Genomic DNA, 72,089 nt, shown 5'->3' with positions numbered 1-72,089 from the left:
CAGGACTTCAATACTAATGAACAAACTTTATACATTTAATATTTCTCGATATACAAAAGAAATAACAGTTTGTTCTTCAATTAATCAAAAACTCTTCAAGAGTCTATCACAACGTATAATTTACGTATTTATACTGCATAGACAACCATACATATTTTTCAAACAATAATTTACTTACATGTCTTTATTTCATACAAAGATCTTTGTCATATAGTGCGCGCGACTTAGAATTTATATCACTTAAGACATGTATTAAATTCTTCTAGAATTTTTAGATAAGGCTTATTTCAAATTCTCACTATATTAGGAGCTCCAAATAAATAATCTTTTGTTGCAACTTTTATGTGACGCTTATAAATCCTCATAAAATATATTCCAGGCTATAATCAAATCATGATTATATTTTCTCAATATTTAAGCCTTACTTCAATCAATCTCATGTCTATGCAAACTTTGTACAACAATTCATTATGTACAAATACATATATGCAAATTTCTCATTAGAAATATTTATTTGCACACCCTACAGGTCTTACTTCACTTTATGTGAGTAAATTTGCCTGGATTGCGTCATAATATTTTGGCCAAAAATCAAAATGTATGTCGATAATTCTCGACAAATCTAATACAATGATCCTTGCTATCTCATGTTAGTTTATTGCATATGCACACATTCAATATTTATTGTCGACAAAAATTTCAATAAATGATAATTTCCTCCCATATTGACATAACTTATAGAGATCTCTTTAAATTATACATTTTCAAATATGTTTATCATTTATAGGTACCTATAACGAATCACTTCAGGGATTCAATTATGATTAAATGTGTTATGTCTAGCTTCTCTTGGGAGTCTCTTCGAGTACCGTTTTCATCACGGTTATCATTTTAATACTTTATAACATTAAGGTATCTTCATGAGTACCTCTAGATTTAACAACTTCAGGGCAAATCAAATGAACATTTACTAATAATTTCTATATTGTTCATTTACGCTTCAGGCGTTTTCAACTCATTCTATCTCAACTTTGAGTAATATTGATTTGCAGTTGGTATATATCATTTTGAACTATATCGTTCTTATACTTTGTGCAAGGATTATTTTTGCTTCTCTCCCCCTGATCGAGAGAATTTTAAGAAATTGTGATATCTAATAATATTAATACACCTGTAGGGATTTCAATATATCACAATGAATCAATATCTGTTTAAACTCATATATACTATATGACATTGAGCTTTAGGTTCAATAAACTTTAGTTTCAAGTTCAATACTTATGAACTTAATTCATTTCTAAGAATGAGTCATACGTGTATAATTAGAAATACATAAATTTACACATTTTGTAAATGCATGATCATATAATCTTATCACATCGATAAGAAACTGTGCAATAAAAATCTAACAATGGCTCAAGATTGTTAAAGAAATATAATTTAAATATTTTCTATGTGCAAATATATGCACATTCTTCTTTTGAGCCTTATAAATTAACAATGAGAAGAATATTCTGGTTCTTCAACAAAATTTAGTCAAATTCTTTGACAATTTATTGCATATGTCAAAATAATTCAATTCATGAAGTTCAGGTTCACTATAATTTGTATTTCAATGAAACTTTCACAAGGTAATGTAAAATCACTACAACATATAAGTAATCATAAAAAGTTTCATTTTTATATACACGAATAATATAATTATATTATTCTCCAAAACATATACACTCTTCAGGAGTCACTATTATGTTTATCAAGCTTTATATTTCTTCATGAATCACTATCATCAATTCAATGATGTGTATAATTTAAAAGATACATGACAACTTCATCATGTTATTGTAATGGTTAAATAGATATAACCATAATATATCATTTATTTTTCCTGGTATCTTTTTAACAAGTCGTCTAATTTATTAATAGACTATTCATTAGTCTAATTATCATGACTTGATATATTATATATTTAAATGTACAACCAGTACATACAATAAGCTATTTCTTATTACTTTCATAACTAGATAAAAGTTATACATCTAGGTACATACAAATATATTTTACTACTCCAAGTAGCAATTGTATGTAAGACTTCTTCAGGAAGCTTTTCAAATAATCATTTTGTGATTCTTTATCACTTTGATTATATTGGATCACTAACAAATGTTAGTAAGTTATATATTCACTTCTGGGAATATGCAAACTGAATTATATAGTAACTATATATATACATATCCTGTACTAACAATAGTTTGAAACTGTTGATTTCAAGAAATAATAAAATATGTATATATTAATTTGCTTTTGGCATTGCCAATATATGTGAAATCTATATTCTTTGAAATAGAATTTCATGTCTATTCATTCTCTTCAGGGAATGATATTTAAATATTCTAAATGTACAATCAATTTGTACAATTCACACTTATTCAATAATCAAATATACTTTTATCTTGATTATAAGTGTGTCCGTACTACAGGTACGCGACTACTATTATTCAATCCCACACATGATATATAGATTTCATGCACTTTGATTGTGTGTGGTATTTCATCTTTTGGTTGTTTCCAATTTCTTCTGGAAATATTTGAGTAGCAAACAATGCCATTGATTATTTAAAATCATTACATTCACTTCGGGGAATGACGTTGAACAAGTAGAACATTATTATAAATTTCTTAAAAATTTATTACTTGTTCATATATAAAAAGAAATTACTCAACAATTTCTTTAACAATATTTCAAAGAATATATGAATACAATTTTTGCATAATCTCCAAGATGTATGCAAAATTTGATCTTTAATATATGTCACATGCAATAATTTTCAACATTGCAAGTAATAACAATGTATAGTAACATGACTAATACAAACAATCTTTAAAAGTAGTTGAATTCAATTCGTATCATTCTCTGCAGGGAATGATGAACAATAAGTACATGTCTCATGTATTTAAATAATATTAGTCATGCTCACTGTTATTCTTATACTTTGATGTTTCAATGCAATTTTCTTAATATTCTTTTTAGGTATTCAAAACCCACTATAAAATTGCATCAATAATAATCATTTTTAATGATTCTTTAGTTGTATTCACATAAATACAATCATTTTTTTTTGACAAATATAAAACATTTACTTCAGGAAATGTTTGTCAAAATGTATATCGATATTAGATTACTTTTCATTGTCCTCAAAGAATACAAGAACATATATATAAATATGTATTCATCTCTTTCATTATATATCCATCAACTATATAATGAATATTACGTTTGCATAATTTTCAGGATATATGCAAGATTTTATTGAGGACGCATAATCATCAGGATATATGCAATATTATCGAGGATGCATAATCTTCAGGATATATACAATTTTTTATCGATGATGCATAATCTTCAGGATATATGTAATATTTTATCGATGATGCATAATCTTTAGGATATATGCAATATTTTATCGATAATACATAATCTTTTGGATATATGTATAATTTATATAGATTTTCTCTATCATATCATAGGCACACATATATTGTAAATATTATGAATGATAAGAATATTATATATATATATATATATGAAATCAATAATAAATATATAAAAACATATACATACAATAATATATAGATATATAGATAAAAATAAAATAAAAAAAATCATTGAAATTGTTTCAGTCAGATGAATATCTTTATCTTTATATATTAAAAGTGCCTATCTAACGGCATTTCTTGGTTTAACAGAATATACTTAAAAATAAAAAGAATATTCTGTTAAATTTAACGATTAGGTTTGATCTCCCGTTAACAAATAAACCCAATAATTAAACCCAAAAAATTAAACAATCTTTTAAATATTAATAATCTCTTTTTAAATTAAAAAAATTATCTTAACCACATATCTCTCTAACAAACCTAGAATTTACGTGAAGCAAGAAAACAAATTTAGAAAAATCTATAACTATTGAAGTTAACAGCGTTAACCTAGCTTTAACGTTTTTCTCAGTCAAACCTCAAACGAGGGGAAATCGGATCGAATTTACCTGAAGCAAGAAAACAAATTTAGAAAAATTATGAATCAATTATGCAGCCATTTTTCTTATTCTCTCTCTGGAGCAAAGGCCTGAGGGAGAACCCATAGCCATGGTTTTACAACAGAGCTCAATTTTCATTTTTCTAATTGAATGTGGATCTTAATCTAGAAAAGCACTCCCCAATTTGCCTTGCAACGATGACTACTCGTCGTGGTCCTTGATAAGATTCCGCAAGACTCTGGGATCCAATTGACGAGTCTGCGACCTCCAATTCATCAATCTTCAATGCAAACACGTCAAACAATGTAGGCGATGACGAGTTGGGGGAGCTTCCTTTTTATTAGGTGGATTTAACATTGCCCATGCTCCGCTAGATAAATTTCTTCTTGTTTGCACAGGATTATTTGTTGTCTAATTAAGTATTTGATTGACTTAAGTTTCTGCATTTGTTTTGCTTTTATTTATGTTTGGTAAATTTCTAGACTTCATTTTCTTAAGCTAGCTACCTCACTGTTTTATGAATTCTAATAAGATCTTTTATTGATTTCTTGATATTTGTCAAGAAAGGCCTTCACTTCATCTTCAAGGACGATTCTTCATCTTTGTTACAACCAAGGTAATGTTTTTTTTTGGATTTTATATTTGTGCTGATTTTCTCTCTTGTGCTAATAATCTAATTTTATATGTTGGAGAAGCTACAACATAATATGATTCGACTAATAAAGTTTCACTTGTCTAAGATTTGCTCTAAATTCTCAAATAGTGGTGGAAAACTGAAGTTGTGTACGTAAGTGAATTGTTTAACTAATATTCATTAATTATAAGTAGAAAATGTATGAGATGAAGATTAGCCTAGAAGTTCAAATAATTGATGTATTATAGTTGTGAATTGTACTGGTATTATTGATATTCTAAGTTTCTGATATTGTAGAATACCACACCAAAAGTCAGAGATTGAAGATTATAGCATGTACTCAAGGGGGCTTTCTTAATTACAAGGTGAAGATGAAGTAACTACCAGCCTCTTCTACCTTGGTGTGGTTCGTATTTTGTTATTATATTTTAAGAATTATGAATGAATGAATAATTTTCATTGTTATATTGGGTTATGATTATGGAATGTTGTTGTATCATATCTAATTATGAAAGATCATGCTTTCATTTTAGTTTTATTTTTTATTATGATTTTGATTTTGACGATTAAAATAAATAGGAGTATTATATTCATTCATATTCTCAATTTAGGATAATGAAAACAAATCCTACAAATACAAGTAAAACTCACAGAAACTATCTTTGTTTGAAAGTTGCAGAGTCATTATAGTGCAAAATGGTAGTTTCGAATTAAAAGATCCAATAGAAATCAAATAGTTTGCTACTATAATATAGGAAAACTTGAATCACCTTCTAAGAGCAATAGAGATGAATTTGCCACCACTACCACGAAAAAATAAAAAAGATGAAATATGGGATTCCTAAAACTATAATATTTTTTTAAAATAAAAACTAGGAACATTAAATAACTCTGAAAGAATTGTGAACTTATATTAGCGATTGTGTTGAGTATTGAACTTGCTGATGTGTATATACCTACAATAGTATTTGTAGCTATATAAATTTGCTAAGTAACTCTTGAAACTAAGACTAGCGTTGTTTATATTGTTGAAATTGAAAAAAAATGACTTGGATTCAGTAGCTTATACTAATTTTATTCTCATCTGATTGGTCTTAGCATTATCTTTCTTCTTCTCAAGTTTGATGTAAAGCAATCCACCTCAATCTTCAAGTAAAATGTTAAGCACATGAGAAATCAACTTGAAGAAGAGTCTGCCTCTTGCCACCAAGTAACTATCTTTCTCTACATGTGTATATGTATTTTAAATTTCATGTTTAATTTGCCACCAAGTAAAATGTTTTTTATTTATTGATAATTATTTCATTATAATAACAAAATATCACAACACTCAGTGGTTGTTGATTTATCCAACAAGGCTACTAAGACTAATATTTAAGTCACTAAATCGACAAAACATTAGAAACACATCTTATAATTATTTGAAATTATATACAAGAATTAAGAGTTTATTTCTAAAACTCTACACATTGTTTTTATTTTAATATATCATTATGTTCTTTTTATTTACTTTATATTAAATATTTATTTGCTTTTTAAAATAACATTATTTATTTAATTAAATTATCAATATTATTGTATATTATAATAATTAAAAATTATAATATATGATTTGAAAAGAATAACTAAAATATAACTAAGTATACGTACATAGTACGTAACTTCAACCTAGTATATATAAATATATATTTAGTGTATCGTGACTTTGAAACAATTCAAGAACTTTAACAAAATACTTACATTGGATCTTAGGCAGAGACTCATGCTTGAAGCTTGGGCAGAGACTCATGCTTGAAGCTTGGGCAGAGACTCATGCTTGAAGCTTGGGCAGAGACTCATGCTTGAAGCTTGGGCAGAGACTCGTGCTGATAACGTGTTATAAAATAATATAAAGTAGATGAGAAGAAAGAAGAAGAAGATGAAGAGAGAAAGAGAAAGTGAATGAGAATTGTAATATCCAGATTATAATAGTATTTAATTTTTTTTTTTTTTGGATATTAATTGAGCGAGGATAATTATCTTGTTTCTTTGTGTTGTTAGTGAGTTGATATTATTGCTTAGAGTAGTTGTACCAATTTTCTAGAGAGAGTTAAAGTTGTATTAACTACAAAAGTAAAATATTATGGTATTTTTACAGAGTAAGTAATCGTTTAATTAAAGCCCAATATGAAGGTCCATTAGGGTTTTATAATATATTTAGTGAGTTTAATTAATTAATGTTAAAAATTCGTAGGTTTGGATAAATTCGCAGGATTAAAAACTGTTTTACTAAAATGATCATATCTGGAGTTCTAGAGCTCGGATTGAGGTGATTTCAGTGGCGTTGGAAAGATAATTTAAAGATCTATAAATTTTGTAGAAATAACTATATCAGAATTCGTAATTTTTCTAGGTCAAAACTAAGCCCTAAAGTTACGAGATTGAGACTTACAATTTAAATTTAAAAGTTAGATATTTGTTTATTTAATAATTTATCATATTATTATTGTTATTATGTTAATATTATTATTATTAAAAAGAGTCAGAATAGTATAGGTTTCATTAACCCTAAAATTATATCATTCTATTCTTCCCACCTATCTGAGCAAGACTAACCCTAAAAATTTTCAAGTCATCTTTCCATTACATCCTTAGCCAAATCTATACCACTCTTCACTCTCATCTTTGATCACCATCATCTTATGTCTATCGATCCAAGTAGCTTGATGTATTTGAGGTAAGAAACTCTACAATTACTTATTTATTGATCACAATAGGAGAATTTTCGTAGGTCTCCTTTTCTTATTTTTCAGAATGAAACATGTCTCAGTAAAACTGTCATATCTCTTTAAATACTCATCTGATTCTCGCAATCTTGGTGTCTATAGAAAGCTTATTAAATTTCCTATAATTCTTATGAAGAAAGGTTTTACTGAATCGAAATTTATCTATGTCAAAAATTAGTATTTTTACGATGTTTGTTGTAAATCGTTTTTCATATTTTCTATATAAGTTGTTTCAGTAAAATCCGAATATCTCTCTGAATAATGATCCGATTCTAGCGATCTTGGTACTGTTGAAGAGATAATTCAATTTTCCAAATGTTTTATGAAGAAACCATTCACTAATTATTGATTATTCTAAGTCAAAATTATTGTTTTATTGCTGTAGTTCGAAATCCATTTGTTTCAGGATTTCTAGAAAACTGTTTCGGTATAATATCTATATCTCTTACGTTATAACTCCGATTTTAAAGATTTTAGTGTCATTAGAAAGGGAATTTGATTTTCTAAAACTTTTATGAGGAGAGTATTCTCTGATTTGGAATATTTCAGTATCAAAACTTTGTATTTCCGATGTCTCCTGTGATTCGTTACTCCATATTCCTTCTCAGAAATAGTTTCAGTAAAACTATCATAACTCCCTCAGTTTTAATCCATTTTTAATGATCTATATATCGTTGGAAAGATAATTGAATTTCCTATAATTTTTATGAAGGAAACTTTTACTGAATTCGTGTAGTTATTGGTCAAAAATAGTATTCTTTCTGCTGTACTGTAAGAGTGTGAATTTTAATGTTAGGGCCTTGACCCATGTGTTATTATAGGTAGTAGTGACGAGATAACAAGTTTAAGCAGCGGGAATTGAGGTAAGGAAATTAGATAGTTTTGTATGTGTTTATCTACATAAATTTAAATTCTTTATGTATTGAAATATGACTTATGATTTGTTTTTATGAATATGTATATGGTACTGAGAATGTGTGGTATGGACACAATATGAGTTTGTGAATTGATACATAGATTATGGTTGTATGACTTGTATATGTTGTATGTTGTATGTTGTGTATTGTATGTTGTATGGTGTATGGTTTATGTTGTATGTTATATGTTGTATGCTAACGTCTCAGGTAAAGTGAGGGACCATGGTGGGGTATGATACGGGATAAGGCCGTTGAATGTAGAGATACCCTACCCTACATTTTACTGAGTCGTGTATGAGATTGTTATGGTGGGTATGATACAGTGATGTTACTGTTGAATATAAAGATACCCTATCCTATAACAATGGTAGGGCTGCATAGGCCCATGTTATTATATGGGCGAGATTAGGCCCAGGGATATTGTAGGGTCAGGCTAGGCCCGGGTTATGTAAGTAATGGCTATGATATGCCAATGTTGTGATAATGTTATTATTATCTATAGTATTGATATGATTATGTTATGAGTATGATATTGGAGTTATGATCTCTGTATATGTGTACGGTGTGAACAAATAGTATAGACTTGTATGATAAAGGTTTCCATATGTACAGTTATTTGGTTATAGTTATAAAAGAGCATGTATGATATTGCTAAAACTTAATAAATACATTAATGGTATGTGTGATATTATATGGTATTGTTTGATAAGCATTTCCTTACTGAGCTTTTAGCTCACCCCCTTACTTTCCCCCTACAGGTATTAGACAGGGAAGTATGTATAGTGAGCAGGGTCAGTTCTGGTACGTATACTGTGAGCGGCTACGGGCGGACAAACGATCTAGAATGTCGGTGGTGCCTTAGTTTTATTTTAAGCAGTTGATAAATCTAACACAGTGGAAATGCATTATTTAAAATTATTTACTTACTGTATCTTGTTTTACAAATGAAGGATCCTTCTCTGTTGCATTTTGATTTTTTTTAAAATCCACTGTTGTATTTAAATTATTTTTTTATCTTTTCAAATTATGCATGAAAATAGTATTTTTGTAAAATAAGGCAAAATATTGGGGCGTTACAGTTGGTATCAGAGCCGATCGTCCGTTAGCCCGAAGGATACTCACGGTATACATACAGAAGACTGAAAAAGATCCCTCTCACTATTATGTAAGTGTTAGTTTTAATTTTCTTGGTATTGCCATTAATAGTCTTATATGTGATACATATAATTAGAGCCTCATCTTAGGTGGTGCTTAGAGACATCAATAGTACCCTCTATCTCTTATGATTGATTACACTTTTTAGGAAGAAGATGTATAGGTTTATATTTCTTTATTGTCTTGAATTGAACTAGGAAGGACCGTGTTCCTTTCTTGAAAATTTAGAATAAATTATATTAGGAGTTCATAAGACTTTATTTGATAAATAGAATATTACTAGTTAAGCTTGACAACATTAAGTTTAGATATGTACATAGAATCTTCTCTTCCAATAATTGAACTCTTTTGTTTCTTTTAAATCAACCTTTCTTGTAAACATGAAACTAGAAGATCAGTTAGAATCAATGTGAAAGGAACGACCAATAGAGGTGGGGGCTAAGGATGTGTGTTCCGCTGATCCACAGATGGTTGATGTTCCAGAGAACCCAATAATAGTTAAGGCTAACGATCTAATAGAGGTATTGGAAGGACTACGAGCATGACTAAGACAATTTGTTGAAGAGTTTTCACAGACTCGGCAAAATATCACCAACACTAGTAGTGGAACTTGAAGCACATAATGAAATGTACCAATAGCCAACTAAGTACCGACGCATATATTTTCACCTATCTATGAATGGTTGAAGAAGCGGTCTCTACACCTAGCCATGAATGGAAGCCCAACATATAGGAAGTAGGGATGACTTAGAATAGTAGACGCTATACCAGACTGGGACAGTATAATTTACGAAACCTACTTATTAAGAAGGATGAAATAATAGATCATTAAGGAGAAGGTACTATCTTGTTGGATATTCTATAAGTTACACACTCTTAAGTTAGATGGTAAGAAGTATGAGTACTGTATGCAAAGACATTGGAGATAAGTATGTTATAGAAATGAGTCAGGAGAGGACGATGCCATCATATAGAAAGGAGTGCGGTGTGCTGAATAGAATCCAAAATGAGAAGTTAGAAAGAGACATGATAAAATTACTAGAGGTAATAACTTATGAAGGTATCTTAAACACTAAGAGATAAGCAGAGCATCAACAAATATTAGATTACCGAAGGAAAGTTGTAAACTTTAAACTCAAGGTCATCTACTTGGTGGAGGAGATAACAGAGAAAAATGTGTATGGTTTCGACAGAGACATTTTCAAAGGAGAAAGACAAAAAAAGGTTCAGGCACGGCTAACAATTTGGGTACAACATGAATGAGAGACAACTAAGAGGGTGACTACTCGGAATTGATCACAACTACACAACTAAGAGATTGTGGATGCAGCTTTGTGGCGGGTGTACAACAAACAACTATAGAGAGTAGATCGCAAATTCAAAACTTGAGAAAGAGGAGGAATTAGCATTCAAGGGTGACATCCCTAGATTCCAAATACTCACTGATACAACAACAATGGTGTGGAGTATAGCTCAATGAGAAAATGTTAGGAAAGCCTCACTTAGAGACAGGAGAAAAGTGAGACACAATTAGGACCAAAGTAACATATATTGAAGAATGTCATGGCATGTCAAGGACTATACAAGTTTTTGATAAGTGTTGGGATTAGAAAATACACTCATGCAACATAAAGGAATTCAAGGCACAACGTAAGCAAAGGATACTACAATCCAATTACGACTTATATTATGGGCAATAGTATAAGTATGTTGGAGTGTCATCTAATGAGAAACTAAGAGGAAAACTCACAAAGTTCAGCCCTGCTGAAAAGAGATGGTGTTTCTAGGTCCTATAATGCCCGAGAAGAAAATGACTATGGATTTTTCAAAAGCTAAAATTGTTAAGAGCAAAAAAAAAAAAAAAAAAAAAAAAATAATATTAGATATTTTTCTCAATCTAAAAAGCCAGTAATAGAGATCTTTGGAAGGACTCTCTCAAGCTGACAATAACTAACTTATTGCACACTACTAAGTCTTGTCCAATTGAAAGTGCAAAAGTTAGAAGAAGAAAAAAAAACAAGATAGGTATTGATAATTTGGTGGCGTTTGGATGTAAAATGAGACGCTTGAACGAATTATTGACTTGTGCTTAAAGGTAGTATGGGAAGTAAGAATAAAAAAATTCCTGACTAAGGAATTATAAATAGTGAGTCTCCAGTAATAAATCAAATACAAGTAGGGATATAGGAGGTATAATAGTGATGGACAGAGTAAGGTCTGTTCGGCATAGTTTGCAAATTATATATATAGTATCCTTACCCTGATAACTTGGATGATCAATACATTATGAGATTGGTATGGTTGACTTATTGTTAAAAGTCAACAAATAATAAATAGTTGGGCTACGATAAGCTATGGTAGGATTGAACTTATTTTAAATGGGTTATTAGTGTGCTTTCTATGTTTTAATACATATATGTTATAGTCTTAAGTAAATAATCAGTATTGGAATGTATGTTTAAGAGATTTGGAAGATTTAGAGGTACAATTAAGAAGTTGAGATATATATTTTTTTTTTGGTGAATTAAAGAAGGCTACAATATATATAGGATATGAATATGGCTGGAATAATCAATGCTATGATAAGTATGAAATTATGTGATACCTTAGATGGCTAGTATATTAGAAGAAGCAATCATTGAACATAACTATCAGAATCTATCGGCATTACAGATTCAAAGTTCACCACTATAGCAAGATAATACCAAAGTAGATAAAAGTTAGTATAGAAAACTAGCTAATCTCATAATCAAGTCAACTTGATTGAAGGGGGTAATGGAGGACCAAGCACCATAGGAGAGATTAGCAAAGAAAATACAATATAGTGATACAAGAAAGAGACTACAAAAGGAACCGACAGTGGTTACCTAGGAAAATGGGAAGGCGTGACAAGTGCAATGAATACATGGATAAAGGATATCAAGAGGTGAATGTTAGACAAAAAGGTGGTCGAAATGGATCATTAAATATTTATATATAGAAGACCTTTCAAAGAGCTTAAATGTTATTTCCAAGTGTCATGGAACAAGTGTCTATCGATGAGTGGGTAACACCTATGAAATTGAAAGAATGACATTGTAGCCTTATAGTAGAAAATCAAGTAGAGAAGTAAGATTTTTATAGGTAATAACATTCAACTAAAGAATGGGAATGATTAAAGACAAGTTTGCATAAGGTCTTCTACCCTACTCTTTGTGTTTGTTATTTTGTATTGTATAATGTGTTCTCAAGTGACATGTAAGGATGTTCATTTAGAGAATAACTAGTGTTACTTTAAATGGCATGTAAGGATGCTCATAGAAGAATAAATAGTTTCACTCTTAATGGCATGTAAGGATGATCATAAGAGAAAGAAAAACTTTTCATATATTACGAGCATGTGATTGCAAAACTTAGTATTTAAAGCATGTATATGTAAGTTATTATGATGGAGTACATTTTGGTATTTAAGTAATGTATAGAGAAATAATAATACTTAATTAAGTTGTGCATATTTTATGTGTTATGGATTGACCGATAAGACATAGGTTAAATGCATGTTTATTGGGTCCATATATATGGTAGATAATGAGGTAATGCAGTAAGTGGTGAAAGACATGACGACTCAACACCCCGAGTGTTGGTAAGTTAAATTTCGAGGACGAAATTTTTTTTAAGGAGGGTAGAATGTAATATCCAGATTATAATAGTATTTAATTTTTTTTTTTTTTGGATATTAATTGAGCGAGGATAATTATCTTGTTTCTTTGTGTTGTTAGTGAGTTGATATTATTGCTTAGAGTAGTTGTACCAATTTTCTAGAGAGAGTTAAAGTTGTATTAACTACAAAAGTAAAATATTATGGTATTTTTACAGAGTAAGTAATCGTTTAATTAAAGCCCAATATGAAGGTCCATTAGGGTTTTATAATATATTTAGTGAGTTTAATTAATTAATGTTAAAAATTCGTAGGTTTGGATAAATTCGCAGGATTAAAAACTGTTTTACTAAAATGATCATATCTGGAGTTCTAGAGCTCGGATTGAGGTGATTTCAGTGGCGTTGGAAAGATAATTTAAAGATCTATAAATTTTGTAGAAATAACTATATCAGAATTCGTAATTTTTCTAGGTCAAAACTAAGCCCTAAAGTTACGAGATTGAGACTTACAATTTAAATTTAAAAGTTAGATATTTGTTTATTTAATAATTTATCATATTATTATTGTTATTATGTTAATATTATTATTATTAAAAAGAGTCAGAATAGTATAGGTTTCATTAACCCTAAAATTATATCATTCTATTCTTCCCACCTATCTGAGCAAGACTAACCCTAAAAATTTTCAAGTCATCTTTCCATTACATCCTTAGCCAAATCTATACCACTCTTCACTCTCATCTTTGATCACCATCATCTTATGTCTATCGATCCAAGTAGCTTGATGTATTTGAGGTAAGAAACTCTACAATTACTTATTTATTGATCACAATAGGAGAATTTTCGTAGGTCTCCTTTTCTTATTTTTCAGAATGAAACATGTCTCAGTAAAACTGTCATATCTCTTTAAATACTCATCTGATTCTCGCAATCTTGGTGTCTATAGAAAGCTTATTAAATTTCCTATAATTCTTATGAAGAAAGGTTTTACTGAATCAGAAATTTATCTATGTCAAAAATTAGTATTTTTACGATGTTTGTTGTAAATCGTTTTTCATATTTTCTATATAAGTTGTTTCAGTAAAATCCGAATATCTCTCTGAATAATGATCCGATTCTAGCGATCTTGGTACTGTTGAAGAGATAATTCAATTTTCCAAATGTTTTATGAAGAAACCATTCACTAATTATTGATTATTCTAAGTCAAAATTATTGTTTTATTGCTGTAGTTCGAAATCCATTTGTTTCAGGATTTCTAGAAAACTGTTTCGGTATAATATCTATATCTCTTACGTTATAACTCCGATTTTAAAGATTTTAGTGTCATTAGAAAGGGAATTTGATTTTCTAAAACTTTTATGAGGAGAGTATTCTCTGATTTGGAATATTTCAGTATCAAAACTTTGTATTTCCGATGTCTCCTGTGATTCGTTACTCCATATTCCTTCTCAGAAATAGTTTCAGTAAAACTATCATAACTCCCTCAGTTTTAATCCATTTTTAATGATCTATATATCGTTGGAAAGATAATTGAATTTCCTATAATTTTTATGAAGGAAACTTTTACTGAATTCGTGTAGTTATTGGTCAAAAATAGTATTCTTTCTGCTGTACTGTAAGAGTGTGAATTTTAATGTTAGGGCCTTGACCCATGTGTTATTATAGGTAGTAGTGACGAGATAACAAGTTTAAGCAGCGGGAATTGAGGTAAGGAAATTAGATAGTTTTGTATGTGTTTATCTACATAAATTTAAATTCTTTATGTATTGAAATATGACTTATGATTTGTTTTTATGAATATGTATATGGTACTGAGAATGTGTGGTATGGACACAATATGAGTTTGTGAATTGATACATAGATTATGGTTGTATGATTTGTATATGTTGTATGTTGTATGTTGTGTATTGTATGTTGTATGGTGTATGGTTTATGTTGTATGTTATATGTTGTATGCTAACGTCTCAGGTAAAGTGAGGGACCATGGTGGGGTATGATACGGGATAAGGCCGTTGAATGTAGAGATACCCTACCCTACATTTTACTGAGTCGTGTATGAGATTGTTATGGTGGGTATGATACAGTGATGTTACTGTTGAATATAAAGATACCCTATCCTATAACAATGGTAGGGCTGCATAGGCCCATGTTATTATATGGGCAGATTAGGCCCAGGATATTGTAGGGTCAGGCTAGGCCCGGGTTATGTAAGTAATGGCTATGATATGCCAATGTTGTGATAATGTTATTATTATCTATAGTATTGATATGATTATGTTATGAGTATGATATTGGAGTTATGATCTCTGTATATGTGTACGGTGTGAACAAATAGTATAGACTTGTATGATAAAGGTTTCCATATGTACAGTTATTTGGTTATAGTTATAAAAGAGCATGTATGATATTGCTAAAACTTAATAAATACATTAATGGTATGTGTGATATTATATGGTATTGTTTGATAAGCATTTCCTTACTGAGCTTTTAGCTCACCCCCCTTACTTTCCCCCTACAGGTATTAGACAGGGAAGTATGTATAGTGAGCAGGGTCAGTTCTGGTACGTATACTGTGAGCGGCTACGGGCGGACAAACGATCTAGAATGCCGGTGGTGCCTTAGTTTTATTTTAAGCAGTTGATAAATCTAACACAGTGGAAATGCATTATTTAAAATTATTTACTTACTGTATCTTGTTTTACAAATGAAGGATCCTTCTCTGTTGCATTTTGATTTTTTTTTAAAATCCACTGTTGTATTTAAATTATTTTTTTTATCTTTTCAAATTATGCATGAAAATAGTATTTTTGTAAAATAAGGCAAAATATTGGGGCGTTACAAGAATTTCTGAGTTGTTTATTCTAATGGGGTGAACCCCTATTTATACAAATACAAGAGTGAGATATTAAGAAACTAAGAAAAAGGGAAACTAAAGAAAAGAGGAATGTTCATTACAATTCATGGTAATAAATAAAAGATTTTGACATCCACATAATTATTAATATTTATAACAAAATTACAATAGATGTTCATTTTTGCAAAAATAAATAAAATATTTATATAGAAAAAGTCAATATTTATGCTTTCTTGCATTGTTTCTTATAGGGCTGATAGGGAGACAGTGTCACATGTCTTGCATTAAAAGGTTTGAAATTTTTTTCATTTTTAATACTTTTTATAAACGAAATAAATATGTATAAGTTGCTGACTTTTTGTTCCAAGCTTTTCAAACTTTCAATACAGATTCGTTTGAGGATTGCATCAGATTATTGTAGGCTGTTTGGAATGATAGGAATGTTGTTCTTTTTGGCAACGCAATAATACATCATAACAGGTTGTTTAATTGGATCATGGGAGTCTTTGCAGGACTACAAACAAGCATGGATTAGAAGACTTGATGGTTATGTTCTTGTTTCATCTTGTAATGGTGCTATTAGACAGTGTCTCAACAATGGAACTTTTAAATAAAATATTGATGCAGCTATGAATACTCAGTCAATACTAGTGGTCAAGGTGCGATAGTTACAAGCAATGTAGGTAATGTTGTTGGCGAGCTTTGCAGACCTTTATTGGGGTACCCCGACCCTTTATATCATAAGGACAAGCTTTGCTTAGTGCTAGGGATGCACACGGGCGAGGAATTAGCGGGGAGTGCTCTCCCGTCCCCATCCCCATTAAGGATTTTAATCCCCATCCCCGCTTATTTTCTATCGGGGACGGGGCGGGGAATCCCCTAATGGAGCGGGGACGGGGCGGGAAATCCCCTATTGTAAAAAAAAAAAAAAAAATTATTTTAAAAAATTAAATGTATAAAATTATTAAATTACATAAAAGATAAAATATTACATATTATTTACTATTCAATGTAGTAATTATTATACATAAACACAACTTCAAAAATTGTAAAAATGATATTAATATACTAAAAAAAAAATACAAACGCATTTATAAAATATAAAATATTAATAAAAAATAATTAATAAATTAAACGGGTCCCCGTCGGGGCAGGGAGTGTCATCCCTGTCCCCGCCCCGTTTAACATTCGGGGACAAAATTTAATCCCCGTCTCCGCCCTGTTCCCCATTTAGACGGGGAATCCCCGCCCCATTAGGGGCGGGTCCCCGCGGGGCACTATCCCCGTGGGGAAAATGTGCATCCCTACTTAGTGCTCTTCCTTGCTGCAGTGTGGTTTCCCTTCCAATTAGAATTATAGAGGCGGATTCTGAAGAGTTAGCTAATAAATTTGTTAATTCCATTTTTGGCATATTTAATTGACAAAAATATTTTATTATTTATTGCATATTTCGGCTGGCATTTATTGATATGGTTTCCATATTTGTGTAAATCTAAACTTGGAAGGAAAGTTGACTAGCTTTCCTATTTATGGAAATTGAGGTAAAAATGGTAAGTTTTGATTACACATTGATTCTTTGCTAACCAGCTGTTATTCTGATCTTGTGTTGAGTTTCCCATTTTCTAAGATCAGGTTTCTTGAAGAGAAAACCGGAGCTAGACTTTCCTTTTCTATAAAAGGAAAGTTGTAGTTACTGCCCACGATTCTGTATGTACAGAAACGGAAATTCCTGGACTGATTGAAGAATTATTTTAGGGAAGTTTCTAGTGGGTTGAGGTCTTGTTCAGACCGAATGTAAGCTGTCTATGAGATGTATATTCATTATAAATACATCTTATAGCTGCTAGGTTTTGTATCTCTTTCATACACTTAGAATTGCTTTCATATCTTAAGGAAAGAGTGTCTTTGTTTAGTACCTCTCTTGGTACCTCTCTTGTATCTTTGAATTTCATTCATATCTTTAGAAAAGAGAGTCTTTGATTTGTAGAGAAGAGTTGTTCTACTCTTACTCTGTTTATTTGTTGTTTGTATTGTCTCGAGTCTGTATTCAAGTCTACAACGAAGAAGAACATCAGTGCACCTTCGGGAGAAGGGTATTTACAAGCTTTCGGGAGATTGCTTTTGAAGTCTTGCATCGGGAGGATACAAGCACACAACCTTCGGGAGATGGTTGTATAGGCTTTCGGGAGATAGCCTTTAAGCCTTGAATCGGGAGGATTCAAGCACTCTTCAAGGTGATCGAAGGGAGTTCGAGCACTTGGAGTTTTATCAAGATTCGGTTAGTAGGTGGAATACATCAAGCTTGCGGCATACAATAAGAGGGAGTCTATTTATGCATAAGTCAATTACTTTGTATTTTTGATACCGATCTAATGAATCTTATCTCTCGGGCGTGGCCCGTGGACTAGTAACAATCTGAAAGGATTGTTGAAACCACGTACAAAAATCTTGTGTGTTTTTACTTTTATGCCTCGTTTGTTTTTAAGGGTTTCTACGGAGTTACGGAGTTGCATTCTGTAACTACAGAAAACTGTTTTCAGTACCAGTTTTATTATTCCGCATTTAATTAATCATTTAATTAAATAATCAAACTGGGAATATTAAAATACGGAATTTCAATTGGTATCAGAGCAAGTCACTAAATTCTTAGTGAGATCTTGAGGTTATTCCGTTTAACTTGTTTTGTGTGAGATGTCTTTGTTTGCAGAAGGAAGTTCCATCTCTAGACCTCCTCTATTGAATGAGTCGAATTATCCTTATTGGAAGGTCAGGATGAGAGCTTTCATCAAATCGCAAGATGAGAAAGCATGGAGAGCTATTCTTACAGGTTGGTCTCAACCTACTGAAAATGATGAAAAAGGTAATACTCAGGTAAAATCTGAACTCAGTTGGACCACTGAAGATGAAAAACTGTCTGGTTATAATAATAAGGCTTTACATGCTATTTTTAATGGTGTTGGTGAAGGTTTTATTAAATTAATCTCATCTTGTGAATCTGCAAAAGAAGCATGGGAAATCCTTCAAATTCAATTTGAAGGTACTGCGGATGTAAAGAGATCACGATTTACCATGCTTCAAACTAGATTTGATGAATTGAGAATGTCAGATACTGAAACTTTAAATGATTTCTATGAAAGATTATCTGATATTTCTAATGAGTTTTTTGCCTTGGGAGAAAAACTAGATGAATCTGTCTTGGTTCGAAAAATTGTTCGAGTTCTTCACGACGGGTTTGATACAAAATTGCTTGCAATGGAAGAGGCAAAAGATTTTGGCAAAATGAAGGTTGAGGAACTCATGGGATCTTTAAGAACCTTTGAGTTGAATCAACAAATCAAGAAAAAGAGTAAGCAAAATCTCTCGAATGAGAAAAGCAAAGGTATTGCCTTTAATGCTTCTGAAAATATTGTTTCTGATGATGAAATGGTTCTATTGGCAAAAAATTTCCAAAAATTCTTGAAATCTGGTGGAAATAAAAAGTTCTTTTCAAAGAACCCAAAAGGTAACATTTCTGGTAACATTCCCTCTAAACCTTTTCCATCTAACAATAAAAAAGGTATTAAATGCAGAGAATGTGAAGGTTTTGGTCACACTCAATCTGAATGTGCTAATATCTTAAAGAAAAATAAAAAGGGATTGAATGTTACTTGGAGTGATGATTCTGAGAGTAGTGAGGATGAAAAAGAAAAAGTTGTCCTAACAAGTGTTTTGTCAAGAAATTTGCAGGAAAAAGGAAAAAGCATTTGCTTGAACAATATCCTGATCAATGACAACAAGGAAGAATCCAGATCCGAATCAGATGAGTCAGAAATTGATGAGGATTCCATGATTGAATCCTACAAGGTAATGTTTGGTAAGTGGTTGGAAACTAGTGCTGAAAATCGCTCCCTGGTTAAAGATAATAAAATTTTGTGTAACAACATTAATGAGTTGGAAGATAAACTCAAAAGTTGTGAATCTGAATTGTCCTTAAAAGAGTCAAAAATTATTTCTTTAACCAAGGAAATTGATAACATTAAAAAGAATGTTAAAATGTTAAATCCAGGTTCCACCATCATTGAAAAAAATCAAAAATCTGGCCAAACCAATCATGCTGGGCTGGGTTATGTTCCAAATCAACCTGTGTCTAATACCACTAATAGTTTTGTTTCTGGAAGAACTGTTTCTACCTCGCAGGCCTCTGTCTCGACAGCAAAGCACTCTGTTGTTACAGAAAAGAAGCATCACGGTAAGTTTGACAACTTCAAAGGGAAAGGAAGACGTTTCATTCCTATTTGCCATTTTTGTGGAGTAAAAGGTCACATTCGACCTAAATGCATAACCATGCATAACATGTTTAAATCTAATTACATTGGAAATAAACATGTTTTACAAAAACAAAAATGGGTTGTCAAAAACAAATGCTTGGTAGGTTCTACTTGTTTTAAAGCTCGTTGCTTCTAACATGTGGTATTTTGATAGTGGTTGTTCCAAACACATGACAGGTGAAAAAGAATTTCTTGTGAACATAAGACCAATGGACTGTGGAGAAGTTACATTTGGTAACGGTCTTACTGGTAAAGTCATAGGAATGGGAACTCTCAAGTTCGAAGGGCTTCCTAAACTAAAGAATGTCATGTTGGTTGAAGGACTAAAAGCTAATCTACTTAGCATTAGTCAGATTTGTGATCAGGGTTATACTGTGAGCTTTGATAGCAATCATTGCTATGTATATAATATTCTTGATGAAATTGTGTTACAAGGGTTGCGATCTAGTGATAATTGTTATACTCTCACTACGCATGCCACTTGTCATTCTGTCATTGAAAATGTTCTTGACCTATGGCATGAAAAACTTGGTCACATTCACTTTAAAAATACGAAAAAATTATCTGTTTCAGGGATTGTTCGAGGATTACCTAAATTAGGTAAAGAGTCATTGGGAAAATGTGGTCCATGCCAGTTAGGTAAGCAACTGAAAATTTCTCACAAGAGTGTCCCAGATGTGAATACTTCCAGAGTTCTCGAACTCTTGCACATGGACTTAATGGGTCCAATCCAGGTAGAAAGCTTAAATGGTAAAAGATATATTTTTGTTTGTGTTGATGATTTTTCTCGATTCTCATGGGTGGATTTTTTTAGAGAAAAATCTGATACTTTTGAAGCTTTCCAAACTCTGTGTTTGAAATTACGAGTTGAAAAAGATTGTAACATTGGAAAAATTGTTAGGATTAGGAGTGATCATGGTAAGGAATTTGAAAATACCGTATATGATGAATTTTGTAAAGCTAACGGTATTTCTCATGAATTTTACGCTCCTAAAACTCCTCCACAAAATGGAGTGGTTGAAAGAAAGAATCGTACTCTAGCGAAATGGCTAGAGTAATGTTGAATAGCAAGAAGCTCACAAAGCGCCTTTGGGCCGAAGCCATTAACAACGCTTGCTATACCATCAACGGAGTATTCTTGCGCCTGTGTACTCACAAAACACCATATGAAATCTGGAAAGGTAAGAAACCAAATGTAAGTCACTTTCATGTGTTCGGATGTAAGTGTTATATTTTACGAGATCGTGATTACATTGGTAAATTTGATTCTAAAAGTGATGAAGGTGTTTTCTTAGGATATTCCACAAATAGTAGGGCATATCGTGTGTATAACATGAGAACCCAAACTGTTATGGAATCTGCTAATGTTGTTGTTGATGATCTAAAAGATTTTTCTGAGTTTTCCACAGAAGAACAGATTGAAGATTTGCTTGAAAAACCTGCTGCTGAGGAAAAGGAACCTGACGAAGCTTCAGAAGCAGTCGTCGAGGTTACTGTGCAGGAATCTGTTGCTACAGAAAATCCAACAACAAAAGAATCCGAGTATCCTTTAAATTCAATCACTGATCCAATACAGAGGGAACCATCCTCCAGGGTTAAAAAGAATCATCCTTCAGATCTCATCCTTGGAAACTTGGATGAGAGCATGGTTACAAGAAGAAAATATGCCAATATAATTCAATTTTTATGTTTTATTTCTTCTTTAGAACCTAAATCTGTAAAAGAAGCTTTAATGGATGAAGATTGGTTTTTAGCTATGCAGGATGAGCTTCATCAGTTTGTTCGAAACAAAGTCTGGAAAATGATTCCAAGACCACCGTTTGTGAACATCATTGGAACCAAGTGGATCTTCAAAAATAAGAGTGATGAGTTTGGCACTATCATTCGAAACAAGGCAAGGTTGGTTGCCCAAGGATACACTCAAGTTGAGGGTGTTGACTTTGATGAAACATTTGCTCCAGTAGCTAGACTGGAATCGATCAGGTTACTTCTTTCCATAGCTTGCATTCTTGGTATTAAATTGTATCAAATGGATGTCAAATCCGCTTTTTTGAATGGGCTGTTAAAAGAAGAAGTGTATGTGGAACAACCTAAAGGGTTTGAGGATCCACATTTTCCTGATCATGTTTATAAGTTAGACAAGGCTTTGTATGGTCTAAAACAAGCACCACGTGCTTGGTATGAGCGTCTAACTGAATTCTTGCTTTCTCATGATTACAAGAGAGGAAATGTTGATAAAACACTTTTCATCAAAAACATTAATTCTGATGTGATTGTTGCTCAAATATATGTTGATGATATTGTGTTTGGCTCTACTTCTAACTCTGAAGTGCAGGTTTTTGTTTCCCAAATGCAAAAGGAGTTCGAAATGAGTATGGTAGGTGAACTCACTTATTTTCTCGGTCTTCAAGTGAAGCAATCAGATGAGGGAACTTTTGTCACTCAAAGTAAGTATGCGAAGAATTTGGTGAAAAAATTTGGCCTTGAAAAAGCCAAACATACCAACACTCCCATGAGCACAACTTTGAAATTAAGCAAAGATGAACAAGGAGTAAAGGTAGATCAAACTTTGTATCGAAGTATGATAGGAAGTTTGCTTTATCTTACTGCTAGTCGTCCTGATATTTGCTATAGTGTTGGTGTTTGTGCACGTTATCAGGCTAATCCCATGGAATCCCATCTTTCTGCTGTGAAAAGAATCATTCGCTATGTAAATAGCACTATTGATTTTGGGATTTGGTTTTCAAAAGACACTAATTCTAACCTTGTTTGCTTTAGTGATGTTGATTGGGCGAGTAATGCTGATGATAGAAAAAGTACTAGTGGTGGATGTTTCTATCTTGGAAACAATTTGGTTTCATGGCATAGCAAGAAGCAAAACTCAATCTCTCCGTCCACGGCAGAGGTGAGTACATTCTTTGCGGGTAGTTGTTGTACCCAATTGTTATGGATGAAACAAATGATGGCAGATTATGGGTTTGATTTGAAAACTTTAACCATTTTTTGTGATAACACTAGTGCTATAAACATTTCTAAGAATCCTGTTCAACACTCTCGCACTAAGCACATAGACATTCGTCATCACTTTATTAGAGAGCTTGTGGAAAATAAAATTCTTGTCTTAGAATATGTTGAAACTAGCAAACAAATTGCAGATATTTTTACTAAAGCTCTTGACTCGGTCCGATTTATTTCTCTAAGGAAATCCTTAGGGGTTTATCTTGTTTAATGCTTTTATTTTTCCATAATCCTTGATATTTGAGTTGTCTTAGAGTTCATAATGTCTTGTCTTTGTCCTAGAAGAAAATTTCAACCTTATAAGAATTTCAGTCACTATTTTATTGCTAATGTTGTAATATTATGATGTCATACAGGTTTGTCAGGAAAATTGTCCACTCCTCACAGGAATATTCAGGTTCATCAAACAGTGTTATGTAAGCTACCATTTTCGAATTTTGTTGTTCAAAAAACTGTGTATTCAAGCTCCATTGGATGAATAGAGCTACCTATCTCAATGTGTGAAAGCCATCTCTGAGTAAGTTGGAACTATGTAATTAGGAGTTATGTAGAAGATACGCTACCATTGAAAAGGGCTACCATTGAGGTAGTGTGACAGCGTCTCCTATGGGTACAATTTATCAGAAAAAGTCTTTTTGACAAATTGGGCAATGTTCCCTGCTTACACTTTCACACACTAATGCTTGACACAGTTTGTGGTAAAATTTGTTTATTCTCGAAAATGGTGTTATAAAGCTATTACATACTGTTTGATGTGCTTTAATATTCTTGGTGATGGAGTCAATTTTTCCTGTGAACCGGTATGACCTCACTCTATTACTTCATTAGTTTGATAAAATAATTTCTGATTATTCTTATGAGTTTGATTTTTCCATCAGGGACAAAGACAAATGGACATTGTGAATTCTAGTTGCAAAAATATCAAGGTTATTTTATTTTTCTGTCTTTTAATCAAAAAAAAAAAAAAAGGTTCGTGATCGAGTTGTCAAGTGAGCTTTGTTAAAAATGTTGTTATTTTTTTGTTATGTTTCATTATATTCTTAGACACAATTTTTGCTCTTAAGTGGTGATTAGTGCTTTTGTGTCTTGGTGTGTTCTCTTGTTCCTTATTTGCAATTTTTTTTTTCGTTTCTTCTTTGGGGGGCATTTTCTGAAAAAATAAAAGAAAAAGGGGGCATATTTTTTCGAATTCTTTTTCGAATCCTTGTATATTTTTTTCTTTTATTTTCTCATTTTATGGAAACATGTTTTAATTGTATTTATTTTAGAATGTTTCCTTTATTTGTGGAGATTTGGTCGTTTTGGTGTGTATAGGAAACTTGTAATTAAATAATTAATTATTTGTTGGTTTCCTTTTTGGTGGCAATTTCGGTTTTGGTAAGGGCCTTTAAATTCTTAGATTTTGTGGGGATTGTTGGTTTCCTTTTTTCATTTAAGGAAACATTGACCAAATTTTGAAAAAAAAAAAATTTTGGTTTCCTTTTTTCCTCTCCACACGTGGGTCAAAGGTAAGGAAGCTACCTTCCTTTTCAGTTTTTCTTTTTTAAATTTGGGCATTTAAAATTGGAAGTTATATATTCTCAACTTCCCATTATCCCACGATCACCTCTCTCTCTCTTCTCTTTTTATTGTTTTCTCTCAAAGGTCTAACATTGTTCAAAGTAAGAGGGTTTGTGTTCTAGGGTTTCAAAGAAAAAAATGGCCAAAACTAAGAATGCCCAACCATCCAAGAAGCCCACTCGTGGATCTGCTTCTGCTTCACCGGTGTCTCCGCCTGCGCCGCCTGCTCCAGCAACCGGAGCTTCTGGTTCGTCTTCTGCTCTGACGAAGTCTGCCAAGAAATTGAAAACCCAAGCTCGAAAATCAGTGGCAAAATTTTCATCTCCTCTTGTTGGTGCCTCTCCTATTGCTTCTCCAACACCTGGGTTGGGTGATCATGATGAATCCCATTCATCCGATCACACATTGTCGAAGTCCTCTTCTTCGAATGGTGCTCCTAATGTCGACCAAGCTTTGGTGACCTTGCCCACGGTGAGTTCTCGAACAAGGTCCAAGGTTTCCACTCCTTCAAAGCCTGAAGTGGTTAAACCTAAAATTGCATCCAAAGGGACAAAGGTGGTTTCTTCATCTTCAAAGGGCAAAAATCTCAAGGAGAATCCCCCTTCGGTCTCTTCCTCGGATTCTGAACCAGAAGAAAGTGAGGAGGATCATGATTCAGAGGGCTTGTCCGATTCAAGTGAAGAATTTGTGCCCAAAGATCTTCCTGTTGTTGATGATTCTGGATCCGAGAGTGAAGAACCAGAAACTGAGCCTGTCACTACAGAATCTGTTCCAGTCCCTCCTGCTGTTCCAAAGAAGGGCAAAGGAAAAAGGCCCATTGTCTCTACAAATCCTGTTCTTCCTCAGAAAAGAAAGAGGCCCTCTGGTATTTCTCTTGATAACTTCAAGCCCCACTCTCATTATTTTTGTTATAATGATCATGCTAGAGATATGAAATTCTATGAGAATAGGAATTTTACTGTGGAGAAAAAATTTAATGTTATTGCTCATAAGCCTTTTGGAGTGTATAACATGTTGAAAGAAAGACAATGGGTAGATACCTTGATCGGTTTTGATGGGTATGTGGATAGAATTGTGAAGGAATTTTATGCTAACATCACTGATGAGTTTCTCGATGAGGACTCTTTCATGTTTGGCAAAGTTTTTGTCAGAGGACACTGGTATTCCTTCACTGTGAAGGATGTTGCTGAGGCTCTCAATTTGCCTATGGGAATTGAGCCAACTGATGTGGAGTTTGATCGTCAAAAGGTGTTCGGTTATCTCTCTGGTGATGATGAAATTGAACTTTCCGACACCATGCATATGTCTCAACTCACCTATCAACATGCTGCTCTCATGAGGTTTGCACTATCCAATTGGTTTCCTTGCTCCAATCCGGTAAATGTTTCAAATGAACTTGCTTTCTTTTTGTATAAAGTTTCAATTGGTGCTAAAATTGATTTGGCTGACATGATTTGGGAGCAAATTGTCTCTCTTCGAAAGGGTAAGAAACCTAGGCTCAATCTCATTTTTCCTCACTTAATCTATAAAATTTTATCTGATCAAGAGGAATTGATTCTTGAGAATGAATCAATTGAGATGCCTGCTGTTGGAACCACTTTCAAAATTCCTGAGAAGCCTCCTCAAGGAAAAGCTGCTCAAAGAAAGGCTCGGTCTGCTTCCCCTGGTCTTACAAATGATCCTGCTGCTGGATCTGCTTCCACTTCTGCTCTTACAGAAATGGCAGAATTCAACTTACGTTTGGGAAGAATGGAGACCAGTCAGGCCTTGCTTCTTAGGAAGATGGACAGCATCATGAAATACTTCCGACCCAATGATGATGAATAAGTGGTTCAATCTTCTATCTTTTGCTTTTTATTAATGTTTATTTGAATTTATGACTTTGTTCTTGATTGTTTTTGTTATCTTTGGCTCCTTGATAGACAAAAAGGGGGAGTAGTCATATTTTTTTGGATTCATTGAACTCTTTGTTCCAACTCTGGACCCTTGGTTTTAGGGGGAGTTGCTTGTTTGTGGTTTAACACTTTTCCGTTTAAAAAGTTGTTTGTGGTTTAACACTTTTCCATTTAAAAAGTTGTGTTCTTCGGTTTGCAAGCTTTTCCGTCCAAAAAAAAGTTATTTGTTTTATGTGTTAGAGAGCTTTCATGCAGGGGGAGTATTTTCTATACTCTTGTATCTTTAAAAAGCTATTTGCTTTGGTTTCTAACACTTGATGCAGGTTTTCTCATAATAAAATGTTTTGTCAATCAAAGTGCCAAAGGGGGAGATTGTTAATTCCATTTTTGGCATATTTAATTGACAAAAATATTTTATTATTTATTGCATATTTCGGCTGGCATTTATTGATATGGTTTCCATATTTGTGTAAATCTAAACTTGGAAGGAAAGTTGACTAGCTTTCCTATTTATGGAAATTGAGGTAAAAATGGTAAGTTTTGATTACACATTGATTCTTTGCTAACCAGCTGTTATTCTGATCTTGTGTTGAGTTTCCCATTTTCTAAGATTAGGTTTCTTGAAGAGAAAACCGGAGCTAGACTTTCCTTTTCTATAAAAGGAAAGTTGTAGTTACTGCCCACGATTCTGTATGTACAGAAACGGAAATTCCTGGACTGATTGAAGAATTATTTTAGGGAAGTTTCTAGTGGGTTGAGGTCTTGTTCAGACCGAATGTAAGCTGTCTATGAGATGTATATTCATTATAAATACATCTTATAGCTGCTAGGTTTTGTATCTCTTTCATACACTTAGAATTGCTTTCATATCTTAAGGAAGGAGTGTCTTTGTTTAGTACCTCTCTTGGTACCTCTCTTGTATCTTTGAATTTCATTCATATCTTTAGAAAAGAGAGTCTTTGATTTGTAGAGAAGAGTTGTTCTACTCTTACTCTGTTTATTTGTTGTTTGTATTGTCTTGAGTCTGTATTCAAGTCTACAACGAAGAAGAACATCAGTGCACCTTCGGGAGAAGGGTATTTACAAGCTTTTGGGAGATTGCTTTTGAAGTCTTGCATCGGGAGGATACAAGCACACAACCTTCGGGAGATGGTTGTATAGGCTTTCGGGAGATAGCCTTTAAGCCTTGAATCGGGAGGATTCAAGCACTCTTCAAGGTGATCGAAGGGAGTTCGAGCACTTGGAGTTTTATCAAGATTCGGTTAGTAGGTGGAATACATCAAGCTTGCGGCATACAATAAGAGGGAGTCTATTTATGCATAAGTCAATTACTTTGTATTTTTGATACCGATCTAATGAATCTTATCTCTGGGCGTGGCCCCGTGGACTAGTAACAATCTGAAAGGATTGTTGAAACTACGTACAAAAATCTTGTGTGTTTTTACTTTTATGCACTGTTTGTTTTTCTGGGTTTCTCTGGAGTTACGGAGTTGCATTCTGTAACTACAGAAAACTGTTTTCAGTACCAGTTTTATTATTCCGCATTTAATTAATCATTTAATTAAATAATCAAACTGGGAATATTAAAATACGGAATTTCAAAATTGAATTCTAGTAATGAAAATTTTTCTCACTTTACTAATTTGATTAGGGAAGGCAAATCTTTATTGGTTTTGTTCTCTGGTGATAAGATTTATCATATATTTAGGAAAAGGAATTTGCAGCATAAATACTCAAGTGTCAAGTTATTATATACGGGTGTGCTCTTAATGGGTATTACCCATAAATGGGTATTTAAATATTGACCATTGGATTTAATCAAATGGATGATATTTATAGTTATTAATTATTTTTCAAAAATTAATATTTTTTATTTTAACCTATTACCTGATGACATGGCAGTTATTTTATTTTTCAAACCCATTTTTTTTTTATGTGTGAACCCCATTCTTTGTATTCCTAAATGAATGAAATAACTAAAAAAATTAATTTCTAAATTAATTTGTAATGTTCAAGATCTTGAAAGGGCAGGAGAATTTTCATCTTCATCGTTCTTGAACATGCCAAGTGTATTTTTTTCACAGCATCAACATATTCAATCTTCTTCTTCTTTCTTTTTTCACAACATCAGCGCTAGATTGGGCCATTTGTTCATACTACAAGAATGAATCAATACTTTTCTAGACACATTTCGCATTAATTAAAAGACGCGAAAATATAGAGGTTTTCTAAAAGTTTATTTTACTTATTTTTTTACTAAATATTTTTAAGAAATACTAAAATTTAGGTTTATGTGATTTTATTTTCCTTTTCCTTTTCATTTTTCATGAATCCCCAATCACCTAACCCTTTCGATTCGTCAAAAATGAAGCTCCCTCATTGATCGATGTTGTATTCTCCTCCATCGACAACAATGGATTTCAAGCTAAAGCCATGATCAACCACAAGCTTTGTCGACAACAATTTTGATATTTAATATATTTAATTATGGTAATAAATAAAATTTCTATTTAATACTTCAATATACATTATAGAATACAATAAATATCGGCTTTTCATTTAATACTTAAATATATATTATAAAATACAATAAATAATAAATGAAGAATAATGTTATTGGGGGCTGGAATGGTGATTTATTGTTTCATGTGTGGTAAGGAACGAAATTTCTCTTTTTAATTTTTCAATCTTTTATTAGTTATTTTATAATCACATATAATTAATTAATTGACACTATAATCTTACCATATATTACAAATTTATTTTTATCCTATTTTCAAAGGTTCTAGTAATAATTATGAGTGATAAATTAGGTAATTATTCAAAGTTAGTCAACTTTTATTTAAATTTGTTCCCACATTTATTAATATTAATGTAATAGTCTTATATTTTTCTTAAGTAACTTTTAATTCTGATCATGTTTTTACAAAGAACGTGTTTTTTAATAATTATTATTTTTTTTTTGAAAAGAAAATATAATTTTTTTTTTCAAAAGATATATATATATTATAAATAATTCTGCTAAAGTATTTAATTTCTTTATTTTCATATTAAAGATGTTACATATTAAAATTGGTAACAATCTTTCCCGTAAATTTCGCGTGAGTGGTTACATTCAATTTTATTGTCAACACTGCACAACGCTCTTGACAAAAAAAAAAAAATACCATTGTCAACATTGCGAAAGCTTCAACAAAGTCCACCACCAAGTAAAGATCAACTATTGCAATCGAAAGAAAAACAAATAGGAAACTATTATCACACTACAACATACCCTTTGAAAAAATTTCTACCACCTATAATATTGGTCAACATAGATTTCAACAATCATCGTAGATTTCTACTAGGAACTCAATCCGACAACCTAAAGTCTAAAGCAGGATTAATAATACGATCAACAACCAATAAAACAAACATTAAAATAATACTAAAAGGTCATCAAATTAAATAAAACAAAAACATAAAAAAAAAAAAAAGTAACTAACAAGAGCTCACATATTGCAACTCTAACACAACAAGGAAAAAAAAATCAAACACTAACACAAAAAGTAAATTATACATATAGACATGTTTCAATTACACTAATTATCGTGATTAATTTTTTAATTTAAAGTTATCTCTTATGCGAAGTAAATAAGAAACTCATGAGTATTTTTTTTTATTTTAAAATTAACTCAAGGAAATAAGAAATTCATTAGTAACTTTTAATTTAAAAAACTAGCAACTAAATAAGAAACTAAGTAGTAACTTTTCATTTGAAATTTAACTCGCATACCATTTGATCCATTAGATAAGAAACGTAATAAAAGTACTAAAGTGGAGTACTGATGAAATGACACCACTATTTTAGTATACCAAATTCAAAACTTCATGTATTATTAAATCTGAATGTATATCAAATCTAATACCCTAAATAAAAAATATTGAAAAACTACATCGTTAATAATTAAAGAGATAAAATATTATTTTTCAAAAAAAAAAAAAAGAGTTAAAACAGTAACTAGTGTGTGGGCTTATATTCTAAGCTCCACACGCTCACCTAAGTAAATGACGTGATGTTGTTGTTTTAATATGAAAAAAGCGATATCATATTAATAATCCACGTTTTATAATAATAACAAAATTGATATTAATGTAAAAAAAGTAAAATTGTAATAAAGAATAAATAAAAAATTGTAAGAATGAATTTCTCTTTTTATAAATATTTTTTAATGAACATTATAGCCCATCAAGAAAAATGAACATACCTTTCAAAAAAAAAAAAGGAACATGCGAATGTATTGTTCCTCCCAACAAAAAAAAATAATTTAAGTAAAGATAATATAGTTATTTAAGTAAAGTAAATTTATTTCTAAAAATAATTTTTAATTAGTTAGAATTATCATAATTAAGAAAATAAATATAATTTTTTTTTCAACAAAAAATCTTGTTGGTGACCTGCTATAGCAGGTCACTAAATTGCAACCTCATTAATTTTTTTATTACCCATGAATGGGTATTACCCATTAAGAAATCATCCTATTATATACATGTTATTTTTTTTATTGTTATATTTAAATTAAATATAACAATTTAATGATTTGGACTAATCCGGACTGACGATTAACTTAAAATTTAATGGTGAGATACTAAAAATATAAATTATACATTATTACTATTAAAATTACTTAAATATTTATGTGCAACAAATAATTCAACTTAATATTTATAACACAAATTACTCCCATACAAATGATAATGTAATTACTCATAATCTTTGCAAAGTTGGCACTAGGGATGGACAATGAAGTTGTGTTGAATGATACTATTCCCCACACTATCTCTCCAATCTTGTACCTTTGTACTCTTAATTTTACAATTATCAATTAAAAGTTACAGATTAAAAAAAACATAAAAAAAAAAACCTTTTAGGTCTTAAAATCGTATTGAGCCAGCACCAAGTACACCAGTTTTTTTTTTTTTTTGGTAAATGCACTTCAGTTATTTGCCAGATGCAAATATTACAGAGTTTTTGGTCTGTCATATAGCTTATTGCTGGAGTATTTATTTATTTATCTATTTTGTGGCTGTCGTCATTAAATATTTTACCATGTCACCGATGCCAAATGTAGAATCTCAACTCTTTTTCTTTTATTATTGACAGGTTACATGGAAACGAACAATGACTACCAACTTCCATGCTTATCCCAAAGGGTGGTTTATGGAATAGAAGGATTACTTTATGTCTTTATTCTTTTTTGAACAAAAATAGCAATCTCAATAAATTTACTAATAATCCCATTGATATTTATTTTCCATACAACATATTCATATACCATTATGGAAAACAAATTTGGGTACCTTATGACATATGTATATGATGTTATGGCATGAAATCTTCTAATATAGTTTTTGTTTTTGCACCATTTTTAAGTAAAAGAATTCTCAGTTCTGTCAAATTATTCTGAGGCATGGGAAAGTATGGAATTCTTCTGTTTCACTATTTGCTCTGCATTTTCATCCTCACAGTGAGGTTTTCATGCAATGCTATTAGTAGTGATGAAGATAGAAAGGCAAGCGTATATCGATAACTAAATAAAAGAATTATATAGCATCCAATAATTAATCTTATTAATATCATCTGAATTTACATTTTCTTTTGTTGAAATGCCATGATTTTACAGGTCTATATTGTGTACATGGGGGCACTTCAACATAAGCTGTACTCATCACCAACTTCTCATCACATTAGTATGCTACAAAGTGTTCTTGAGGGAAGGTAGTAATGTAGATAAATATGTTCATGTAGTCTTTTTTTTCTTTTAAATGTCTTTTCTACTAATTAATTTTATATATGTTATAGTACTTCTGTTGAGAATTCCTTAGTTCGAAGTTACAAAAGGAGTTTCAATGGATTTGCAGCAAAACTTACTGAAAAAGAGAGAATGAATCTTGCCAGTAAGTAATCCAACAACCTTGTAAAGTAAGCCAATATTGTTTTATTTACTCTAAAACCATAATTGGCAGGTAGGCAAGACATAGTTTCAATCTTCCCCAATAAAATACTTCATACTCAAACAACAAGATCTTGGGATTTCATGGGTTTACACGAGACAACGAGTCGAATTCCTACTGTGGAGAGTGATACTATAGTTGGTGTTATTGACACTGGAATTTGGCCTGAATCAGAAAGCTTTAGTGATGAAGGTTTTGGTCCACCTCCCAAGAAATGGAAAGGTGCATGTCAAGGAGGAAAAAATTTCACCTGCAACAAGTATTTTCCTATTCATTTCATTGAAAAATTCTTGCTTACATAAACCATACATGTACCATTAGGAAGTTCCTTGAGAGAAAAGTTTTTGACATTTGTATTTGTCTATTCCTTTACCAATGTCTTAGAGATGTTGAGATTCTATGAAGTCTTGATTTTGTTGTAGCAAGATCATTGGAGCTCGGTATTATCCATCTGTCACAGAAGATGAATCTGCAAGAGATAGTGAGGGTCATGGAAGCCATACGGCCTCCACAGCTGCTGGGAACAATGTAAAAAATGTCAGTTTCTATGGACTAAAAGAAGGCATTGCAAGAGGAGGAGTTCCCTCTGCAAGAATTGCTGCTTATAAAGTCTGCAGCCCAACAGGGTGCTATTCAGAAGCTATGTTGGCAGCTTTTGACGACGCTATTGCTGATGGTGTCGACATCATTACCATATCAATGTCATCTCCAATGCTAGAAACACTTGAGCTTGATCCAATCTCCATTGGTGCTTTCCATGCAATGAAGAAAGGGATATTAACCACAAACTCAGCAGGAAACAGTGGCCCGTTTCTTCAAACTTTGACAAGCGTTGCGCCTTGGTTGATGACAGTAGCAGCTAGTACTACAGATCAACAAATCATAGACAAGATTGTTCTTGGAAATGGAACAACTATAATTGTGTGTCTTATTCTCTTTTCCATTTAGATGTTTTGGTTTGGCTTTCTTGTCATGCATTTTCATAGTTTAATTTTACACTCAGGGGAGTGCTGTCAATACTTTTAGACTAAATGGAACAAATTTTCCTCTAGTACATGGAAAAGACGCTTCAAGAAATTGCTCCAATTTGATGGCCGGGTAACTTTTCAAACTCATTTGATCATTTTCACTTAGTAAAACTTCTTATGAGAATATTGATAATAAGGGAAAGAAAGGTGTGCATTTGTAGGTTGTGCAATAATGGGTGCCTAGACAATAATTTAGTAAAGGGAAAGATTGTGTTGTGTGATTCGATTAAAGGAATCGGTGAGGCCTATAAAGCTGGTGCACTTGGTTGCATTGTGTACAATGATGCTTTAAATGGCGCTTCCTCTGTTGTACCGTTCCCTGCATCAACTTTGACACATGGAGATTATACATCAATCTTGTCCTACATAAGTTCTACAAAGTATGTTTTATTGCTTTACCTTTTAGTCTGATAATTAACTGTTCTTGGTTCACTGAGTTCTCTTAAACAAGGCAAAACCATTCTTCTTTTCACAGAGATCCTCGAGCAATGATATTAAAAAGTGAAGTAACAAGGGATTCTAGTGCTCCTACTGTTGCTTCCTTCTCTTCTAGAGGGCCAAATGTTATTATACCAGATATTCTAAAGGTTCATGCTGTTCTATCACCTTGTCAATTTTTCTTTTAAGAGTAGCATTTTAATTATTTCCTCGTGTTCAAATACTTGCAGCCAGATATAAGTGCCCCAGGAGTAAATATATTGGCTGCATATTCACTTGAAACTCCACCTTCAACATTTTTCAATGATAAACGGCGTGTAAAATACACAGTTGAATCTGGAACCTCCATGTCTTGTCCCCATGTTGCTGGAGCAGCTGCCTATGTTAAAACATTTCACCCTGACTGGTCTTCTTCAGCTATTAAATCCTCTCTTATGACTACAGGTACTACTACTACTACTTATCATATAGTGCTCTTCTCTATGATTACACACACCTGACATCTCAACTTAACCAAATCCTTCTCTTTTTCTGGTGGCTGCAGCTTCTGTCATGCACAATACAGGAAATCCCAGTGGAGAATTTGGTTATGGTTCTGGCCATGTCAACCCTGTACAAGCTATAAACCCTGGACTAGTGTATGAAGCTTTAGAAGACGACTACATAAAGTTTCTCTGCAACATTGGTTTTGATGAGAATAAAGTTAGGCTTATATCAGGTGATAACAGTAGTTGCACCAATGGTTCAGAAAAAGGATCACCAAAGGATCTCAATTACCCTTCAATGATTGCCAGAGTCCCAGTCAACAAGCCATTTAAAATTAAGTTTCAGAGAAGAGTTAAGAATGTTGGTGAAGCAAACTCAATTTACAAGGCTAAAATCTCATCAACATCTCTTATTGGTATAAAAGTAGTGCCTGAAATTCTTTCTTTCAAGTCACTGAATGAGGAAAAGTCTTTTAGTGTGATTGTTGAAGGAGGTGGTTTGACAAATATAAATCTATGGTTTCTGCGTCATTGGTATGGTCTGATAATACTCATACCGTTAGAAGTCCCATTGTGTTGCACAACATATAGAAGATTCAATTTAAAATTTTGTCATTTCAATTTATAATTACATCAATTTATCAATAATTTGTTTTCATTACCTATGAATTTCGTCTAATTATATTAAGAAACAAAAAGTTAATTAAGTCCCTAAATTAACTGTCCAAATTTTCAAGATAAATAGCACACACTGTACACCCATAAGATCGTAACCCAAAAATCAGAGCCAAAATTACTGAACTCTGAACTTTGAACTCCAAACTCAGAAATATCACCAGATTTGATCAACTAATTTCAGCGTCCTCTGCCTCTCTACCCATGACAACCCCTTACCCAAATCCCATCACCCCTGCCAAAACCCGTATCGGCTGGATCGGTATCGGCGTAATGGGCGCCGCCATGGCCTCTCGCCTCCTCTCCGCCGGTTACTCTCTGACCGTTTACGCACGCAACCCTTCCAAATCCCTCTCCCTCGAATCTCAAGGCGCCCAACTTTCTAATTCCCCGGTCGAACTCGCTCGCTCCACAGATGTTGTTTTCACAATGCTGGGGCTCCCCTCAGATGTTAGGTCGATTGTCTTAGAGAACAATGGCGTTCTGTCCGGTCTCAATCCCAACTGCGTCACCGTAGACATGACTAGCAGCCACCCTGTACTTGCCCGAGAGATATTCGCGGCGGCGCGTGAGAAGAATTGCTGGTCTGTAGATGCCCCAGTATCTGGGGGCGACATTGGCGCCAGGGAAGGGAGATTAGCTATACTTGCAGGCGGTGAACGTGGCGTTGTTGAGTGGCTCTCACCTTTGTTTGACATCATGGGAAAGGTTACTTACGTGGGCACTGCCGGTTCCGGGCAGAGTTGCAAGATAGGAAATCAGATCGTTGTTGGGGCAAATTTGATTGGTTTGAGCGAAGGTTTGGTGTTTGCAGAGCGAGCCGGGTTGGATACGAGACAGTTTATGGAGGCGGTGAGAGGTGGGGCGGCAGGATCAATGGTGATGGAGTTGTTTGGCGAGAGGGTTATTGAAAGAGATTTCAGGCCTGGTGGATTTGCTGAGTATATGGTGAAGGATTTGGGGATGGGTGTTGATGTTGTGGAAGAAGATGATCATGAGAGAGTGGTGGCTTTGCCTGGGGCTGCATTGTGTAAGCAGTTGTTTTCTGGGATGGTGGCTAATGGTGATGGAAAACTTGGTACTCAAGGACTTATCACAGTAATAGAAAGGATCAATGGAAAATGAGACCTATTACGTGATGATGATAAGACAGGCTTTGGAATCTAGTTGATTTGTTGTATGTTGGTTCTCTCTTTGAACATAGTTTACTTTTGCTATGACTTTTGTGTAACCAAGATGTATGTTTATTATTTCATACGTTCTTCTTCAATAATAAAATAAGTATGTACAGTTTATATAAACATATATTTATATAAGCAGATTTTGAGGCGTAGTAAGGTTGATCAACAATTGGTAGCTTTCAACTGCGTGATTTCATTGATTTGTATATGCGTGTGTTATGCTATTGACTTCCATGAAGAAATGTGCTTGATTTGTCTCACTATTTGACACGAACACCCCAAAAAAAAATGAGTTGTATTATAAAAAATGTGAGCCCTTTGTTAGAGCCAGCATGTTCTAGCAATGAGAATTATTCTTGATTACAAGTTTCTGTCCATGTTGTGATTCTATATAATCATGCATGTGTTTCAGCAAAATCATAGGAGTTCGGCTCTGTTCATTCAATAAAATTATGAAACAGATTTTGCAAGAGATAGAAAAGGTCATGCAGCCATACAGCTACAACAGCCACTGGGGACAATGTAAGACATGCAAGCTTTTATAGACTAGAGAAAATATATGTATATGTATTTGGTGCATTGTAGGAGGTGTGATGAAGCTTGCCTTGACAGAGATTTAGTCAAGGGAAATGTTAGGTCTATGAAGCTTGCCTTGTGATTCATTTTCTGGAATCAGTGAGGTCTATGAAGTTGGTGCACTTGGCTGCATTGCAATGAATGATAGAACCTAAGATATTTCTCCTGTTGTCCCTTTCTTTGCATTAAGCCAATCAATCTATAGAGTAATATTGTCCTACCCAATGTTTAAAAAAACGCAAATGAGCCTTGAGGCGTTTTTTTTTTGTAAGGCTAGGCGTAAGCCTCGAGGCGTATGAGGCGTAAGCCTCAAAAATTAATAGAATCAATACTTTTAGAGCACTTAAGAATAAATAAACTGTCACATAAATTTCAAACATACCATAAAATATCTCATAAAAATAATAACCATAAAATGTCTCATAAAATTCAAACATACCTAAAGATATGTCTCATAAAACTCAAACTAGAATAAAGATAATTATGTTTCTAGAATTAGAATTCTAAATTCTACTATCCTAGAACATATTTGACTCATAAAACTCGAACTAAAGCATTGATGGAACATGCAATGATGATTAGAAATCCTCAAATTCATCGTCACCATCCTCATCGCCACCACCCTCATTGCCACCATCAATATCCTTCCATTCATCCTCATCTATGTCTACTACTAGTCTCTGTCGCTTTCCTAAGAAAAAAATTACAAACTAATCAATATTTGAAATAAGTAATATATATGATATAAGCTAAACCAATAATAAGAGTTTACGAACCCGCTCTTGAACTAGATTCTGGAGCACTTGTATGATTTTGGTTTAATTGGGTCAATTCCAATCTCTCAAGCTCCTTATCACTTAGCCTTTGCACATTTTCATTTTCGTTATCACCAATGATCCATTCATCATCAGATGGCAAATCATCAAGCAACAAAGCATCATCTTCATTTGACGGTGGAGATGCCAACCTCAAATATCTATCTTTCAATCTTTTGTTGAACATTATATATACCAAAGAATGCATTCTTTGGGTAGTCAATCGATTTCTTTTTTTTGTATGAACTTGATTGAAAGTGCTCCAATTTCGCTCGCATCCTGATGCCGAGCAAGTAAGACCTAATACTTTGATGGCAAATTTTTGTAACTCTGGCGTGCCATCTCCATATTGAGTCCACCAATCCACTAAAATTGGACATTAAAAGAATAAATATTTTAGAAAACATGCTATGAAATTTTCCAAAAGCATTAGTAAAAGATTTAGACATTTAATTACCTGGTGATCGTTTTTCAAATGTCTGTTTAGCTTGGGTAAATCCAAAGAAGCCTTCCTTGTTGTGAAAAATGCTACATTGAAGGTCAGCTTTTTCTCTTTCTTTGGGATCTGGGATAAGTCTGTCCATACAATGAAACAAACCCAACTTGACCTCTGGATGGTTGGAAAAATCTTCTGCATAATGACAGCGGGGATTCAAATAGTAGGCAGCGGCATGCAAATGTCGATGTAATTGAAATTCCCATTTCTCATCAATGATTTCCCATATCTCCTTGTAATCTTTTTCTTCTCCACCCAAATTATTTGCTATCTTTTCCTTCGCCTTATCCATTGCATTATAGAGAAATCCCATAGCCGGTTCCTTATCACCATCAACTAACCTTAGCACTTCAACTAAAGGACTTGTGGTCCTAATAGCATAAATCACACTTGGCCAAAAGTTCTTGTCCTTCAAAACTGTTTTTCTTGCTTCTTTTCCATCTGGTTTAGCTGCCCAAGGACACTCTATCCACTCTTCAGAAGTAAACATAGCCTCCAAAGGTTGTCTCACTTGATAAATGCTTTGTAGTGTAAGAAATGCAGTTGCAAATCTAGTGGCAGCAGGTCTTACAATGTCTCTTTTGGCAAATTTTCTCATCATGTCTAGGACCAATTGATGATTGTAAATATACTTGCTCAATTTTTTTGCTTTACTCAAAGCAGTTGCATGTTGTGGCAACTCTCCAATTCTTTCAAGCATCAAATCAATACAGTATGCAGCACATGGAGTCCAATAGAGATGCTTTCTTTTCTCCATCAATAATGTACCCGCCGCTTTGTAGGCACTAGCATTATCAGTAACCACTTGAACAACAAGATGCTCTCCAATTTCTTCAATAACGTCATCCAACATTTTAAACAACTTTTCTGCATTTTTACTAAATGAGGAGGCATCAATACTTTTCAAAAACACAGTGCCCTTAGGATTGTTGATCAAGATGTTAAGTATGCTTCAATTTCTACCGTCGGACCATCCATCAGACATTATTGAAACTCCCGTTGATGGCCATGTCTTTTTAATATCCTCAACTATAAAGGTTCGTAGTCTTTATCTCCTCCTTCAATATCCAAGTCCTAAGCTCATACATACTAGGAGGTTTCAATCCCCTACCATAATTTCCAATCGAGCGACACATATTGATAAAGGAAGGACTCTTAGCCAAATGAAAAGGCAAAGCATTCTCATTGAAACACCTCCCAATGTCCATGCAAACATTATCACACATTTCTTTCTCATTTTTGGGAGTTATATGGATATTTTCAGCGGCTGTCCTATCAATACCATCACACACAAACCTATCAATTGGTCTTCTTACACCTCTAGCAGACACGGGAGCACTAGTCTTAGTGTAATAAGATCCCGACTCAACCATCTCTTCGAATTTCATTTGAGCCACACGCTTTTCTAATGTTTTTTTTGTTTCAAGAGCTCCACAAATTCATTCTTAACTTCTTCAGGAACCTCCTTACATGGTGCAACACCTTTCCTAGTGTGAGCAAGGTGTTGTTTCAACCTTGCAACACCACCCGTAATAAGCTTTCTACAATATTTACACTCCATGTAAATATAATTTTTCTTGTTTTCAGCATTTCCACCCGAAGTATCAACTTCAACACCATGCTTCCAAGCCGGATCTTTTCTATTTCCAAGACTATTATTATTATTACCATCAACACTACCGGTGCCACTAGCTCCTCCAACACCAAAGCTACTCAATTTTGATTTTCTATTCATTTTCTTATCTACACAAAACAAAGTAACAACTAAATAATAAATCACCACCTAATTAATGAACCTAAGAACAACTAAATAAATATGACTTATGAATTAAAAAAAAAACTAAATGATATCTAAATGTTTACCTATGGAACAAAGAAAAGGCAGCAGCAACTAACTCGGACAAGGCAGCAGCAAAACCAGCAAGGTTTTTTTTTTTTTTTCTGTGATGAGAAGAGGGAAAAGGCAGCAGCAAGGTGAACTCGTGGAGGAAGACATTGAAAATGGAGGAGCAAGCAGTGAGAAGGAAGGCAGGGGAAGGCAGGGACAGGGGCAGCAAGGTGAACTCGTGCTTCTGTGAAGAAGAAGCAGGCTTTTTTTTTTATCGTGGGAAGGCAGGGGCAGGGGCAGCTGTTGGTGTGTGCTGCTGTGAAGAAAGAGAGCTGCTATGAAGAAGAAAAAACTAGGGTTTTATTTTTAAGTTTTATTTGGGCTCACTTAAGTATTTTATTGGGCTTTTTTATTAATGTGTATTGGGCTTTTTTAAAGTTTTTCAAGTCTTTTAAATTAGGCAGCAGAAAACTAAATTTAAAATACCAATTTGGGCCTTTTTTTAGGGCTGAAATAGCCCATTTCACACACAAAATTTGAGGCGCACGCCTCTTACGCCTCAACGCCTCACGCCTCAACTCAACGCCTCACCACATGAGGCGTACGCCTCACTTCTTCTCAGCAAGGCGCACGCCTTGAGGCACTGTTCAAACAGGCGCGCCTCAAAAACGCCTTTTTAAACATTGGTCCTACCTTAATTGAACTATGTATATGTATGGTTGTATATATCCTTTAATCTAATAACTTTTCCTCACAAGCCAAAAAGAAATTGCTGATGAAGTTTGCTATCCTCATCAAGTAATGCTACAATTTTTCTTTTGCAGACATCCTCAAGCAACCATTCTAAGAAGTAAAGTCATAACAGATTTTTCAGCTTATGTTGCTTCCTTCTCTTTTTCGTGGGCCGAATTTGATTACGCCAGATATTCTAAAAGGTAACTTTATATCGTTCATCAACTTTCTAAATCTCATTGCATTTCAATTTTCCTTGGATTATTATGCACAAATTTGTTACAGCCAAACATAATTGCACCTGGTTTAAATTCTTGGTCTTTATCCCAAGACCAAGAATTCCAAAGTGGTGGATCTGGTATTATTGGATTTGCCCAATGGCATGGACTGTGTACGGATTGATTGTGTCACAGTATGGTGATGTTGAAGACACGATCAAAGTGCCTGGAATGACATTTGAACCCACCATCAACTGGTACATAGAAGACCGTTTTGGGTACAACCCAGATTTTATGGGACCAGTTGCTGCTGTTCTTATTGGCTTCACAGCCTTCTTCGCTTTCATGTTTACTTACTGCATCAAGACACTCAATTTCCAAATGAGATAGAAATAGTAACCCAAACATTCTTTATCCCAAACACTCAATTTCGTAGGTATTTGGTCATTAAGTGTCAAGTTAATAACTATGTGGCAGTCTCTAATTGGTTGAGGTCATTAATTTTTTTTATTTCAAAATTAATTTAAATATAATAATAAGAAAATGACGAGTGGATAATAACTTACACTTAACAGTTTCTTACGGAAGATCTAGAAATTTAACTTAGGTATGATTATCGTCAAAAATTAAACTTAAATATTTATTTACAACTGAGAGTTAAAATTAGATATTTACGCCGCAAGTTACTCTAACTTATATCACATTTGAAAATTATGTATTTAAAGTGAATAAATTACATGTGGGAGTATAGACCAAAATGAAGATGTTTCTAGTTGTTAGAATTTGTTACAATACTCATTTATAATGTTTAAATGAACATTGAGATGTTTGGGAATGAGTTGGCTCGAAGAGGAGAATTGAAACTCAAAAATGGTGTGCTAAAACTGTCCCAGGCAACATGTCACCTAAACTTGTGTTGGAAGATTTTCGATGTTTTATTGATATATAGTTTGCGGTTATCACTCCAAATGACATATCGACTGGAACCATTTTATGAGAATATATTGGGAATTTAGTGGGGGACGTTTCTAGTGTCAAAGTCAACGTTTGAAACTCTATTTATTTCCCTATTACAACTCATACCAAACATGGGCATGTGTGACAAATGAGAATTCTTAACTCTATACAAAGAGGTCTAAGGTTCTCATGGTGATTCTTCTTCTTCTTCTTCTTCTTCTTCTTCTTTATAGTGATGTCAACACAGTGGAAGATAATTGTGATTATATGCTTCAAAAGTTAATGTCCCTTGATTCATCAGTGTATTCGATTTGCACTGATGTGATAGTCAGCGATAAAGTTTACTTATACCTTGGATAAGTGTTATGTTCTTTCTAGAACATTTGCAAAGTATGTTAGTATCGAATGCATGGAGTATACATTGGACTGGGACCGATATTGTTCTTGGTAAAGATATTAAAATCTTACTGTTGTATCTTTCTAAATCAATATCACTGGATGATCTTAGATCAAAAGATCTTAATCCTGACATTGTGAGGTTCGATCTCAAGAGTGTTATTTGTGTTCTTTGAGTTGTTAGTTAAAGCCTACCATTTAGTTCGGGTCAAACGTACAGTTTGGGAACATGATAGTACAATTGAGTGGGAGCGCTAATCATAGATATGGAATCTATAGCTTCTATCTGGACATAGAAGTGAAATGATGATTTCCTTCGAGCTTGGCTTAATAAAGATAAATGGAAGAGCTCTTATTTCAGTGATTATATTAGTTTACTGAAATATCATTTATAGGAAGCTAAGTGTTTTAAGGATAAAATACATTGAGGGGTAAAATGGTAAATTTATTCCTACTCGGTGTAAATCATTTATAGAGGATCTTTGATTATTGGGATTAGAACGATGGTTAAATTTTCATAGCATATTTATATCGTGGAACATATAGAGCGTTCTATATGATTGAGAGTGTATTCAATTTCAAATCTATAGTGGTGCAAGGAGGAATTAATAAGTTAGAGAATTTACTTGGTAAATTCTAGATCTGCTTATTGGAAGTTCGGTTATATAGGCCCATGGTCCTCGTACTAGTTGAGACAATACTTCTTGTAAGACTCGGTTAATTGATTTTAATTAATCAATTATAATTCTAAAATTAGACTATGTCTTATTTATGAATTTTTACTAAGCTAGGGCTTAATTGTGAAGAAAAGAGGTTTAATGGTTTGTTTGTTAATTAAAATACTTTATTAAGTCTAATTAATAAATATATTAAATGACAATTTTATTTGATAATTAATTTTAATTATTAAATAAATAGTTTTGGTATTTAAGTGGTTGAATTAGAAAATATGGCATTTGTGAAAGAATAAGATAAATAGTTGAAAAATGGTAAATTTACAAGTGGTGGGCCAACATCCTATGGCTGACCACTTAAGCATGATTTTACCATTTATTTATCAATTTTTTAATGTCAAATAATTCAAACCTAAACCTAGAAGGACTCCTATGAATAGATAGTGATGGACTCAAATTGAAACATGATAGCAGTTGATGCACTTAAGTCTTTCAGTCAAAATTTAGGCCTTCTCTCTTTTCTCTATTTCGAATCCTTTTCTCTCTTCTGAATTCGAATCCTATAGTGATTGAGTACATGTCCACGCATAGCAAATTGGTACTCAATCATAGTGTGTAAGACTGTGAAGAATCCAATCAACTGAAGGAGAATCAGGCTCAGATCTTGGTGATACTCTGCTACAGAAAGGATACAAGGGTTAGAGATCTGAGTGGAAGGAGTCATTTAATTCCACTGCAACCAATGTAAGGTTTCTTGAACTTTATATGTGTTTAAATTCCATTGTTTTAGAAATTCATATTTAGGATGTTAAATAACATACATGGTAGTAAATCTAGATCTTGGTAAAATAATCCCCAACAAGAGCATCATGTTCCTTTTATAGTGTTTCAACTAGGGCTTAGGGCTGAGTTATATGGATTAAAAAAGAATAAAATATTAGACAAAAATAACTCTAAGGCCGGCCATATAGGACCAATCTCTAGTTACAATTTTGCTACTTTTCCAACCACTTATTCTTCTTTCAATAATACCATATTTTCCTATTCAATCCTATAAATGCGAAAACTATTTATTTAATAATTATAATTAATTATCAAATAAAATTGTCATTTATATTATTTAATAATTAGACCATAGAAAGTCTCTTAATTAATAAATTGACCCTAAAACCTCTTTTCTTCACAATTAAGCCATTGCTTAGTGAAAATTCTTAAATAAGACATAGTCTAATTTTAGAATTGTAATTGATTAATTAAAATCAATTGACTGAGTCTGCAAGCAGTATTATCTCGAGTAGTGGGGGGACCATAGACCTATATAACCGAGCTTTCAATAAGTAGATCTAGAATTTTACCAAGTAAATTATCTAATTTATTAATTTCGTCTTGTGCCACTATAGATTTGGAATTGAATAGCACTCTCAATTACATAGAAGGCATTAATACCACTATATAGATACATTATAATTATCTATTGTTACAATCTTAATAGTCAAAGATCCTCTATAGATGATCTACACTGAATAGGGACAAATTTACTGTTCTACCCTTCAATGTATTTTATCCTTAAAACACTTAGCCACCTATAAATGATACTTCTATAAACTAATATAATTACTGAAATGAGACCTCAATCATTTATTTCTATTCAGCCAAGCTCGAAGGTTAGCATCGTTTCACTTCTAAATACTTATAGAAGTGATAGATTCTATATCTATGATTAGCGCTCTCACTCAATTGAACTACCATGTTTCCAAGATGTAAATATCTGCCAGAACCATTGGTTAGCATCCACGAACAACTTGAAGAACATAAATAATACAACTAAGTTGAACCTAACCATATCAGGATTAAGATCCATAGACCTAAGATCAACCATTGATATTGACTTAGAAAGATATAACGGTAAGTTTATGATATCTTATTCAAGATCAATATCGGTCTCTTTCAATGTATACACCCATACATCCGATACTGGTAAACTTTGCCAATGCCCTGGAAATGACATAACACTTATCCAAAGTGTAAGTATACCTTATCGCTGATTATCATGTCAGTCTAAATGTAGTGAACTGACAAATCATGAGAATTAAACTTTTAAACATATAATCCTGATTGTATTCAACTGTGCTGACGACACTATAATCATGAATAAATATATATATTTATATATGTTTTGGACTTAATAGAATTTATACATTAAACATAATCATGAAATAAATCATGTGAACTATGTAAAATAAAAGCGATTTCTGATCTTGTATAAATTAGTAAATCTGATTATATTGAAATGAGTTTTATTTAGGGCACAAACCCCAACAGGACCCCAGACCCGTACTTGGATCCCAGACTCGGACCCATACTTGGACCTCAGACCCGAGCCCCGAGGTCTAGGTTCAGGGACAGGGTTTGAGTTTCGGATTTGGGTACGGTGTTTGGAGTTGGGGTCCAAGTTTGGGTCATGGCTGGGGGTCCAAGTTCGGGTCCAAGTCGAGGGTCTTGGTTTGGGTTTGGGTTTAGGGTCAAGGTCCGGATTCAGGTCCTAGTCTGAGTTTGCGCCCAGGGTTCAGGTTCGGGTTTGGGTCCCGGTCCGGGGTTTGGGTTCATGTTCGCGTTCAGGGTCGAGTTTGAATTCGAGTCTGGGGTTCGCTCTGAGTCCAAGTTAAGGTTTGAGTCCGGGGTCTGGGTTCGGGTCTAGGTCCGGGTCCAAGGTCCAAGGTTGGGGTCGGGACCGGGGTTAACCTTAGATCTTTTGTAAATATTATAATACAAGCTAATATGGATAATTTGTTATGTATTTAATAATTAATACGACTCACTATATTAAAAATTATGGTCGTAATAATTAATATAATATATTATTTTATGGGCATTTTACATAAATGTATACATTTTCTTAAATAATTACAAAAAATGTGCAAAAAAACACAATTTTAAAAATGTACACATTTGAAAACATATTTACAAAAATTCATACAAATTCTTAATTAAATTATAATAGATATATTGATGAGTCAACCTACTATATTTAGATTTGTATAACCATTTTTATGACTAATTTATATGGTATTAATGAGTAAGCCTACTAATTAACAAAATTTGTATATCAATAATTAAAAAACATAATAAGATACTAATAATAAACAATAAATTTTGTATATATCATACAAATCACGTCAACAACATAAATAAAATATTTTTAAAATTTATTTATATTAATTTTACCCTTTTGCTATTTTATGGACAAATTAATAGGTATGTCGATTTTTAAAAATAATAAATTTTGATCATATTTTAATTAAAAAGATCATTATCAAATTTGAAATGATATTATCAAATTTATTCACCGTGTTTATTTATATTAGGACTGTTGTTTTTTTTTCTTTTGTTTTTTTTTTTTGGTGTTTTTTATTATGTTTTGTTGTGCATCGTACTGTAATATTTTTTTAATATTATTTATTTATTTTTAGTGTTTTTTTTTTTAAATTTATATATGGTTTTGTTAAACTTAATGGGTTGTTTTTGTTTATTTTTTTAATGTATTTTTTCGCTCTTTATTATTAATTTAAAATTGTTTATTATTTTCAATCGTTTATTATTTTTTTATGTTTTATATTTAAAATATTACATCTGTATATTTTTAATAAACCATCTTTTCATCGATGTTATTGTTTTGTTTATTTTTTGGTTTTTTTTTTCATGTGTGTATTTTAAGTACTTTTCATATAAATTTATTCATCGTGTTTATTTTCATGTGTTTATTTATATTAGGACTGTTGTTTTTTTGTGGTGTTTCTTATTATGTTTTGTTGTGTATTGTAATATTTTTAATGTTATTTATTTGTTTCTAGTGTTTTTTTTTTTTTAAAAAAAATATATATGTTTTTGCTAAATTTAATGGGTTGTTTTTGTTTATTTTTTTAATGTATTTTTTTCGCTCTTTATTATTAATTTAAAACTGTTTATTATTTTCAATCGTTAGTTATTTTTTTTATTATGTTTTATATTTAAAATATTACATGTATATTTTTAATAAACTATCTTCTCATTGATGTTATTGTTTTGTTTATTTTTGGTTTTTTTTTTCATGTGTGTATTTTAAAAATATATCATATATTAATTTTATTTAAACATATATATCTTGATCATATGTTGATTTTAAAATCTACCCTATAATGATATGTTATTAAAATGGCTCTAAATTAATATGGACCCTTTTGCTATTCCTAGTGCAAATACATAGACTAGTGGAAATATCGATTTTTAAAAATCTACTAATAATGATATTGGACACAGTTAAACAAAAAAATCATGATTATATATGTATTGAATTTTAAAAATATTCCATACAATTATTATGTCGATTTTGGACGTGATTTGTATGATTAATACAAATTTTATCGTTTATTAGTAGTATCTGATTATGTTTTGTAAATATTTTTTTTGAAATAAAGATTGCATCTTTCATTAAAGCAAATCAACTAACAAAATAGCTTTCAAACCAGAAGGGAAAAACCCCTTACTGGAAATATGATCAGGACATGAACCAGAAGAACGAGCTAACCAGTTAGTCGCTTGGTTCCCAGATCGTTTAACAAACTGAACTGAAACATGAAAATTAGAAAAGGACCGTAAAAGATTAATAAAATCCGAAATAATAAGACCAAGATGAGAAAGAATGTGGCTCTTGCTATTGATAACATTAACCAACACAAGACAATCCGACTCCAAAATCACCGTTGTAGGACAAAAGTCCTCAATAGTCCTGCTTTCTCCTCAGCAGGATTTAACCCAACTCAAAGACTCCTTCATGGACAACGCCTCATCAACATATTTTTGTAAATATTAATATATAATTTTGTTAATTAGTAGGCTTACTCATTAATACCATATAAATTAGTCATAAAAATAGTTACACAAATCTAATTATAATAAGTTGACTCATTAATATATCTATTATAATTAAATTAAGAATTTGTATGAATCTATGTAAATATGTTTTTAAATCGGTACATTTTTAAAATTGTATTTTTTTGCACATTTTTTGTAATAAAATTATTTTTATTGTATACTAATAAAAAACCCCTTATTTTATCCAAATATATTGTTATTTGTTATTTAATACAATACGACCCTTAGCCTACTAAACAAGCTCAAATTATATAAATATATATTGTTGTAGTATTTATTTAACATTTTTATTGGTCCTTGTATTTTATATTACTGTAAAATTGTAATGTATCTTGTTTTTCTTTTATTAATGTGTAACATTTCTAATAGAATGTTGATCAAGCCAACCCACTTATAAGGTTAAAATCCTATCAAATGAGAATAGTGCCTAAAGTTCTTTCTTTCTTTTAAGTTACTGAAATGAAGAGAAGTCTTTTGTTGAATTGTTGTTATTGCTAAAGGTGGTGGTTTATCAACAAAAAAGGGAAAAAAGGGTGATAATAATGTTAAATTAACTATTTTATTTTGAAAGAATAGTTAAAAGGTACTATTAGTATCTAATACTTTCTTCTCTTCGGTGTCATATTGTTATTAATATAATAAAATATTAAGTCACATATAACTTAAAGTAACTTTTAAAAAATATTACTAACTAATTTTAAAATACCACCTAAATACTAAGCATTATTAATATTTAATAACAATGCTATTTGAATATAATAGCTGTACAAATATTGTCTGAAAATTAGGCTTGTGTGTCTTACATTGGTGGGGAGCACAATGTTTAGATTTTGGGCAAACAGTTTCATGCAATTTAATGATTTCACAAGTCGAGGTACAATGATGCCAAATGTTACTTGAGCCTTACAATTTTGGTTTAAATATTCAACCTTTACCCAGATATTTTCAAGGAAATGAAAAGAAAAAGAAGACACTTATATTTATGGAACTCGTGTAACTTTATCTATTAGGACTTGTAGCTGAACAACTTTGACATTTGTGCGGATTATAATTTATACCATTAGAAATGCTAAGGGCACCTTAAACAATTGACAGACCATTAAGCGCTACTTATGAAAGGTATTGGGCACCACTGATACTTAATACTAATGCTCTTATTTAAAAATAATGTATTTTATTTAATATTTAAGCCAAATTCTACTATAATTATTAGTATCTCTAATTATACTTTCTAAACGCATTCTTTAATTAAAATAGAGAGTGAATAAAAAAATGAGCTCCAATTATTAAAAAAATAACTCTATATAATAGAGAATAGATAGGGAGTATAAATTTTTTTATTTTTTTGCTAAATTTTTTTCATACTATTTTAATAAAAAACAATATTACTTTTTTATTATTTTATCACATTAATTTATATTTAATAAATTTAAATTATAAAATATTATAAATAGTATCAAATTTTAACTAAAGTAGGGAATATATTTAGAGCAAAAATGATAAAAATGACTTTACTTAAACCATTAATTATATTTTTTATGTAATAATTCCTTAATTATATTAGTTAAAATTTAGGTGAATATTTATCAAACAATTTGTTTTTTTTAAAAAAAATTACTAATGATTATATAACAGCTATAACTAAATTTTGTATAGGAAGCAAAGTTATAACTCATACTATTTCAAAAAAAAAAAAGAAAAAAAAAGGCCTTCAGGTTAGATTATGCCAGCTGTTTCTTATTAAACATTTTCATAATATTTCAGAATGATTACAGACAAGCTCATTCTTTCCTTTAAACACAAGTTTTTCTTTAATTTTTTTTTTTTGACTGATTGTTTTATATAATTCGGTAAATACCTACCAATAAATAAAAATACAAAGTACTAAAATATAGTGAAACAATTCCAAGCTTGGAGAAAAGCAACAATGGATGACACTGAATAGCCGAAGAAGTTTCAAAACAGAGGAACCATGCATATGCATTCACCATCTTTTCTACCGTCTCTCTCCTTTGTCTCTCAAGACTCTACCAGTAGACATCCAAAAAAATGGTGCATTTCCTTACTTCCTTTAACTATTTTTCCAGTAATGGGTCAGTTCAATGTTCGTGGATTAATGGAGTTTTTTTTTTTACCAAACGGAGGATTTTATATTGTTTATTAGAACTGAATCAAGGAGTGTCATTAATGCTTACTCTTATATTTTGTATTGAGTTCTAATTTGTTTATGTATTATGTATTTCTATTCTTGATGTCATGTATTTTGTATATTAATTCATTGTTATTTTTAATATTTTGTTGAATACTTTTTGATTATGAATTCAATTTGTCTTATATTGTAAAATTTTATTATATATTTAATTTAATTATTATTAGTTGTTGATCGGTACAAACCACATACACCGTACTTTATTTTTGAAATGCAGTTTTGAGGTCTATGTAGTGTGGCCTAATATATTAGTTAAGAACCGCACCACATTCATTGCGAACACCATAAGGATTCAGGATATATTTTGTCACAATTTAAAAATTAATAACATCGAAAATGAATGGAATATATTCCATAATTGAGTGAAATTGCCGCATTTCATTTATTGCAGTATTATCCCTTATAAAAATAACATTAATAACAAAAACAATGTCAACAATAGCAGTAATAACAGTAAAGAAGCCAGCCAAGAATTTGTTTGGTAACCTCATATGTATTGTTGTCATACAATGTACAATATTGTCGTAAAAGGAATTATTGTTGGATTTTTATGGTATTATGGTACTTTTTTGTTTGAACAAGGAATTATTGTATTGAATTTTCGATTTACCTATAAATTAGTATACGCACTATTCTTGTAATGAACAGCTCTTTTGGTTTTACCATCAGTTTCTCAAGCATGGGGAAGTATAGAAGCTTTCAGTTTTACCATTTCTTGTCTATTTTCATTCTCACCATTAGCTTTTCCTGCAAAGCCAATGAAGATAGAGAGGCAAGTACAAGTTTTTTTCTTGAAATCACTATTCTTTGTCATATTTATTCTATGAACGTTGAACAACAAAAATACCATTATTTATTCACAGGTTTATATTGTGTATATGGGGGCACTTAAAGATAAGTTTTACTCACCAACCTCTCATCACCTTAGTATTCTACAGAGTGTTGTTGAGGGAAGGTAAGGTAGCCTTGAATATTTATTAACATTTACATCTATTTAATGTTATCCTTTTCTGATTTGTTATCAGTTTCTTACAAACTTTATGTGTTATTGTTACAGTTCAGTGGCGAATTCATTAGTTCGAAGTTACAAAAGGAGCTTCAATGGATTTGCAGCAAAACTGACTGAGCAAGAAAGACTTAAGCTCGCAAGTAAGTCATCTAGAACTCATAGCTGTTCCATTTGAACCAAGTAAAAATAGTGATAGAAAATTTTGTAAAATGGTGGGGGTTGGCACTTGGCAGGTTCAAAAGAGGTAGTCTCAATTTTCCCAAGTAAAATTTATCAAACTCAAACAACAAGATCATGGGACTTTTTGGGGCTCAGTGAAACAGTGACTCGAAAACCGGCCATTGAGAGTGATACTATAGTTGGTGTTATTGACAGTGGAATTTGGCCAGAGTCAGAGAGCTTTAGTGATGAAGGTTTTGGTCCTCCTCCAAAGAAATGGAAAGGAGCATGTGTAGGCGGCCAAAATTTCACTTGCAACAAGTATTTTTTTTCCTTTTTAATTGAAAGTAAATAAGTACATATCATTCTGCTTTTGATACCCCTTTTACAATGTTTCTGTGTATAATCCTTGTTTTTCAGCAAGATCATTGGAGCTCGGTACTATCCATCGATTACATCAGATGTGTCAGCAAGAGATACTGAAGGTCATGGAAGCCATACAGCCTCAACAGCAGCCGGGAACAATGTAAAAGGTGCAAGCTTTTATGGACTTGCCAAAGGCACTGCAAGAGGAGGAGTTCCCTCTTCAAGAATTTCTGCCTATAAAGTCTGCAACCCCTTAAAGTGCCATTCAGCAGCTATTTTGGCTGCATTTGATGATGCAATTGCTGATGGTGTTGACATCATTACAATATCAATAAATCCTTATTCCCTTGAAATATTTGAAGATGATTCGATTGCAATTGGCGCTTTCCATGCCATGGAGAAAGGAATATTAACCTTAAATTGTGGAGGAAATAGTGGCCCTTCTCTTGGAACTATGCTAAGTTCAGCACCATGGCTTATGACAGTAGCAGCTAGTAGCATTGATAGAGAAATAATAGACAAGGTTTTCGTTGGCAATGGAATGGCCAATATCATTGTATGTCTTCTTCCCAATCTTTTGCTTCTATTAGTTTTAACACTTCTTTTTGTCAAGACTTTTATGCTCATTGACTTTTACACAAACAGGGGAGTTCTATAAACTCTTTCAGTTTGAACAAAACAATGCTTCCTCTAGTGCATGGAAAAAATGCTTCAAGTCAGTGCTCTGTTTCAATGGCTGGGTACTTTTGGCAAGCCTTTCATTCCATATTCATAATTTTCAAAGAAAAAGATCAATATGATGAAGAAATGACTTGTTTTTCTTTGGCTGCAATTATTTTTCAGAAGGTGTGATGAAGGCTGTCTAGACAGTGGTTTAGTCAAGGGAAAGGTTGTGTTGTGTGATTCACTTTTCGGGATCAAAGAGGCCTATAAGGCCGGTGCATCTGGTTGCATTGCGAACAACGATAGAGCCATTGGTGTTTCTTCTGTTGTTCCATTCCCTGCTTCAGCTCTGAACCAAGCCGACTATGCATTGGTCTTGTCATACTTAAATTCCACCAAGTATGTATCATTGTATATACCCTTAAACACTATGTTTAAGTGTGTTTGCTACCTCTCAAATAATGCAAGTCTTTCTCTTTTTTTATTTTGTTTTTTCAGTAATCCTCAAGCAACCATTTCAAGAAGTGAAGCTATAAAAGATTCTTCAGCTCCTACTGTTGCTTCCTTCTCTTCTCGCGGACCAAATTTAATCACACCAGATATTCTGAAGGTTCACATTGTTCCATTTCCATTTCCTACTTGTTTTTGTTTCATTTCTTTTTTAGATAACTATTTTTCTTAAATTACTATGTTTAAGTGTGTTGCAGCCAGATATAATTGCCCCTGGTCTGAACATATTGGCTGCATATCCTCCTCTTAATTCACCCTCGATCAGCCCTGCTGACAAAAGGCGAGTGAGTTACAATTTTATGTCTGGAACCTCCATGGCTTGCCCCCATGTTGCTGGAGTAGCTGCATATGTTAAAACTTTTCACCCTGATTGGTCACCTTCAGCCATTAAATCATCTCTCATGACTACAGGTAATTGTATTGCTCAAGAACAGTTTCGCAAAGGCTTACCTCGATGTGAATTTGCTCTTTCTCTTCTCCTATGTGTATGCAAACTACCAAACCATGTGAACTGAATCTCTTCTTCTCTCTTTGCTTGTAGCTTTGTTGATGAACAATACTGGGAATTCCAATGGAGAATTTGCTTATGGCTCTGGCCATGTCAACCCAATTCAAGCATTAAATCCAGGACTTGTGTATGATTCTTCAGTGGGAGACTACATACAATTTCTATGCAGCATTGGGTATGATGAAGAAAAGGTTAGGCTTATATCTGGAGACAACAGCAGTTGTCCTCAAGACTTAGGCAAATCATCACCAAAAGATCTGAATTACCCTTCAATGATTTCTGAAGTTCCAACTGGCAAACCATTTAGTATTACGTTTCATAGAAGAATCAAGAATGTTGGTCAAGCTAACTCCACATATAAGGCTAAAATCCTCTCAAGATCTCTGATAAGTATCAAAGTAGTGCCTGATGTTCTTTCTTTCAAGTCACTGAATGAGGAGAAGTCTTTTGATGTGATTGTTAATGGTGGTAGTTTATCGAATAATTCTATGGTGTCTGCTTCACTAGTGTGGTCTGATGATGGCACCCATAATGTCAGAAGTCCAATTGTTCTACACAACTTAAAGGGGCCTTGAGTATGATGAAGACTTCAAATTTAAATATACTCTTATTTCTTCATCTAATAAATTACTTGTATATCTATATTCTTTATTAATGCATCAATGTTGTAGTTTTTTTCTATTTATTATTATTATTATTATTATTATTTATTAACAGAGGCTACAATGCAGCTCCACATGTTGAAATTTTTTGCATAACTATTTCTTGACTTTCAGAATATTTTATTTTTTTTGGAAGCTTGACTTTCCGATGTTAATGTCATCAGTGTTTCCGGATAAGGAAGGGACAGGTGCATTTTCAAAAATCCAATATCAACTAAAATAGGCTCATTCTTGGGCAGTCAAGTTAGCACGTCAACCCCAATTACAAAGTTGAGTTATGGCTCCAGATTCGGATGTAAGTCCAACTTACAAACGGGATAAGGCCATACCATTTCAGTCCTAGAAATGTTGTTTGGCCCAGAAGGCAAAAAGTCCATCATAACTATTTGGATGCCCTAATGGGGTAATTTGGACACAAAAAATTGAAGAGACATCCAAAAGCCTTCAGATATCATCCTACGTGGCGACCTCTAAACACCGGGCCCACCATATCAGGAGTTTGTCCCCTACGTCAGACTTAAGGAGTGTGTAGCACCAAAAGGCAACCACGTTTTTTGTCCAACGCCATATTCTCTGACATTCTCAGTACCAACACAGCAACTCACAACACGTGGCATCATAATCGGTCTCCACTCCTACAAACAATCATAATCTCATGAATTGGGTCTCACCCAATTGGCCAAAAGTAAATACATATTGTATTTTATCCCATCATTAGGCCTAGTTGACACCTCTAAATCCTACCGGGTTTAGGTTCACCCATACTCGAATCTTGCCTATGAATAGAACATGATCCCTTCATGCAAGAGGATTAGTGGAGAAATCATTTTTCTACTTCTAAGAGCTAATAATTAGAGTTCTTCAGCTAGGAAAAAAACACTTGTGCAAATATACTTTGAAGCTTTTTTAGCTCAATGATATTGACTCGTGGATTAAGGCTCAGTAATGCCCCAACCACGTTCAAATCCTATTTTCTTCTTCTTTAATTTATTTCTTTCTTAAGCTTAAGTACTTCATATTTGGTTTCCAAAAATTTTGGTAAATGTTTTTGGTGCTTTCATTGAGAGCTGAGGAAAGATTTGTCGTAGTTGTCATCTACAACAATGGTTGCAACCCGAAAGGCAGTAGTCAAGCCACCTACTCGAGATGGTAGGGATATTTCGCCAACGATGTCAAGAACCAGCTCCCCCCGACAAACACTCAAGTGTGTGTCGCGAGGGAAGGAAAAGCATCAAAAGTGGACAATTGTTTGCACCTAGAAGACCAGTACCACAGAGAACCTGTCGTTGATGATCCTATTAACAAGGATGAGCATGAAGGTCATGAAGATGACACCATAGGTGACCACAACAAAAATCACAACCAAAAGTATGAAGAAGAATACTACAAGCAGGATCCTGAAGTAGTATGATTCCAGCAAAAGCTTGCAGATACCCAAAGGAGGTTAGCAGAGCAGGAAGAAGACTCATGTTGGATGCAAGAAATGTTGGATTTTGTGCCCTAAATAAAACTCATTTCAATATAATCAGATTTACTTATTAATAAAGATCAGAAATAACATTTTATGTTGCATGGTTCACATGATTTATTTCATGATTATATATATAATGTATGAATTCTATTTAAGTCCAGAACATATGAATTTGTTAATGATTATAGTGTTGTCAGCACAGTGGAATATAATCTTAATTATATGTTCGGAAGTTTATTCCCTGATTTGTCAGTTCACTGGATTTAGACTGACATGATAATCAGCGATAGGTATTCTTACACCTTGGATAAGTGTTATGTCCTTTCCAGGGCATTGGCAAAGTTTACCAGTATCAAATGTATGGAGTATACATCGGAAGGGACTGATATTGAACTTTGATTAGATATATTAAAATTTACCGTAATATCTATTCAATTCAATATCACCTGTTGATCCTAGATCAAATGATCTTAATCCTGATATGGTTAGGTTCGATCTCAAGAGTATTATACATGTTCTTTGATTTGTTAGTTAAGCCTACTTTTGGGTCAGGGTGATACGTACATTTTGGGAACATGATAGTATAATTGAGTGGGAGCGCTAACATAAATATGGAGTCTATAACTTCTATAGGAATTAGAAGTGAAACGATGATATCCTTCGAGCTTGGCTAAACAGAGATAAATGGTTGAGATTGTTGGAAATTATTTTACCAGGATCTTAGATCTACTCACAAGTATGTTTATTAACATCCTAAATAAGAACTTTCTAAAACGATGAAATAAACACATATAAAGTTAAAGAAACCTTACATTGGGTGCAGCGGAATAATATGACTCCTTCCGTTCAGATATCTAGCCCTTGATTCCTTTCTGTAGCAGAGCATTATCAATATCTGAACCTGGATCTCTTTCTCTGAATCTTTGATGCTGAATCTCCTTTGCTGATGATCTTTCTTCACGATCTTCCTCACTATGATTGAGGTATTGCTTGATGTGTGTGGGCACTACTCATACACTAAGGATTTCGAAATTCTAAGGAAGAAGAGAGAGAGTGGTCAGCTAAAGATAGGGAGAGAGAAGGCTCAGTTTTTCTGAATCAGAAAGTCTGAAGAAAAGTCTTATTTTTCTGAAGCCTTCACTATCTATTTATAGCATTCCACTAGGGTTAGGTTTGAATTATATGGCATTAAAATAATGAAAAAATCAATTTAAAACACTACAATAGGTGGCCGGCCATGCCTTTAATGGATTGGGCCTTGGGCTTTGCAATTTTGCAATTTTAACACCTTTTGTATCTGATTTTCTCAAAAATGCCAATTTCCTAATTCAACCATTTAAATGCCAATTCTAACTATTTAATAACTATAAATAATTATTAAATAATATTGTCATTTATCATATTTATTAATTGAACCATACAAAGTATCATAATTAACAAATATGCCCCTAAAACTCTTTTTTTACAATTTCGCCCTTACTTAGTGAAAATTTCACAAATAGACATAGTCTAATTTGAGAATTATAATTGATTAATCAAAAACAATTACATGAGTCTTACAAGCAATATTATCTCAACTAGTGGGGGGACCATGGGTCTATATAACCGAGCTTCCAATAAGTAGATCAAGAATTTAGCACTAAAATTCACTAACTTATTAATTCTTCGTTGAATCCACGCATAGAACTTAGAATTGCACTCTCAGTATATAGAATGCTCTATATGTTCCACCATATAGACACATCATTAGTTATCCATTGTTATAATCCTAATGTGATCAATGATCCTCTATATGAATGATCTACACTGTAAAGGGATTAAATTACCGTTACACCTTACAATGTATTTATTCCTTAAAACACTTGACCCCGTATAAATGATATTTCAGCTTATGTGAAATGAGTACTCCACCATTTATGTTCGTTTGGTCAAGCTCGAAGGAGATCATCCTTTGCTTACTATTCGCCAGATAGAAGCTACAGATTCCATGTTTATGCTAGCGCTCCCACTCAATTGCACTACCGTGTTCCCAAAATGTACGTATCACCCTGACCTAAAAGTAGGCTTAACTAACAAATCAAAGAACACGAATAGCCTTTCAAGATTGAGCCTAATCATAACAGGATTAAGAACATTTGATCTAGGATCAACTAGGCGATATTGACTTGAATAGATATTACGGTAAGTTTAATAAATCTAAGTCAAAGTTCAATATCGGTCCCTTCCGATGCATACTCCATGCATCCAACCTGAGCTTTACTTTAACCAATGCTCTGGAAAGAACATAGCACTTCTCCAAATGCAAGATAACTCTGTTGTAGATTATCATATCAGTAAAACCCTATGTCTGATAAATCTAGGAAACTTTATTCACATAGTCATGTTTACTTTCCAATGTGTTGACGGCACAATAAACAGGATCAAATATGTGAAAAGGGTTTCAGATGAATTTATACATTATGTACATATAATCATGAAATAAATCATGTGAACCATGCAACATTAAATGTTATTTCTGATCTATATTAATAAGTAAATCTAATTATATTGAAATGAGTTTTATTTAGGGCATAAAACCCAACAAACTCCCACTTGCACTAATATAAAACAAAAAGTGCATTTCAAATAATCTCAACACCTTGATATACAAATCAAGTGTAGTAGTAGTAAACTCCTCGTAATAGGATCTGAAAGGTTGAATTAACCACAACCTTTTCTCCACCATTACTCTTCCTTAATCACAAAATCATTGATAATGTGAAATTCCTCTCTATATGTCTACTCTCTTGGGACACTAGATTCTATACCTTTGGCAACTACTTTTGGTTAATCAGGAAATTAACACTAGTAGTTTAAGGCAATTTGGAATGGTGCCAAAGATGTATAGAACTTTCCTTAGACTGAATAAGTACCTTTCCTGCAGCTTTAACATTCAGTCCCTCTCTGGTAGACCTAGAGACTTCAGATAGGTTTTTACACTTCTCCAAAATCACTATTCCACCCCCAGAGTAATCACCATCTTATCAGAAAGATTTACTAGCACAAAGGCAAATTTTGAAATCTGATATGGTGTAGTCTAAGAGTTTTAAACACACCCTTATAGACTAACATATAGTTCCTCTTCTTTATCTTAGGATTTACTTGATTGTCTTCCAATGTTCTTCTCTTGGATTAATCTGATACCTACTCATTACTCCCACTCAACAGCAGGTGTCTGGTCTAAGGCATACAAAAGCATATCTAAGACCTCTCACTATTGATGTAAGAAATTCTTTCATGGCTTTATCTTTTTTGGAATAGTTAAGACTTTTCCTTAGATAAATAAAATCTATACCTAAGAAGTTGTGAAGCTTCTATAGATTGCCATTAGAAAGAAAATGCTTCAGCATCTTACTAAAGTAAGTTGCTTGCATTAGAGTAAGTAATTACCAGGTATACCACAAGCCATAGGTTTAGATAAACTCAAACCTATAATACTAGGAACAGGAAGTTTTGTTAAGTCCATTGAATGGACTTATAAACGAAAATTTCCTTTTATGTCCTTGTAATAGAAAACTTTAGGTTACTCCATGTGAATGGATTAAACCATAGTTCTATTGGCTTTCTTCTTAGTTTCTTATCTTGACAATCCATTACTTGTTTAAACTCACAATGGATTTTAATCACTAGTATCTCCCAAGTCATAAGAAGGTGAGTTCCTAGAAACTCTCCCACTACGACAAGGTACCGTGAATTATGTCGAAGAAAACTAAATGGTATTAACCTCTTTGGTTGTGACAAGACAACAGAGGTAGTGGGATCATCATATGTTATATAAGATGATAGAACACTTTTGGAATCAAGAATTAAATATCTCCTTTATTTGCTACTTGTTTTTCAGACTTAGTCATTTTCTTAGAAAAGTAGTATTTGTTTGAACAAACACTTTCTTATCTATTGACAATGGGATGGTCCACCCCTAATCACTTAGAATAGCTAACAAACCATGGTTAATGGTTCTAGCTTTTCTTAAGATTTTGATTAGGTCATCCATGAATCTAGTAATGATTTACATTAAGTATACAACCATTACATCATTCTGAAATTGTATTACCATAGAAGGAATTAGGCAACGACTAGTAACTAATCATCAACATGCAACTCGAAATTTCTGGGGAGGTAAGTTTGGATATAATTCAAAAATCAATTTAATGATCTTTGAACTGCATATCTACTAACTATTTCTCCACCCCTATCAGTTCGCAAGATCTTTAACCACTTACCTTAATGGTTTTAACCATTGCTAGAAATTAATGAAATTTTTCAAACATTTCAAATTTCTTTGCTAAAAGGTATAATCTAGAGTTATCGTTTTAAGAATACAACGAAAAACTCATATCCACCCCTGAATGTACATCCATCTGCGAATGAGATGAACTACTTTCAGTGGATATAGGCATATTAACTCTTTGCAGAGATTGATCATGTCAAATTCACTATGAACAAGATACAAATGCCATAGATTAAAAAAAATATGGTAGTGTCTTTTGATGACTTAGGTATAGTTACATCAACGAGTTCATAGAATACTGCAAGTGGATCCTGGTCACAGAATACCTAACTCATATTCCATACAGTTTTAATCCATTAATATAAGATGGATAATAAACACTTGAGAAAGTGTAACTGTATTGTATTCTGGAATTAGAAATATAAGAAAATTTCTATTGGTAATCTAAAATTAAAGTCAAAAACTTAAATTTATACCAAATATAATGAGTAATTCTATCTTGGACCAGCACTACTAATACAAACTCTAAGTCAGATTTGCCCATACAAGTAGGAGATTTCTAAGATTGAGGTTTTATATCAATTGGGAATAGAATTTCGGGATTATAATCATATGCGTCATTCAATTTCTTAAGAGAAAATATATAATGACATGAAATGATTTATAGACCATTCATCCAATGATATGTTTTGAAGCTAATTCGAAATGAATAAGCTAAGAGGAATTAGGATAATTTCGTTTATAAATAAGAATCCAACGATGCTTCGATTAGCGAAAGACAAAGTAATCTTATTTATGTAATCTTTTTGTTTCATATTGTAAAAATACTAGTCTAAGGTGTCATCAATTGATGAACAGCTAGATGTTGCATATACAATATTTATCTTTCGAGATCTTACACTATTATGTATGTCTAATGGTGAAAATCCATTAGGGATTTATCTCATTAGATAAACAAACATGTTAGACCAACAATGAAGATTCGAAATTAAACTACAATTTAATAACAGAAAATAACATGGTTCAATATAAATTCATACACAATTCAAAAATTATTAAACATATAGCAAGTAGGAATGACCAGTGAAAATACTAAAACATACAATCCTAAATAATTTCCAAGGTTTTCAACAAACTGATACAGTGTCCCGTTTAGGCGAGAGTCAAAGCAGCATCCATTGAATAGAGTTTTCAGCTCATCTAAAATGATAACCATTCTAGCAACCTTTTATTCGATCAAGATTGGAATTCAGCGTTGTCCCGTTTAGGCGAGAGTCAAGGCAATTCTATCTTATGAGCTTCCGCCATTGTTTCTCAATTTGCAAGTCAAGTATGGTCGCCACCATTAGGGTGATCCATACCATACAAAACACTTACAAACTACTTATCATTCGAGATTAAACGGTGCGAAATTGCTAATGAACGTTCCTCCATTAGGGAGGATTACTCACTAAAACAAACGCGGTGTAAAACCCACAATGGAGATCGAATGTCTCTTGATTAAAAGCTCATTATTTAAAGAGAGTTGTATTTTATTTGATTCTCTTTATTTAATCTATTTATTTTAAATATATATTTATTAAAATTTCCAATTTAGAATGAAAAATTCTAAATATAAATATAAATTTAATATTTATAAATTTTACTTAGATGGATATGAAAATAACATGAATTATTTCCATCTTAGTAATAATTTCCAATAAATATTTAGAAAAATATTCAATTTAAGTTGTTACAAAATTAATTTAAATTAATTTACAACTCAAATTTAATTTTCTATAAATATATATTGCATTTCGAAAAATTAAAGTATTTAAGAATACAATTTTCGAAAAAATGCATATTAAAATAAAAAATAAATCCTGGAAAAATTATTCTAATTTAATGTTGGCCCAAAATTAATTAATAAAATTAATTTACAACAAAAAATATAATTTTCCTATTTAATTAAATATATAAGAAAAATTTCAAATATTTAAGTATGATGATGAAAATCAACTTAAATATTAATTTTCTATTTAATTAAATACACTAGAAAAATACTTCAAACAAAAATATCATCTATCTAGATTTTCCTTTGACTAATTAATTTAACCTTAATTAGAACAACTGTTATTAATTGAATAGGCCCAAAAACTAAATGGGCATAAATAAATTCTATCAAGAACTATGATAATTTATTTTAGCAACAGCAACCTATATGCATCTATAATAAAATTAAACACATAGGCTCACACAGGCACACTTTGGATGGGTCCTATCATGTTGCTAGGTCATACACAGATGAAAGAAGATTGTAAATATACCTGTTACAAATTATTAACTTGACCAAGGGAGCCATCAGATCATTAGATCTGGCAAAAAGTAACCATGGCTATTTGCAATCAAGTAATAATAGGTTTTGAAAACTTACAAACAAGCTAAAACACATACTCCTGCAACAAGGTTAGCTGGATAGTTGGATGTAGGATTTATTTAATTTTAAATAAATAAATAATTTCGAAATTTTTAATTAAATAAAAAAAATATTTTCGAAAATTTAAAAAAATTGAAATATTCGAAATTTTTTTAAAAAAATTTAAATTTAAAATTAAACGTACAATTTTGAAAAATTAAGTTTCAACCAACCTAAATATCATTTCAAAATTTGTTAACTACTTTTAAAATTTAAATGTTATTTTATAAATAAAAATTAAATAAAAAATTAGAAAAGATAAACGAATATCTTTTTCAAATTTTAAATGTAATTTAAATAAATAAAATAACAAAATTTAAAAAATTAGCAAAATATCTTATATCATTTAAAAATTACATGATTATAATTATCTTATTTTAAATTTAAAATAAGATAAGATATAATCAAATTTTAAAATAAGATAGATTTTTAAGCAAGAAGATAGATACTAATTCTATTCAAATTCAAATTACACTAATATCTTGAATTAAATTTAAAAAATATTAAATTAATTCAAAATGATAATTAGAATTGAATTAGGAATAGTAATAGTATATATATAGAACTACACAAAAAATCGGAAGTTAATTCCATGAAAAAGCATGAAAAATCGAAGAAAAACGAAAAAATTATGAGCTGCACGGACAGTTTTCGCGATCGCAGGAAAATTTCAGCACAACTCCGATTTTTTCAAATCTTCAAAAATTCATAACTAATTCAAATAAAATCGAAATTGAGTTCTGTAAAAGGGACAGGTGCATTTTCAAAAATCCAATATCAACTAAAATAGGCTCATTCTTGGGCAGTCAAGTTAGCACGTCAACCCCAATTACAAAGTTGAGTTATGGCTCCAGATTCGGATGTAAGTCCAACTTACAAACGGGATAAGGCCATACCATTTCAGTCCTAGAAATGTTGTTTGGCCCAGAAGGCAAAAAGTCCATCATCATCAATTTGGATGCCGTAATGGGGTAATTTGGGCACACAAAATTGAAGAGACATCGAAAAGCCTTCGAATATCATCCTACATGACGACCTCCAAACACGAGGCCCCACCATGTCAGGAGTTTGTCCCCTACGTCAGACTCAAGGAGTGTGTGTACCACCAAAAGGCAATCACGGTTTTTGTCTAACGCCATATTCTCTGACATTCTCAGTACCAACACAGCAACTCACAACACGTGGCATCATAATCGGTCTCCACTCCTACAAACAATCATAATCTCATGAATTGGGTCTCACCCAATTGGCCAAAAGTAAATACATATTGTATTTTATCCCATCAAGGCCTAGTTGACACCTCTAAATCCTATCAGATCCAGGTTCACCCATACTCGGATCTTGCCTATGAATAGAACATGATCTCTTCATGCAAGAGGATTAGTGGAGAAATCATTTTTCTACTACTAAGAGCTAAGAATTAGAGTTCTTCAGCTAGGAAAAAAATATTTGTGTAAATATACTTTGAAGCTTTTCTAGCTCAATAATATTGACTCGTGGATTAAGGCTCAGTAACGCCCCAACCACTTCAAAATCCTAGCTTCTTCTTCTTTGATTTATTTCTTTCTTAAGCTTAATTACTTTATATTTGGTTTCCAAAAATTTTGGTAAATTTTTTGGTGCTTTCATTGAGAGCTGAGGAAAGATTTACCATAGTTGTCATCTACATAATGGTTGCAACCCGAAAGGCAATGGTCAAGCCACCTACTCGAGATGGTAGGGATATTGTCGCCAACAATGGCAAGAACCAGCTTCCCCCGACAAACACTCTAAGTGTGTGTCGCGAGGGACGGGAAAGCATCAAAAGTGGACAATTGTTTGCACCTAGAAGACCAGCACCGCAGAGAACCTGTCGTTGATGATCCTATTAATGAGGATGAGCATGAAGGTCATGAAGATGACACCAAAGGTGACCACAACAAAAATCACAACCAAAAGTATGAAGAAGAATACTACAAGCAGGATCCTGAAGTAGTATGATTCCAGCAAGAGCTTGCAGATACCGAAAGGAGGTTAGCGGAGCAGGAAGAAGACTCATGTTGGATGCAAGAAATGTTGGATTTTGTGCCCTAAATAAAACTCATTTCAATATAATCAGATTTACTTATTAATAAAGATCAGAAATAACATTTTATGTTGCATGGTTCACATGATTTATTTCATGATTATATATAATGTATGAATTCTATTTAAGTCCAGAACATATGAATTTGTTAATGATTATAGTGTTGTCAGCACAGTGGAATATAATCTTAATTATATGTTCGGAAGTTTATTCCCTGATTTGTCAGTTCACTGGATTTATCGACATGATAATCAGCGATAGGTATTCTTACACCTTGGATAAGTGTTATGTCCTTTCCAGGGCATTGGCAAAGTTTACCAGTATCAGATGTATGGAGTATACATCGAAAGGGACTGATATTGAACTTTGATTAGATATATTAAAATTTACCGTAATATCTATTCAATTCAATATCACCTGTTGATCCTAGATCAAATGATCTTAATCCTGATATGGTTAGGTTCGATCTCAAGAGTATTATACATATTCTTTGATTTGTTAGTTAAGCCTACTTTTGGGTCAGGGTGATACGTACATTTTGGGAACATGACAGTATAATTGAGTGGGAGCGCTAACATAAATATGGAGTCTATAACTTTTATAGGAATTAGAAGTGAAACGATGATATCCTTCGAGCTTGGCTAAACAGAGATAAATGGTTGAGATTGTTGGAAATTATTTTACCAGGATCTTAGATCTACTCACAAGTATGTTTATTAACATCCTAAATAAGAACTTTCTAAAACGATGAAATAAACACATATAAAGTTAAAGAAACCTTACATTGGGTGCAGCGGAATAATATGACTCCTTCCGTTCAGATATCTAGCCCTTGATTCCTTTCTGTAGCAGAGCATTATCAATATCTGAACCTGGATCTCTTTCTCTGAATCTTTGATGCTGAATCTCCTTTGCTGATGATCTTTCTTCACGATCTTCCTCACTATGATTGAGGTATTGCTTGATGTGTGTGGGCACTACTCATACACTAAGGATTTCGAAATTCTAAGGAAGAAGAGAGAGAGTGGTCAGCTAAAGATAGGGAGAGAGAAGGCTCAGTTTTTCTGAATCAGAAAGTCTGAAGAAAAGTCTTATTTTTCTGAAGCCTTCACTATCTATTTATAGCATTCCACTAGGGTTAGGTTTGAATTATATGGCAATAAAATAATGAAAAAATCAATTTAAAACACTACAATAGGTGGTCGGCCATGCCTTTAATGGATTGGGCCTTGGGCTTTGCAATTTTGCAATTTTAACACCTTTTGTATCTGATTTTCTCAAAAATGCCAATTTCCTAATTCAACCATTTAAATGCCAATTCTAACTATTTAATAACTATAAATAATTATTAAATAATATTGTCATTTATCATATTTATTAATTGAACCATAAAAAGTATCATAATTAACAAATATGCCCCTAAAACTCTTTCTTTACAATTTCGCCCTTACTTAGTGAAAATTTCACAAATAGACATAGTCTAATTTGAGAATTATAATTGATTAATCAAAACCAATTACATGTGTCTTACAAGCAATATTATCTCAACTAGTGGGGGGACCATGGGTCTATATAACCGAGCTTCCAATAAGTAGATCAAGAATTTAGCACTAAAATTCACTAACTTATTAATTCTTCGTTGAATCCACGCATAGAACTTAGAATTGCACTCTCAGTATATAGAATGCTCTATATGTTCCACCATATAGACACATCATTAGTTATCCATTGTTATAATCCTAATGTGATCAATGATCCTCTATATGAATGATCTACACTGTAAAGGGATTAAATTACCGTTACACCTTACAATGTATTTATTCCTTAAAACACTTGACCCCGTATAAATGATATTTCAGCTTATGTGAAATGAGTACTCCACCATTTATGTTCGTTTGGTCAAGCTCGAAGGAGATCATCCTTTGCTTACTATTCGCCAGATAGAAGCTATAGATTCCATGTTTATGCTAGCGCTCCCACTCAATTGCACTACCGTGTTCCCAAAATGTACGTATCACCCTGACCTAAAAGTAGGCTTAACTAACAAATCAAAGAACACGAATAGCCTTTCAAGATTGAGCCTAATCATAACAGGATTAAGAACATTTGATCTAGGATCAACTAGGCGATATTGACTTGAATAGATATTACGGTAAGTTTAATAAATCTAAGTCAAAGTTCAATATCGGTCCCTTCCGATGCATACTCCATGCATCCAACCTGAGCTTTACTTTAACCAATGCTCTGGAAAGAAAATAGCACTTCTCCAAATGCAAGTAAACTCTGTTGTAGATTATCATATCAGTAAAACCCTATGTCTGATAAATCTAGGAAACTTTATTCACATAGTCATGTTTACTTTCCAATGTGTTGACGGCACAATAAACAGGATCAAGTATGTGAAAAGGGTTTCAGATGAATTTATACATTATGTACATATAATCATGAAATAAATCATGTGAACCATGCAACATTAAATGTTATTTCTGATCTATATTAATAAGTAAATCTGATTATATTGAAATGAGTTTTATTTAGGGCATAAAATCCAACAGAGATCTCATTTCACTTCGCTGAAATATCATTTATACGGAGCTAAGTGTTTTAAGAATAAAATACATTGAAGGTGTAACGGTAATTTAGTGCCTATTCAATGTAGATCATCTATTAGAGGGTCATTGATCAAATTAGGATTATAACAATGGATAACTAATAGCGTATCTATATCGTGGAACATATAGAGCGTTCTATATGACGGAGAGTGCAATTCCAAGTTCTAAGTGTGGATTCAATAAGGAATTAATAAGTTAGGGAATTTACTTGGTAAATTCGGTTCGACTTATTGGAAGCTCGGTTTATTAGGCCCATGGTCCCCATACTAGTTAGACCATACTGCTTGTAAGACTCAGTTAATTTAATTAATCAATTATAATTCTAAAGTTAGACTATGTCTACTTTATGAATTTTCACTAAGCAAGGGCGAAATTGTAAAGGAAAGAGATTCTAGGTTTATTTATTAATTAAGAGACTTTATATGTCTAATTAATAAATATATTAAATGACAATATTATTTAATAATTAATTTTTAGTTATTAAGTAATTAGAATTGGCATTTAAATGGTTAAATTGGAAATTTTTTCATTTTTGAGAAAATGGGATTGAAAAATGACAAAATAGGAAAGTTGCAAAGTGAGGCCCATTTCCCTTATATGGCTGGCCACTATGCAAAGGATTTACCATTTATTTTTTCATTATTTTAATGCCATACAATTCTAACCTAAACCTAGATGGCATTCTATAAATAGAAAGTGTTGGCTTCAGGAAACTATGACTTGCATATTGTTCCTTTCAGAGAAAAGCCATAGCCGCCCCTCTCTTCTTCTTCTTCTCTTGAATTTCGAAATACCTTGAGTGATAGAGTAGTGCCCACACACATCAAGTGGTATCTCAATCATAGTGTGTAAGACTGTGAAGAATCCAAACAACAACAAGGAGAATCAGCATCAAAGGAAGGAGAGAAAGAGATCCAGGTTCAGATCTTGATTATGCTCTGCTACAGAAAGGAATCAAGGGCTAGAGATCTGAACGGAAGGAGTCATTATATTCCGCTGCACCCAATGTAAGGTTTCCTAAACTTTATATGTGTTTATTTCATTGTTTTAGAATTCATATTAGGATGTTAATGAAACATACATGGTAGTAAATCTAGACCTGGTAAAATATTTCCAAAAAGAAATTCTTACATAGCTACAAGCTCAAGCTAACCTTCCCGAGGAAAACCCTCCTGCTAAGAAACTTAACCATCCTGGAGTTGGGCCCTCTACCCCAACAAATGATAAAGGGAAGGGTGTAATGGGTGCCCCTCCGTGAAGACCCATGAGCAATGCTCCACAGACAATAGAAAAGCAGCTGACCAATCCCAGCAGAAAGAAAGGGATGCTCAATCCCCAGGGCTAGGCTAACCAATCAATCCGCGAGGCAGAGTCGTGCAGAATGACAGGTCAAGTACTCAAGTACATGGGCCAACCATTCGGGGATGGAAAAACTGCCCTAACAATTCTATCAAGAGCCTCCATGTGGAAGATCTAGACGCGAAATGTAATGACCGCTTTAGTAAATTGGATTAGTAAAGACAATTAGCACTAATTTCTGTTATTTTTATAATTATTTATGAATTTAATTATCTATGGGCCCCATTGTTAGAAATTTGCATTAGAGTTATAATTTCTCAATTCCGGAGATTTTATTAAACTCTAGGGCCCGTTTGGTACACAGGACTCGATTGGATTACACAGGGTAATTTCTCCAATCCAGTGTTTGGGCATGTTAGAAGTCTGGATAACTAATCCAGCTAACCTCATCTGTCTGTGATTATTTATCCCATCCAGCAGGGTGGGATAAATAATCCCATGCAGGTGAGATTTTTTTTTTATCGTTTTTTCATTTTAACTTTATTGATGTATTTTAAATTTAATAAGAATTTAAAGGAAATAATTATCACACATTTATTTATACATTTTTTTATCAAAAACTTATTCATTAAAATTAGTAAAAATGTATAGTTTTAAATTATTATACATAAGTTTTCAAAATTTAGAATATTATTAATTAAATAATAGTTACTTAAATTGATTTGAAGAAAAACAATAAGACAATAAAATTATATATTATTTTTAAATTATTAAAAAATTTATATAAATATTTTAAAAAATTAATATTTATATTGAATTAGTGTTTAAGATAAATAATTTTATATTATTCAAGTATTTTTATTTTACTATTTTAATTATTTATTAAATAAAAAATATGATAAAATTTTTATTATATAGTTATGATATATACTTAATTATATAGGATATATTATATTTTTTTATTTTATAATTTATTTATTTTTTATTTTTTTACTGCGAATTATTCATTTTTATTTATTTATTATATATTTTAATTTTAATTTATTATTATATATTTTTATTTTTATTAAGTTTTTCTTTTTCTAAAAAGAAAAAAATAAAATAGTCCAGTCTATTCTTAAACCAAACACAGGATTACTTTCAGCATAATCCAATCTTGTCTAGTCGAGTCCAATCCTTTTCAGTCCAATCCAGTCCAATCCAGCGTACCAAACGAGCCGTAGGGGTATTATTTGACTTATATGTGAATTATACAATTTTTATAATTTTTGCTCGGCGACGACAGAAAATGCGATGGATGACTAGTTTGATCACATGGGTAAGTTTAGAACCTTATTTCTTAGTGGGATATATATTGGAGAAAATTAAATATCGGAATTGAGAGGGGTTATGGAATTTGACCATTTTACCCCTAGTCTTGAAAATACCAAAGTTAAGGTTATGGAGGGCATTTTAGTCATTTGTTAATAAGGTGATTTGGTGGTTGTTTAGGTTGTTGACACCTAGCCTTTCTCTCAGCCAAGACTTAGTTTAGTAAAACCAATATTTTTCATTTTAGAATGAACTAAAAGAAAAATAAGAAAAAACAAAAGAAATTCCATTTTGTTCTCTCTCTCTCTCTCTCTCTCTCTCTCTCTCTCTCTCTCTCTCTCTCTCTCTCTCTCTCTCTCTCTCTCTCTCTCTCTCTTTTCGGCCAAACCCAAAACAGAAGGAATCAAGCTTCTCATCAGTATTTTTCTGGAAATTCAGTAGGGATTCAAAGGTTCTTGAACCCAAGGTAAGCCCTAGTAGCACCGCTCTTTAATTTTTAAGTTTTATGGTTGGTTAAGCATGTGATTTTGGGTTTTGGTGGCTGTTAGGGTTAGAGATACTTAGGGTTCGGTTGTTATGTTCAATTTAGGCTGATTAAAGGTTCTAGTAGCTAGTTTTACCACTTTGTGCTGAATTTATGCAAGTTTGAACTTAGAGACCCAAGCTTTGAGTCTAATGGCATGTTGAGTTTCATTGAGTTTTTCTGTTAATTACTGGTTGGAAAATATTGTGTAAACCCTAATTAGGTACTCATGAAGGTTTAATTGCATTTGGTGGAGGATTGAGCAAGAAATGGAAATTTTGGGGTGAACTGGTGTAAACCGGCTAGCCGGTTTTGGCAGGGTCCTCGAATGCTCCATTTTCTCAATTCTCGTCCATTTCAGTGTCGTAGTTGGGTGTTTCCCTATTTCCTGAGTTAGTGTAACCCCTAGAGAATATAACAAAACCTAGAGTGGTGGGTTCGAGTTTCCCAGATTAGGGTTTTCGATCATGTGATTTACCTGGTTTCATTATGTGATTAGGGCATCCATCTAGCACAAGACTTTCTGTTCAGGTCGGCCAGCACACTTAAATTTGTAAAGAAGGTAAGAACTATGTATAATATGTAATATGAATATCTGAGTGTATATATATGTTAAGTGTATATGCATGCTTATGTGTTAGTTGCACTACCAACACTTGTACAGTTGTGGTACAGAGTGCATTGGTATAGTGAATATTATTTAAGAGTACTTTACAGTGATACCGGCACAAGTACGAGAAAGTACAGGGTGTCTGTGGTATATCACTCAGTGGTACTAAGGGTTCGAAACAAACCCTACCAACACTCGTACAACAAGGTACGTAGCGTATGTGGTATAGTGGTTGTACCCTAGTATGGAACGTTCTTACTCATCTGTTAAGCCTTGTAAATAGGTGTATGTGCGCCTAGATACAAGTCGGTATTATATGGTATGTTATATGCTCTTCTTACTAAGTCTGTCGACTCACAGTTCTGCTTCCATGTGTAGGTAAATGAAAGACGAAAGCTGAGCAGGAGTGAGCCTGAGCTAGGATGAGATTGTACATGTCGTGGCAGCGTGACCTGAAGTGTTCGGTCTCGGGACAACTGGGGATATATTTTGTAGTTGCTGTGCGACCTGGATATTGTATTTTGGCATATTTTGTATAAAAGTTTAGAATCGGGATCCCGGTGTTTGTAAATTATTATATAAATTATAAAGTTTAATATTTATTATAAAAGTTTTAATTTGACATGTTTTTCGAGAAAAATCTTTGATTAGGAAAGATAGCACTGTAATTGCAAAAGCACTATACCGTGCCTTAGCATTAGGGCGTTACACGAAAGATAACATGTCAACAATGGGCCTTAGGGACTATTTGAATGCGAGAAAAAAAGAGCAAAGGGCGAGAAAGCAAGGCCTCACATAAGCGATTTGAGAAACAATATCAACAATGGAATCCGTGGACATGAGCTCTCGAATGATCATACCAGGTAGCTAGATGATCAAATAGTCGCATTAACAAAAGTCACGAACCATTTGGCTCGGAAACAAAGTGGTTTTGTATCCAACTCGGAAGATGAGGATCAAGAGCCATGAGTAAAGAGAATCATCAAAGCACAACTGCCAAAGAAATTCTAAATACCGCAAATAGAGCTTTACAAAGGAAAAAAGGACCCTAGGGCCCACTTATCCATGTACAATAGGTTAATGCAAGCGGCGCAAGTCAATGAAGATGGAAAATGTTTGAGCTTCTCATTGACCTTGTCCAAATCACACAAATACTAGTGGAAAAGGTTACAGTCCAACTCTATCCACAACTGGAAGGATCTAC

At 32.6% G+C, this 72,089-nt stretch overlaps 4 protein-coding genes and 1 pseudogene across 5 annotated transcripts; 4 read left to right on the top strand and 1 right to left on the bottom strand.

Annotated features, from left to right (window-relative positions):
- The first annotated feature begins 32,446 nt into the window (after positions 1–32,446).
- Positions 32,447–35,411, top strand: LOC115721397 (subtilisin-like protease SBT4.6; annotated as a pseudogene).
- A 65-nt stretch (positions 35,412–35,476) lies between these two features.
- Positions 35,477–36,700, top strand: LOC115721398 (probable 3-hydroxyisobutyrate dehydrogenase-like 3, mitochondrial). The gene has a single exon (XM_030650683.2). The coding sequence runs from the start codon at positions 35,604–35,606 to the stop codon at positions 36,522–36,524; it is 921 nt and encodes a 306-aa protein (XP_030506543.2). The 5' UTR covers positions 35,477–35,603; the 3' UTR covers positions 36,525–36,700.
- A 181-nt stretch (positions 36,701–36,881) lies between these two features.
- LOC133035054 (ABC transporter G family member 29-like) lies at positions 36,882–41,656 on the top strand. Of its 2 annotated transcripts, XM_061110711.1 has the most exons (3): positions 36,882–37,102; positions 41,120–41,230; positions 41,313–41,656. In XM_061110711.1, the coding sequence occupies exons 2-3, from the start codon at positions 41,173–41,175 to the stop codon at positions 41,633–41,635; spliced, it is 381 nt and encodes a 126-aa protein (XP_060966694.1). In that variant the 5' UTR covers positions 36,882–37,102; positions 41,120–41,172; the 3' UTR covers positions 41,636–41,656. The 2 variants fall into 2 exon arrangements, with proteins under 2 accessions (XP_060966694.1, XP_060966695.1); XM_061110712.1 differs by lacking the exon at positions 36,882–37,102 and having other exon boundaries at positions 40,631–41,230.
- Positions 37,633–39,320, bottom strand: LOC115711327 (uncharacterized). The gene is made up of 3 exons (XM_061109506.1): positions 38,429–39,320; positions 37,933–38,337; positions 37,633–37,847 (listed from the first exon to the last, which is right to left on the bottom strand). The coding sequence occupies exons 1-3, from the start codon at positions 39,318–39,320 to the stop codon at positions 37,735–37,737; spliced, it is 1,410 nt and encodes a 469-aa protein (XP_060965489.1). The 3' UTR covers positions 37,633–37,734.
- An 8,298-nt stretch (positions 41,657–49,954) lies between the features above and the next one.
- LOC115718570 (subtilisin-like protease SBT4.6) lies at positions 49,955–54,288 on the top strand. The gene is made up of 11 exons (XM_030647373.2): positions 49,955–50,235; positions 51,062–51,164; positions 51,256–51,347; positions 51,450–51,541; positions 51,635–51,881; positions 51,981–52,482; positions 52,572–52,666; positions 52,770–52,988; positions 53,088–53,199; positions 53,297–53,510; positions 53,641–54,288. Exons 1-11 carry the CDS (start codon positions 50,156–50,158, stop codon positions 54,180–54,182), a joined length of 2,298 nt encoding a protein of 765 aa, XP_030503233.2. The 5' UTR covers positions 49,955–50,155; the 3' UTR covers positions 54,183–54,288.
- Positions 54,289–72,089: the final 17,801 nt, after the last annotated feature.

Source organism: Cannabis sativa, chromosome 2 (genome assembly GCF_029168945.1).
Source record: "Cannabis sativa cultivar Pink pepper isolate KNU-18-1 chromosome 2, ASM2916894v1, whole genome shotgun sequence".
NCBI classification, from domain to species: domain Eukaryota; kingdom Viridiplantae; phylum Streptophyta; class Magnoliopsida; order Rosales; family Cannabaceae; genus Cannabis; species Cannabis sativa.
This window is presented reverse-complemented; position numbering and strand designations above follow the sequence as displayed.

What these genes read in the sequence shown, in the direction of transcription:
- LOC115721398 (XM_030650683.2), top strand. Translation starts at nt 35,604, where the DNA reads ATGACAACCCCTTACCCAAATCCCATCACCCCTGCCAAAACCCGTATC.
- LOC115711327 (XM_061109506.1), bottom strand. Translation starts at nt 39,320, where the DNA reads ATGTTGGATGACGTTATTGAAGAAATTGGAGAGCATCTTGTTGTTCAA. An exon ending in ATTTGAAAAACGATCACCAG is followed by an intron (nt 38,338 to 38,428) that starts GTAATTAAATGT and finishes GTCCAATTTTAG; the next exon opens with TGGATTGGTGGACTCAATAT. An exon ending in AGAATCTAGTTCAAGAGCGG is followed by an intron (nt 37,848 to 37,932) that starts GTTCGTAAACTC and finishes TTTTTTTCTTAG; the next exon opens with GAAAGCGACAGAGACTAGTA.
- LOC133035054 (XM_061110711.1), top strand. Translation starts at nt 41,173, where the DNA reads ATGTTGCTTCCTTCTCTTTTTCGTGGGCCGAATTTGATTACGCCAGAT. An exon ending in TACGCCAGATATTCTAAAAG is followed by an intron (nt 41,231 to 41,312) that starts GTAACTTTATAT and finishes AATTTGTTACAG; the next exon opens with CCAAACATAATTGCACCTGG.
- LOC115718570 (XM_030647373.2), top strand. Translation starts at nt 50,156, where the DNA reads ATGCATATGCATTCACCATCTTTTCTACCGTCTCTCTCCTTTGTCTCT. An exon ending in AAGCCAATGAAGATAGAGAG is followed by an intron (nt 51,165 to 51,255) that starts GCAAGTACAAGT and finishes ATTTATTCACAG; the next exon opens with GTTTATATTGTGTATATGGG. An exon ending in TCATACTTAAATTCCACCAA is followed by an intron (nt 52,989 to 53,087) that starts GTATGTATCATT and finishes TTGTTTTTTCAG; the next exon opens with TAATCCTCAAGCAACCATTT.